Source organism: Mirounga leonina, unplaced genomic scaffold (assembly GCF_011800145.1).
Source record: "Mirounga leonina isolate KUSES-001 unplaced genomic scaffold, KU_Mleo_1.0 Mir_82, whole genome shotgun sequence".
NCBI classification, from domain to species: Eukaryota; Metazoa; Chordata; class Mammalia; order Carnivora; family Phocidae; genus Mirounga; species Mirounga leonina.
This window is the reverse complement of record NW_023270825.1, coordinates 9774511-9845161: the sequence shown is the minus strand read 5'-3', so window position 1 is coordinate 9845161 and position 70651 is coordinate 9774511. Positions and strand designations below refer to the sequence as shown.

Genomic DNA, 70651 nt, shown 5'->3' with positions numbered 1-70651 from the left:
GATGAACTGAGGGAAAACGAACGAAGAAGCAGGAACGGAGTGTTTCGGGGCGCCTGGGTGGCTCAGTTGGTTAATCGTCTGCCTTTGGCTCAGGTCATGATCCCAGGGTCCTGGGATCGAGTCCTGGGTCGGGATTCCTGCTCAGTAGGGAGTCTGCTTCTCTCTCTCTCTCTTTCCCTCTGCCCTTCCCCATTGCTCCTTCTCTCTCTCTCAAATAAATAAATAAAATCTTAAAAAAAAAAAAAAGAAAAGAAACAGAGTGTTTCTTCTATCAGATGGTTAAGGCGTCTTGCCAGGGCGAGAGTATTGAAAACCCATAGAATGGTTCTTAACTCTAGGAAATAAACTGATGGTTGCTGGAGGGGAGGGGGGTGGGGGGAATGGGGTAACTGGGTGACAGGCATTAAGGAAGGCATGTGATGCAATTTGCACTGGGTGTTGCGCGCAACTGATGAATCACCGAACTCTACCTCAAGCTAATAATATGCTATATGTTCCTTAAATTGAATTTAAATGAGAAAGAATGCTATAAATAGGCACGGGGCATGCAGCTTCCTAGACTGAAAGCCAGTTGTTTGTCTATTTGAGTCGGAAGCCATCCTGTGGGGAAGGGAGGCCCCCACTATGGGGAGGCGGAGGGGACCGGGGCAGCGGGCTCACAGCCAGGACCTAGAGTGACGCTGTCCTGCTGCCCAAGCCTGCCCCTGCCCCCCAGCTGCTGCCCCCATCTGCTGCCTCCGTCTGCCCCACGAGGAAAGGGGAAGGGCTCACAGGAAGACAACAGAGCGAGGGCCGAGTCGTTAGATGGTGAAATAGCACCAATGGAGGGGGATTGCGTCATGTGCGCTGTGTCTCCTTCCCTGCTCCCGTGGCTGACTTGGCCTGGCAGGTGCAGGGGCAGCTCCTTGGTCCCGCCGCCCAGGAGCTGACCCCGCCACCTCCCATCCCCAAATGCCCACAGCTGAATCTTGGCTCCCGGGGGCCAAGCCCTGTGTCCACAAACTGTTCTCTTTCCAGTAGCTCTGCAAAGAGCGTTTTATTATATCCACTCTGCAGGTGAGGCTCAGAGAGAATAAATAGGATGACTCCACGAAACCTGTCCTGAACCCTCCCTTCCCTCCCCCTCTCCACCTGCAATCACCAGACACGTACGATCACTGCCTCCCTATTCTCCTTTTTATGTGTTTACTTTTACTGAGGTGTTATTTACATGCAGTAAAACCATAAATCCTAAATGCATGGCTCGATACATGTTTATATTTGCATACATCTGTGTAACTGCCGCTCGATCAAGATACAGAGAACAAATCCATCAACCCGGGAAGCTCCCCACTCTGTCCGTCCTCCAATCTCCCATGGAAGGTCACTTCTCCTCAGACTTCTGTCTCCATGGTCAGTTTCGCCTCTTCTAGAAGGACATGGAGAGAGTGGGAGCGGACACTGTGTGCTTTTTTGGCGTCTGGCTTCTTCCACAACATGTTTGCGAAGTTCCTCCTGTCTCTGGCTGAGTACAGTTCCACCATAGGGGTGTACCACAATTACTTTCTGTTGACAGATGTCTGGGTGTCTGCAGCTTTGGCTATGATGAATAAAGCGTCTATAAGCACTCATGCACAAGGCTTTGTGTGCACATGTTTTCATTTGTCTTGGGTGGACTAACTAGTTACAGGGTAGTATATGCTCAGCTTTATTTTTTTTTTATAAGATTTTATTTATTTACTTGAGAGAGAGAGAATGAGAGAGAAAGAACACATGAGAGGGGATAGGGTCAGAGGGCGAAGCAGACTCCCTGCCGAGCAGGGAGCCCAATGCGGGACTCGATCCAGGGACTCCAGGATCATGACCTGAGCCAAAGGCAGTCGCTTAACCAACTGAGCCACCCAGGCACCCCTATGCTCAGCTTTATAAGGAACGGCTTCTTCCTCTCCACCTTCCAGGCCCAATATCCTGGGAGGGCTTCCAGAACTGCAGTAGGGAAGCAGCTCAGACCCAGCTCTGCCTCCCTTGCTGAGAACCTGGGGCCGCTCGCTTCACCCACTGCATGGAATGGGGGTGATCACCTTGACCTCTCAGGGTTCCAGCGAGGATTTCAGGAGACACCGATCATGGAAGCCCAGGATCCATAAATATCACTCGGCTCGTGGTGGTGCGAGGCTTGTTTTCATGGTGGGCCAGTAGAAATGAAGTAATTCAATGAAATGGCCAGGAACAAAAAACAAACTTGCTCGGGAAATGTAGATAGAAATCAATGCGTTCCATTCCACTGAAACAGGTTCTCAGGGCCTCGTATTCAACTTTCCACTTTGCAGAGCGTTGAGCAATTAAGATAAACAAAGCTCGGTCAACACTGCCTTCTGTGAAGAAGGTCTGTGCAGAGCAAACAATGGGGGCTGTGTGTTTTCTGGGCCTCCTTCTGCCCGCTTCCCTCTACCTTTGGCCTCTGTGGGGCTAAAAGGGAAGCAGGTAGGGAAGGCTCTGCAAGGTGACTTCACTCAGCTGCTGGAGGGCGTGTGGAGGGGATTAAGGGAGACGTGCCCTCCTCCCGTGGCTGGAGGGTGGGCTCACTCAGGGGGTTGAAAGCAAGTGTTTTTGCACGCACACACAGACACACACATTACCACCACCCCAGGAGACTCTGGGGCTCCCCTTTCTTGTACGCAGTCCCCTGGGAAAGATAATGGTCCTGATAGGGTCTGGGATGGTGTGGACTTTGGTAGGAAAGTCCGATGGGACTCCGGGACAGTCAGAACCAGCCTTGATTTACTGTGGACAAGTTACTTAAACCCTCATGGCCTCTCTGACCTTATCTGTAAGTGGAGATTCTGGTTCCAAGGTCTTAGGGTGGTTATTAGGGTCAAGTGAGTCAATTTTTCTATAAAAGATCGGCATACAGTGAACATTCAATATATGTTGATTCCCCTTTCTCTTCTTTCCCTCTTCTGTCTAGGTCCTTTGGTTTGTTTTGATCACAAAGAAGTAAGAGAACAGTGTCATTCAGAGTATCCTGTATCCAGTAAGAGATTACATATGTAGAAACTAAGGTATATGCATAGAAGCTTCTGGAAAGACACAAACCAGTGATTATTCTGGAACACATCCTTCCCAGCTGGAGTGACTTTTCCTTCCTTCTGTATCTTCCTGTGTGCTTATGTTTTCAAAACAAGAGTGGGTTGCGTTTATTGAAAAGAACATCTTTAATTCCTTTTAGCTTAACGACCACACAGAAAGATGCTGTATTTATATATATGACAGTTTCTGGGAGGGTCTTTTTTTTTTTTTTTTTTTAAAGTAACTTCCCCTGGATTTCTCTTTCCCTCTTGGGCTTTCCTCCAAATGCCCTCGCCCCCAGACATTAGCTGATGAAGTGGAAAAGATTTCATGGTGAAGTCAGCGCAGGACTCAGATCTTTGTTGTTTACTAGCTGTGGGACCTTGTGAAGATGACTTAATCTCTCTGTGAGCCCAGCAATAAAATCGAGATTGTATCTACCTTACGGTGTTTGGGGGAAGGCTGAATGATAGGACTGTCTATGGTCCAAGCATATAGAAGCTTCTTAAGGAATGGAATGGTGGTTTTCCTCCCGAGCAATGCGTTAGGTCACTGTCTTCATGGAGATGGCCTCTGGCAACCCCATGGCAAGCCTGGGCAAGAGTCACTGCCTGCTGTCACCTTGTCTGTAGATGAGAAACCGAAACTCAGAGAATTTAAGTGACTTGCCCAGTTTGGCCCTGGAAAACCAGCAGTGTTTATTCCTGTATCTTCTTCCTTGTATATTACAACATGAACATTACGTACATTATGGCCGTGTCATATTTGGGCTTTGACTCTGGTGCTTGGACAGGTCTTGAGGTCTGTGTTTGTCAAATACTTGTCCTTGTTCGGTTTGTGCTATGTGTGTACTCTCTAATTGGAGATTGGAGGATAGGGGGATAGGACTCTCTGTGGCTGGGTTTCAAGATTTTCCTGTTAGCCTCATTAACAAGGAAAAACTCTGGAAAATCCAACTGTTTTGGCATCTTAAGAACATTTTCCCGATGCAAAACCGTCACCCACCAAGATGCATTGTTCAGATCTTTTGTCCTAATACTTAATTGTGGGTTGGTCATCTGGTCAACTAGGGCAGGTTGGAGCTGTTCTCCTGAACTGGGCGCAGCCATAACTCACAACTACTTGTGTAACTAATCATCCTAATGGGCTAATGCATCTCTATTAGAAAATTTTAAAACATAGTAGCTCCAAATATGTTATTTATAAACTATATACATGTGCAACTGTCCCGATGCATTTTTTTGCCTTAATAAAACAAAGAAAAATAAACATTTTTAAAAGGAGACAAAAATTAATGAATTTTACAGTATTTTCTCCTGTACTCTAATAGACCCATTGGATCCATCCGGGTACCCCTGGATTAGTCAGGGAAGCCATGTAAGTTTGCAGAAGTCTATGGCATCGCTGGAAATCCATATGGATGTCAACATGAATGATATAAAATGTGAGTTTAATAAACTCTTTGCTCAACAATGCATGGACACAGCTTAAAGCCAGAGTGTATGGATGGACAAATCAATGGTAATATAGATTTGAGAGCCTAACTTTTTTCCCAGAAACTTGAGTTGGTCAGGACCCACCTCAGCCTGACCACAAGCTTCCCTTGCTATTGGTGGATCTAGCCATTTCTCAGTTTGGGCACAGAGCCCAACCTACCAGAACAGCTCTGGTACTTTCCCTTATTGGCCCTTTTGCCTGGAACATTCTCCCCCTTTGGGGTATTCTCATGGATGGTCCTGCATGGCATTCAGCTCATGCCTCAAATGGGCCTTCACAGAGAATGCTCTTTTGGTCACCTCATCTGAAATATCTGGCCTCCTATACACCATGACACAATGTCCTTGACCTTTTTTTTTCCTCATGACACTTGTCACTACCCGATACTATGTTGTATGTCTATATTTACATTATATATATTACCATTTATCTATTTGCTAATTTGTTTATGTCTGTCTCTCCCACTAGACTATGTGGGCCCAAACATTGTTTTGCCCATCCTACCCCCAGGTCCTGGAACAGTAACTGGTATACAGTAGGAGCTCAAAAAATATTTATTGCATGATCATATGAGTGGAATGGAATCATGCATAATTTGTTTTCAGTACCATCCTCTCCCCTTAAAACAGAGTTTAATAATTTTGGCAAAATCTAAGATCTGAACTCTGAAGACAGTCGCAAACACTTAGAGCAGCTTTCTTGCCAAAGTGTAGTCTCCATGAGAGCAAGGACCATGTCTGGTTGTTCTATGCTGAGTCCTCAGCCAAGATCAGCAGCTGTTGCAACAACCTCTAAATCGCAGGGGCTTAGCACAACAGCATTAGGGGATCCTTCTCCATCTCGTAGCTATGGCTTCTGGAACACATGGCTTCCAAGGGTCAGGGCAAGAGAATTGGAGAGGACACACTGGTTCTTAATGGCACTGGCTTGGAAGCCACACATTTCACTCTGCTCACTGTCCGTTGGCCGCCATCCCGTATGTGAGCCTCACCTAATTGCAAGGGAAGCTGGGAGATGAAGGGGAGCATGTAGGTTCTTGTGCGTGCTCATCCTCACAGCCATACCCAGCCTCTAGTACAGTGCCTGGCATACACGTCTATATATAACAGCCGTTGAATATTTATTAGATGAACATATTAAAATCTCTAAATTTCATGCATAAACTCTTCTGAAATTATGACTTGTTTTCTACCAAGTAGTTTTATATATTTTTTATATTGTAGGTTATTCTTTTTTATTTGAGGACAGTGGGTGCATAACGTTACATTAGTTTCAGGTGTACAACTTAGTAATTTGACAAGTCTGTACGTTAGGGTATGTTCATCACAAATGTGGCTACCACCTTGCTGTTACGGTATCATTGACTACATACCTTATGCTGTACCTTTTATTCCCATGACTTATTCATTCCATAACTGGAAGCCTGTGTCTCCCTCTCCCCTTCACCCATTTTGCCTATCCCCCCAACCCCCTTCCCTCTGGCAACCATCAGTTTGTTCTCTGTATTTATAGGTCTGATTTGCTTTTTGTTTGTTTATTCATTTTTTAAGATTCCACTTATGAGTGGAATCATATGGTATTTGTCTTTATCAGTCTGACTTATCCCACTTGGCATAATATCCTCTAGGTCCCCCCATGTTGTTGTAAATGGCAAGATCTCATTCTCTTTATGGCTGCATAATAGTCCAGTGCGTATACATACAACATTTTCCTTATCCATTCGTTTATTGATGGACACTTAGGTTGTTTCAATGTCTTGATTAATTGTAGATAATGCTTCAGTAAACATAGTGATTTGGTAATTCTTAAGGACTTTCAATTCTCCTGAGTGCAGGGCAATTTGGAAACAAGTCTCCTCGTATGATTTTCTAAGTCATGATTCCAGACTAATTATAAGTCCCTGCATGCCTGAACATAGGAATAAATAAAAAAAAAGTGCTCTTGGTATTTTTCCCCTGCAACTCCAAGTGTAGCATATTAAAAACCATCACATCCTGAAGGAACTACCTGTCAGTTAATCCCTAAGACTCTAACAGACTGGGTTTCCCAGCCCTGGGATTATGAGGTCTTTGATCTGAAGAAGTTGCTGAATGAATGCCTTATCCACAAACTAAAATTTCTATGTTTTGCCCCAATTTCTTTCCTCTCTTGCTTAAAATTGGGATTAGTAAGGGTCCTTGCAGGAAGCCAGTTTATATTCTTGACCATTTGTCTCCCACGCTGTGCAGTAAGGCTGATTAGTAGACCTCTCAGCATCTCTTTCCTGATGGATTTTCCCCTGGAGGCCAGGAGCACCACCTTGGTCATGTGATTTGCATGAACTTTTCGAAAATTATTTTACCCTCTTAAAGTGTACTGATGGGTTTTGTTACCTCAGTTGTGCATACGTGACCATTTGAAATATCCACTTACCCTTAATTTTAGGGGTTATCCTGTCCTTTAATAGTCTGTGAGACATTAGAGAAGGTTTCATATACTTAGTGTGCGAGCGCACACATATATCCACCCATACACACAAGTGAGTTTAGCACCTGACATTCTGAATGCCTTGGAAATCACAGCTACTCTGCCTTTGTAACCAGGGAAAATGGGCCTGCTTCCCAGTAGGGATGGTAGGGAAGTATGTGATGGAAGAAAGAGAACAGTGACATAGTGTTCTCCTCCTAATTTCCTTACATCTGGGTTTCATGTCGAGATGCTTAGCAATCACATTATGCTAAGTGAAACAAGCCAGATGGGGGAAGACAAATACTGTATGATCTCACTTATATGTGGAATCATAAAAGGTCAAACGCATAGATTGCTACCAGGGTCTGGGGGTGCAGGAAATGGGGAGAGGTCAGTCAAAGAGTATCAACTTCCAGTTACACGATGGCTAAGTTCTGGGCTGTAATGTACCACATGGTGGCTATAGTTAATGATACTGTATTGTATACTTGAAATTTGCTGGATTTGGGGCAGACACTTAACCGACTGAACCACCCAGGCACCCCGGATTTTATATTTTTAGATAAAATTCAACATTATTGTATCTGAAATTGAGCTATTTCAACTCTCCTGTGTGTGGGCTTATTAATTTTTTTTTCTTAAAATATCTCAGGTACATCAGACTTGGGATTAGGTGACTTCTGTAAAAGTCACGTAGAATCTATTTTAACAACTCTCCAACTAAGCCTGGTGGCCATGCACCTGGACCAGAAGCAAGTGTTTAAGAATAACTAATATGGGCAATATGACTGGCCAGTTAAGTGAGGGCTGGCTCCAATGCCCAATTGTTGACTCCTGATTTGTACTGCAGTCTTTCGACCTTCACCTCCCTCCCTGACAACTGTTCTCCCTCCCTGTCTTCCCTATTTCTGTGAACAATGCTAGTGATATGCATCAGCTCACCCCTACACAGTTTTTATGAGCATGTCGTTACATGTTAACCATGGTCCAACTTGATTAAATAACCCTGTAAAAGAGATAGTTGATATTTCTCCATCAGTTTTCTCAATTATTTAAAAGTATCAGGTCGGGGACTGCAAACCAACATCCACAACTGGACATCAGCTTACAAGTTGGCCCTTCAGAAGTGATGGCCTTTGGCCAAATCTGTCTATAGGTACCAGCCACCCAGTTGTAGTTTGAACTGCGGGGGGAACATAACTCAGTTCTTAGACGTGCAGAGAAAAACACCATGCCTGGAACTGAGTTGCACTCATCAAAAAATAACCAAGACGGGTTTCTCAACACCAGTCAGCAAAATCTGTGTCTCAGACCCAAGTGAGGCTGCAGTGTTTGGATTCCAGCAACCAGGGACCCTAATCAATGACTCTGGGTAGCAAGTGCCATGGAAGTAAATGTAAACAGTGGTTGACTCCAAGCCCTGCCTTGAGAAATGGCTGGAACTCCACGTATCCCAACTCAGTGCTGACCTTCTCTCTCAACAGGGCACTCTAGGTGCTTAGCACATTGTTCCTGGTAGCCATTACCCCCTGGCGAGACTTCATGCCTTTCTTCTTTGCTTTAATCCATAGCAATGCCTCTTTGATGTCCTCTCGCGCCCGGGTCAAATGTTAACTCCTCCATGTTTCCTCATCTAGAAGTGATCACACCAGTCTCTGAAATCCCAGAGCATCTCATTCCATGCTGTTTATGTGTAACCTGGGTTCAGGGACAAGATGTGGTACCAACCCCCTGGCAGATTACCAACAGCAGTCCCACCTCTTCCAGTGTCTGGGTGGGGTCTTGGTAGGTTTGCCCTCAGCGTCCCTTGATGCCCACCCTTCTTCCCAAGATCGGTTCCCTATTTATCTGAGCAGGCTCACTTTCCGTGTGACAGGCCTCCAGTTACTGAGGGAACAATGGTCAGGAGAGGCCAGAGATTGAAACTGCTCCAACTTTTCAGCCATGTTGTCTGTGTTCCAGTGGGTACCTCTGCACTGAGCTCCCAACCACCCCGCCCATCATCCCACGGAGAGAACAGGGATCTCCTTGGTCTCATATCATAAAATACATTACCAGTACATATGGGGAAAAGGCAAACTCTGAAACCTGCTTATTCATCTTTGTGTATCCCAGGGCCCCTGATGCCGGGTTTGGCGGGAATATGTTGTGTTTGTTAACAGAGGGGAATGCTCAAGTAGAGAGACAATCACTGGTGGCAAAAGAGGGAGAGGAGAATCACCGGGACATTGTCTTTGAGTTGGTAAAGGAGATGGGTCTAGTACACAGGAGAGGTGTTGGCCTTTTCTTGTTGTTGTTGTTGCAGGCATGATGCTTCATCCATAGTACAAAGGGAAGGAAGAGTTTAAGGGCATACATGCAGGAAAGTGGAAAACTGTTGAGCTGGAATCTTCTAGAAGTTCTCTTTTGATTGTTTCAACTTTCTTTGTGCAACAAGAAGCAAAGTCATCAGCTGACAATAAGAATGGGGAGACGGTTTTGGAAGTCTTAGGAGAGGGAAGAAGGTATGGAATTGTCATGGGTAATGGGAAGGAATGGGTTAGGGAAGTATGGTGTGATGTCTGAGTAGCATTAAAGGCCCCTTGATGACAGATGACAGTGATTGTAAGGTTCAAGTATGACCAGTCACTGTGGTCATGCATTTTCTCCATCGCCTTCAGCTGTATGGCTGCACATGGAGTAAATGAAGTGTGGGATTTAATCAGGGCTTGGTTTTGCAATAGGGCAAAGGGAGAACAGAATATATTAGTGGAGTGATTGTAACGACAGATCACAGTGTCATTGGTACAATATCCAGGGTGTGACCATGTGACCTTAAACAGGGTAGAAAGATACATCATAAAGTTCTGTTTGTGCAGATACTGAAATTTCTAAGAATTAAGAAAGGAGGAACATTGGAGAGAGGGACAATGAACTAGTAGCTAAAAATCTTCAAGAGAGGTGAACAAACAAATTAGATAAGTGTCATGTTATGAAGGAAACTAATAAGGGTCTAAGACAGACAATCAGGTTGTTTATGGGAACCCACTTCAGGTGGAGTGGTCAGGGAAATCATCTATGAAGATCAAGTCCAGTGGATACTTACAGGATAAAGACTGAGGCTGAAAACATGCCAGGCAAAGGAAACAACAGAAAGTATAAAGGCCCTGGGGCAGGACGGAGCTTATTCCAGGACCTACGGGGCAATGTGTGTGGCTGGAACATAACAGCGAGTGGGAATATGGTGGGAGATATTTGTTAGAAAGAGGAAAAGCAGAGGATACAGTACGCATTGTGAACTTCAAATTCCAGTGTGATTTTTTTAAACTCACCAGCCAAGCCTAACCAAGCATTGGACCGTCTTTTTTTGTGGCAGGTGGTTCAGGGTTCAGCAACTTGTCTCCTCTGGAGAGGACATCTCAAAATGACCCAGACCACCGAATCCCCAGAAGCTCACTGGGGTGGCAGGCCTGGGAATGCCTCTGGTATGCATGGGTACTACTAAGGTGGCTGAGAGTCATGCTATTTCCTGCTCATCGGATGCAATGAGCATAATGTCATCAAGGCTGTGGACCAGTGTGATTATGTTTACAATAGTCCAGTCATGGTCCAACATCTATTTGACTTTTTGCACAGGCCAGGCAGGTGAGGCACTGGGTCTGGAGTCAGAAAGCAAGGGTCCCAGTTCAACTCTGACACTAGTCCCGTGGGGATCCATAAGCAGGATGCTTCCCCACACTGGACCTCAGGGTAGAATTGGCTGTGGCTTCAGTGGTTACCTCCAACTTTGCCAACATGGAACAGCGTCCCCTGCTGGAAGGATGAGGGAAACAGAAAGTAAATCTTGCAGGAGCCTGGCTGCGCAAGGACCAAGATATCTGGATTTTAATAAGACAGAAAAAGTGCCTGCACCCATCCCTGGTCACTGTTTCCTGAATTCTGTCCTTTACCAGGAGGGTCTTCCTTTCCAGAGTCATCCTTTCCCTCCCCCCCGCCCCCGCCCCCCCCGCCTCCAGTCCCCTGCACACCTCTAGGACTCTCCGCCTTCTCATGTCATGGGCTGTTCCCTGCAGAAGATCTGACCATGCGCCACACAGTAGAAAAGCTGCAAAGGCTGAAGACCCCACTGTGCCTGGTCCTGCGTCCCTGGTGGGTGAATGTCAGGCATTAGTGACAAGACAGGAGGAAGGTTTTGAGTAGTAGGTGTCTTCCCAAACCAAATCTTCGTAATTCCCATCAAAAAAAAAAAAAAAAAAAAAAAAAGGTTGACTGGTTCCTTTGCATTCATTTACTTAACCATTTGTGTATGGGATGGGTGGGGAGGTCAAGGACCCTAAAGAACATCTAATGGACAATATCTGGCCCTCTGTCCAGAGAAAGACGTGTATGTAAGTGCCCAGGACTAATCCAGATGCCAGCTCGGGTGTCTCTGTCCCTTGAAGGCTGGGGACAGCTGTCAAAATGAAGGTTTGAATTTTGTGAGATTAGCACCCATCCTCAGAATAAAAAACAGCTTTTAGGTTTGCTTATTCCTCTGGGCCCTTGGTTTCTTATCTTTTTGTCCTAGGAATTAATTTATCATCTATTTGATGCTTTTGAGAATTTTGTTCAAGACCAGGTTTTCTAGCTGTTATTAACAGCAGGGTGGATTCAGATAGACAAGCTGACCACTACCTAGCAAGAGACATTTATGCTATAGCTGTCTGTTCCCCACTGAGTGCGTTTCCCCTCAGTTACCAGCCGTGCGGAAGCAGGTGACTCGCTCTTGTATTTCTCAGTCCCATCAGTGTAACCCTGCTCGTCCTGAAGCAAAGCTGGGCCCATCAATGTGTATGTGTGTGTGTTACTCCATGTAGGTTTTAAATAAACTTTTTATTTTTGAGTAGTTTTAGACTTACAGAAAAATTACAAAGGTGGAGTTCCTCTATACCCAGCTTCTCCTATCGCTAAATTCTTACAGGGGCGTGGTATATTTGCCAAGCTGAGAAACCTGTATTGTTATATCACTATTAACTCAATCCCAGTCTTTATTTAACCGTCCACAGGTTTAAAAAACAAAAACTAGCTACCAATATTTAAAAATCAAGAGATTTTTCATTTCTGTTTGGAAAATTAGAAGAACTGGCAACATGGGTGTATCCCATCTGACAACGACTGGCTGAGCCAAATTAATAATTGTAAGGATAGCTGTAACTATAGCAAACATTTATTGAGCACTTATTATGCACCAAGTACTCTTCCGAGTGATTTGTATATATTAACGCATTTCACCTCATTAGAAGTCTTCAGGTGATTCCTAGCGTCATGACTATTTTACAGAAGAGGGGCCAGAGGCACTGACGGGTTAGGGAGAATGCCCACGGTCACCCGGCTGGGCTGTGGGTGAGCAGGGGTACAGGGCAAACAGTCCCATGTTCCCTGCCACACCTGGGTACAGCCTCCCTGGCCCTTTTGAACTATTGTCCCCCATCTGACTCTTGCCTTCATTTACATTTCTTTCCAGGACCCTGTGGACATTTGATTTCAGAACGTCTGCTCTTTGGCAATTATCTCAGGCAGCCCTGCACAGTTTATAAAGCATGCTCACGTCAGTGCCCTCCTGGGTCCCCAGCAGTGAGGCGACTCTACCCCTGGGGCATCTCCCTCATGGCCGAGGGGCTGGGAAGGGGGGAGGGAATAGAGAGACTGGAATCATTGCTGTTATAGTTGGTGGGGTGCCCCAAATGTCCCACTCCGTCCACCTCGCTGGGGCTACGGATCACTTTTCTGCTGCAGATTGGCAAGCCTCTGAGCTGAAAGAATATTCAGAGGCATCTCGGGCCTCTTGCAAGAGCCTCCTGAGTCACCCCCACCCAAGGAAGGCCAGGCCTGCACACAGGAGCAGGGAGCTCACCTTCACCCCAAATCACCTCCGTTCTGCACAACTTGGCCACTGCCCACCGCCCAGAGATGCTTCTGACCCTACTGCCCTTCCACTGTTAGAGCCACACGGGTTACCTGGGATGTGCTGACACTGCCGAGGGAGAGTCACTCCAGCCCCTGGTCCCCACCCTGGCCATCATTCAGACCTCCTGAGCTCACGAGTGGCTCAGGAGAAAAGGAGCTTTCAAACGAATCTATTTGGATTCTTACTGACCTATTCTTTTTTTGTTTGTTTGTTTTTAAAGATTTTATTTATTTATTTGACAGAGAGAGACAGCCAGAGAGGGAACACAAGCAGGGGGAGTGGGAGAGGGAGAAGCAGGCTTCCCGCGGAGCAGAGAGCCCGACATGGGACTCGATCCCAGGACCCTGGGACCATGACCTGAGCCGAAAGCAGTTGCTCAACAACTGAGCCACCCAGGCGCCCTTACTGACCTATTCTTAAGCGGGGTGCAAGGCAGAGAACGATCCGTATCAGAGAGCAAAGAAGACACCCTGAGCTGAGTTTAAACTAAATGACTGATGAATTCCCGTTGCTCTGTTCTGGCTGTGTGTCTTTGTTATAAGAGAACCATGAACTGACCACTTATGGTAGTGTTTGTTCATAGCTCCCCTGTGAAGCAGCTAGAAGTGGCCAGTAAATAAGCTCATTTTCTCAAGGAGGATGCTGAGGTCCCCTCTGTCTCGGTGAGTGGTTTGGCTAAAGGGGAGGCTTGGTATTGAGACCACCACATACCCCCTCCCGGTGCAGCTGCCGGCTTTTTTCTGTGTATCTTTGGAAACTGCCCCTGGTCTCCTTCGAAGCAGCTCTGCAGGCTTATAAGCTCTTCCTTTTGGAGGCCATCTGTTCTGCCCGTTCTTCTAAGAATGTGTTCGCTTACAAATTCTATGCCCGTCTCTTCCAATCTAGGTTGCATGGAAGAATAGATTTGTAATTGGCAGCAGAAGATGGAAAAGTTCTGGAGAAAAGAATAGAAATTGTGCCGGGAACTGGAAGGGGTGTGCAGGACAACTGGGCCCACATAATTACAGCGTGTGGAGTGAGTCTAAGAGGGTGACTGCTGCATGATGGCCCGCCATGGGTCCCCAGCGGAAACTCAAGTCTTGGCTTAGCTCTCCATTACATGGCAGATGATGCAACGGGATGGCTCCACTGGCTTGTGAGAGGGAGAGACGCCACAGAATAATGAAGATGACCACAAACAAAGGCAGACTAAAAGAAAAAGACCCCATATAGCATGAGAAAGGTGGAGAGAAAGAGAAAATTGTGTCTCTCATTGTAAGCCAACTGTCTCCACCATGTTGGTCATCTTGACTCTGGTGATGACTTCTCTTGAGTAGCACATTTTAAATAAATGTTTAAAAGGTCTTTATTCCTCACCAGGAATGTGGAATGGCCAGAAATCATGTGCCTGCAAGCCTGGTCAGATTTGGTATCTATAACTTGATGCTTCAAGGTATTGAGGTCTTTGGCAAGAACAGATCGTTGAGGGCCCACCAAGGATTAATGATATAAGGTTGCTATGAGTTGTTCTAGCTCTAAAAGAAAGAAACAGAAATGCTAGCTTGACACCTGCCTCATCCAGCAGAAGATGAACCATGGAGGCTGTGCCGAGAGCAATTTAGTTCTGCCAGGAGAATCCCTTCTTCCATGTTTGCTTGGGTGGACAGTGCTTGGCAGTCAATGTCCCCTGCCACTCCCCTGACAGATTTGTGTAGATGGGACAGGATCGATCTCGTTTTCCCACCCGTATTCTTCCTAGTGTCACTACATTCATCCTCCCCCTGTCTCCCCAGGGAAGACCTCTGTGTTCTCGAAGGGTATTTTCTTTAACTCTGTAATTCTGGGTTGAAAATTTTCTTTCAGCAGTGTTAGTGGTTCTGATGAGATGTTTGTGGGAATTGCGATGTATCACTTTGTTTCTGAGCATTTTCAAGATTTCCTCTCAAAAAAAAAATAGATTTTCTCTCCAAATTTTGGTTTTCAGCAGTTTCACTGTCATGTGCTTAGACATGATTTTTTATTCTTACTTATCCCATTTGAAGTTCATTGAGCTTCTTGAATCTGTAAATTCATGTCTTTGACAAAATTTTGCAAGTTTTGACCATTATATGTTTTTTGCTCTTCTCTCTCTCTCTCTCTCCTGCTTTTGGTACTCCAATTGCTGATATCTTAAATGTTTTGCTATAACAATCTGAATTCTGATCATTTTTTAATCTCTTTTATTTCTCTTCATCAGATTGGATACTTTCTACTGATATATGTTCAAGTTCACTGGCTTGTTTCTCTGTCATTCTAATCTGCTTTAAGTTCATCTGGTGAATTTTTATTTTTATTTTTGTGCAGTTTTTCAGTACTAAAATTGCCATGTGGTTATATTTTGCATTCTCGCTCACTGATCACTGCTGTTTGTCACTATGGATCACTTTGTGCCTTCTAGGATTTTTATAAATGACATTGTACATAGTGTACTTTTTTTTTTTTTTTTTTTTTTTTTGGTCTGACTTCTTTCACTTAGCATCTGTGTATCTGCTTTGGTGAAATGTCTTGAAATATTTTTTGCTTGTTTTTTTAAATTGGGATTTTTTTTTTCCTTCTCATTTTTCAGTGTTGAGTGTTGTTATATGTTCAGGAATCAGATATGTGATTTGCAAATAATTTCTTCCAAACATTGTCTTGTCTTTTTAGTCTGTTAACAGTATCTTTTGAAGAAAGTTCTTAATTTTGATGAACTTTGATTGGATTGATTTATTCTTTTGTGGATTGTGCTTTCAGTGTCATAGCTAAGAAATTTTTGCCTAATCCAAGGTTACAAAGATTTTTTTATTTGTTTTCTCGTTGAAGTTGGTGGTTAAAGTTTTAGGTTTACTTCTACAAATAGACTTTGAGTTAATATTTGTATAAACTCTAAGATACAGATCAAAGGGTTTTGTTTTGCTTATTTGTTCTTGCTATCAAGTTGTTTCAGCACCATTAGTTGAAAAGAATATCCTTTGGTCCATTGAATTGCTGGTGCAACTTGTCAAAAATCAATTGAACATATATGTGGGTTTATTTCTATGCTTTCTGTTCTGTTCTTTTGATCTATTTATGTGTATTTATGCTCACTCCATATTGCTACTATAACTATGTGTTCTAGCTTCACACTGTAGCTTTATAAGTCTTGAAATCAGGTAGTGTAAATCCTCCAACTTTGTTCTTTTCTTTCCAAGTCATTTTATCTATTCAAGGTCCCATGCATTTCCATGTGGATTTTAGAATCAGCCTTTCAATTTATTCATTAAAGCATAGTGGGATATTTATTCCAATTGCATTGGATCTTAAATCTATTTGGGAGAATTGATATCTTAACAATATTGAGTCTTCTGATATATGTAATTCCTTCTGAGAAAAAAAGAAATAGTATGACATGAAAAGACAAAGTCTGAGTATGGGTTTTCCAGTGGCCTTGAGTATGTCACTTCCCCCACTCTGAGCCTCTGTCTGTCTCCTCTTCTGTAATTGAGGGGACAATATGCTCTGTGAGATCAAGCCAGATAATGATAGAGAAACTGACAGTGTTTCAGGGTAACATAGAGCTTTTCACACAGTGGATGTTATTGTTATGCACCTGGTGGGTTTGTCAAAATAAATGTCCAATATAGAGGGCATGGTGTTATTTGGATATCAGATTTTATTCTCTTTATCCTCGTCATTGTAATCACAATGACCATCACTGTCAGCCAGTGCTAAGCCTTCTAAGGGAGGTTCCATGTACTCACAGCCATCACTCTTGTTTGGTGATTACCCCAATCTGATGTCTATTAATTGGCATTCACAGCATCTCCTCTCTCATTTGAAGTGCTCACTGTTTTTCAAGTCTGATTCCCAAGTCTGACAATTTCCTTCTACCTGCTGCCAATTTTCAGGCTGGTTCTGTGGACTCTGGTTTCTGTCTTTCTGTCTCCTTCCCTGGTCATGTCTTTTTTTACCTGTCTGATGTGTTGTTTCCAGGAGCCACTTGCGCTAATCCCACACTTATTCTTTCTTCATCACCCTGGGTTCTGTGCCACTCACTGGACACTGGGACTAAGGGATCTTGGACCAAGGGTTCTGGCCACTACCTGTGACCAAGCCCCGGCCAGGTCCTAGCACCTGTCTCAGGCGTTCATGGATTCTTTCTCCTTGCTCACCTCAGCCTGCACCAGCTACAAATGTGAAACCAACCTGCTCCTGGCAGGGACTTTAAAAGATCTGGTAAAAACATTGTCATTTCTCTATCACTGCCTGGGCTTAGGTCTCAGATCCCAGATGTGTCAAAACCCAGCTCAAATTATTCTATTTACATTTAATGGATGCCTGCTATATTAGGGTTTACATTTACATTTTTATGTGCTTTCTAATTTTTCTATTTAATGGTCCTTTCACTCTCCTTTCTTGTCCTCTTTAGGACTGATATTTTTATTATTTTATTTTTCCTTGCTAAATTGGAAGATAAACACTTGACTACTCTGTCAGTGCTTGTCCTAAAACCTGCAGCATGAGTCCTTTGATTTATCAAGGTACAATACTAATTAGTACTTTGACCCTCCTCCTGAACAATACAAGGAACTTAGAACACCTTAATTTCACACACCTCCGTTCTAACATACAAGTTGTGGTTGTTGTGCATTTTCAATTCCATATAAATTATGCAATTATGTTATTATTGTTGTATGCATCCATACTTACTTAGGTAAGCCCACATGTTTGCTAGTTTGGGTTCTCCACTTCTTCCTGCATTTGACCTTCCTTGACCTTCCCTCTTACTTATTCTTTCTCTTAGTGAGTTTGCTGTTGGCAAATTCTCTCTGCTTCTCCTCCTCTGAAAACATTTGATTTCACTCTCATCCCAGAAGGATAGTTTTGCTGGTTGATAGAATTCTACTTTCTCGATCAGAACTTATTTTCCTTTCATCTTTTGTCTGTTCCCATTGCCCTTTGGTTTTCATCCTTGTCCTTGAAATGTTAGAGGTCGGTGTCCTCCCCCTTTGAAAACAATGTAACCACACCACCTGGGCTGCTTGAAAAATTAACTTTGTTTTTTATTGTCTGCAGTTCAAAAAGATGTGTGCTTGTGTTTAGGTATTTCCTTTTTTAAAAAATTTGATTCTCCTTGGGATTTATTAAATATCTTAAATTTCACAAGAGATCTCTTTCATTAGTTCTGGAAAATTCTTAGCCATTATTAGAAAGTGCTTCTGTCCATTCTCTCTTTTCTGGCTTTCTGACTTCAGTTATGTGTATCTTAGTTTTCCTCATGACACTGTTTACGTCCATTGACACCTCTTTGTATTTTTATCCTTATCTCTCCATCCTGCACCTAGGGGAATTTCTTCTGACCTATTTTTCAGTTCACTTAATTTCCTCTCTTTTTTTCAGTGCTGTAAAATTATTTTAGTATCATCCCCCAAGACTGAACACAAGTAAAAAAGGGTATAACATATCACCTCTTAAATTGCAAGTGAAAAACATCAAAATGTAACAATGAAACTTTCTTTAAATAACCCTCTCGAGCAACTGGCTGAAGAACAGAGGATGAGCTGCTTTTATAAGAACACTTTTGTGGGAGGACTTAGGATGAATTAGATGAATTTGTGCTTAGGTGCCACGTCATAGGACATATTCCTCATATTCTAAAACTGGTTCTTTCACAGAAAATTTGCTTGTGACATATCACACAACCTCCAAATATCCAGAGAAAAATGCCTTCCTCCTGTCACAAGGACATGAGTTGCTCTCCAGCAGGTGGCAATACTTCTGCTTTTACAACATGATTCCCTATTGTGATCTGCAAGATGGTCTTTGGTACCCACTTTCTCCTTCATGGGGATTGTTCCCGAAAGCATTCCCCAATAAACTTCCTGTATGCAAATCTCTGAGTTGAGTCTCAGAGTGTTTGTTAGGACCCCAAACTGCAAGCATAAGTTGTGAACTGCACTGAGCTTCTATTTTTTACCTGTAAAGCAGAGATGATCATTGCAACTATGTCAGAAATTATTGCGGGGATTAAATGAGATAATACATGCAAAGTGCGTGGGAGAGAGCCTGACACACTTAACACTCAAAGGAGTTTGTTATTAAGATTATTAATAAAATGGAGACATTATTATCTCCATTTTACACATGAGGAACCTGAGGGTCAGAACGTTCAAGTAACTGGCCAAAGTCACATAGTCAAGAGTGGAGCTGGCATTTAAGTGTTATGTATGTGTGCGGCAGTTATATATATGTAAATGCATATATATAAATGTTTATGGTTATATATGTGTATGTGAATATTCATATATGTATATATACATGTATATGAATATACATATATATGCATATGTGGGTTTTTTTACTTTTTTAAAAAAGATTTTATCTATTTATTTATTTTAGAGAGAGAGAGCAGAGGCGGCAGAGGGAGAGAGAGAGAGAGAGAATAAGCAGACTCTGCGCTGAATGTGGAACCCGACTCAGGGCTCAATCCCATGACCCTGAGATCATGACCTGAGCTGAAACCAAGAGTTGGATGCTTAACCAACTGAGCCACCCAGGCACCCCTGTTTTTTTTTTCCTGCTACTACTTTATGTTGCCTGTTGTTCTTTGGAGCCAACATAGAAGTTTATGTAGAAGTTTGATTAGAATAAACAGTTTGTGGAGGAAGTTTTCAAGGGCAGAGAGAAGTTTGTCTCTTGAGGCTTACGGGAAAGTGTGACAATCAGCTTCAAAGAGGTGGAAAGAAGGCCCAGATGTATAATAGATCCGTGATAAAGGGACTGAACTAAAAGGATGATAAAGCATGGGACTGAAAGCAAAGTATTGTTTGGGACTACCATTCATACTGCAGAAATTGAAAAGCCGAAGCCATGTACATCTCAGAAATTTTGATGGTTTTCAGAGTTATTTTTAACTAATTGCCAAATTCCTAGAACTGTGCGGAAAGGCCATTAGAATTCGTGTTCTCTAGACAATTTGCACAATCCGCATGCAATTTTTTCTTTTTCTTTCTCCACTCCAGGGTAATGGAAATAATACTTCTTTTTGTAAAGGATTCTCCTGAGCATCGCCGGTTGAGAATAGAAGGAACATAAAATGAAAAGCAAAATGAGTAAGAAACCCTTGCTATTAGAGTTGGGAATCAACAGAAAGAAGCAGATGAGGAGACAGTATTTAAAACATCAATCATGCCAGCTCTCAACATCGACCCCTCTGAGTGCTATTCTCCCAAGACCCCTACCGTGGCCTGAAATCTCACCAGTGGTTTGGGGTAAAGTAAGATCCAAGAGAAAATCAGTGAAAGCCTCCTGGTCTTTTATCTCTCTCTGCGCTGTCAGAGATCCCACAGACCTCTTAAAGAAAGCAAAGCTTCACACTGATGGAACACAAGTTGGAGACACAATTAACTGTCCAGAGACGAGCCCTAGGGACAGGAGAGCCTGGGCAGCTCAGTGGAGCACAGATGGGTATCCGCTACCTGGAAGAGAGGGTGATTCTCTCAGACCGAGGCAAGGGGGCTCAGAGGCTACCAGAGTTCATGTGATGGGAGAGTAAAAAAGAACTTTTAATCAGGAGCTGTTTTGTGCACAAAAATCACAGGTGTCTATATGTGCAGATGAATCATGGCCTCTATAGCTAGGGAATTGGAGGCTCTGGGCCAGGAGAGTAAAAATCCAATTTTAGAACTTTCCAGCCAAGGCTACCTTTTGCTGAGATAACTGCTCAACTCTAAGCCCCGCCCTGCTTACAAATCCAAATTTCAAGATTTTTCCTTTCATCTCTGGCCCTGAGTGGAATAAATCATCCGAACAACAAAATAATCATTAATATGCAGATGCCCTGCATGATAGCAATGGAAAAGCCAAGAAAACCTGAGAAGTTGTTTGACACAATCATTATGTTCAAAATGTTCATTAAGGTGGTCAGTTAAGATGTGAGCCTGTAGTCTTCCTGTATGTGGTGTAAAAGGCAGCCAGCCAAAGAAGAAAAGATTTTATGCAAAAGAGCAACAAAATGTACAATATGCCCCTGAATGATATTAACAAGAAATGTGCAAGAGCTTTAGGAAAAAAAGAAAACCTGGTGAGGGTCACATAAAGATGAGGGTAAGAAGAGATTCCTCTCGTACTTAGATGGGAAGACTCTCCATGTTATAGGCTCTCAATTTCCTTGCAACTGATTTATGCATTCAGGATAATTCCTATCAACATTCCAGCAGAACTTTTCTTGGGCTCTAACAAAAGGATTCTAAAATTCATCTAGAGGAATGCCTGGGGTCTCAGTCGGTTAAGAGTCTTCCTTCAGGACAGGTCATGATCCCGGGGTTCTGGGATCGAGCCTCATGTCGGGCTCCTTGCTCAGCAGGGAGCCTGCTTCTCCCTCTGCCTGCTGTTCCACCTGCTGTGCTCTCTCTCTCTTCCCCTCTCTGACAAATAAATAAATAAAATCTCAAAAAAAAAATTAAAATTCATCTAAAAGCCTTGTTTTATTTTTTTATTTTTATTTTTTTTAAGATTTTACTTATTTATTTGACAGAGAGAGACACAGCGAGAGAGGGAATACAAGCAGGGGGAGTGGGAGAGGAAGAAGCAGGCTTCCCGCTGAGCAGAGAGCCCGATGTGGGGCTCGATCCCAGGACCCTGGGATCATGACCTGAGCCGAAGGCAGACACTTAACGACTGAGCCACCCAGGCGCCCCAGCCTTGTTTTATTTTTTAAAAATTCTAGAAAAATCTTTTCAAAAAAAAAGAATCACACGGGACACTTCTTCCATAAAGTCAAACCACAGTATTAACATGTAAGGTACCGGGGCACAAAGACAAAGACACTTCGCTCTAGCCAAGAGAATCGAGAAACAGATCCATGTGTATATGAGAATTCAATTTACAAAAGATCACAGTTCAAATGAACTATGGCTATCCAGTTGACCGGATACAACGTTCAGGGGAGATAATCTGCAAGAAAATGCTTCAATATCCTATCATCTGCTTATCCTTTGAGTGAGCAATTTGAATTCCACTTCTAGAGTTAAAGGCTATGCATCTTAGTATTTTTAAAATTTGAAAACAATTGAGAAGCCCATTCAAAGAGAACTTTAAAAACTATGGCACACCTCAAATACGGAATACGATACAGTCATTAAAACAATACATTATTATGCCCAAAAAATGTTTAAAAAGCAGTGTGTCGAGAAGGATTGCATTTCGGTAAGGGTCTATTTGTGTGTGCACACATGCATCTATTTTAGCATGAATGTATTTATATAAGAAAAATATATAATAAAAGGTTAATAGGACTCACTCTGGGTGGTGGGTTTTTGCGTGACTTCATTTTATTTTTCGTATTGCTTTTATGGCTTTTATGAAGTGTGTATAATGATCATGTATGACTCCTGTAACTAAACATTAATAAAGGCAGCTTTTGTAAAGGGGATTGAAAAACCCTCATTGGTAGGATAGTCCTGTCTCCTTTGCTAAACCCTACAATTGATGATATCAAGTGTCTTATTCATCTAGCTATGGAGCACATTTGCCCGAGGAAGAGCTCTCTCCGGGAGAAGTGTCTTAGTGGACTAGTGAAAAATCTGCACCCCAATTTAGCTTCCTATTTGTCTCGCTTTCTTGAAACCTGAACTTCAAATTCAAAGCCCAATTGTTCAGACGGTCTTATCTCGTTCAGCTAAGTCAGACATCTATGGCGTGACCTTGACCTTTTAGAGCCATTGTAGGAGGCACTCATTTGAACAATACTTCAATGTCTTTTAAAATCAGAGCAGAAAGAACTGTGCTAATATGAAGCCCAACTGGAACCGGATTCCAGGAAGAGACAATGAAATTACTTTATGCCCACAAACATCCATGCTGTCACTAAAAGCTATGGAGGTTACAGATTTCCCTTTGCTTCAAAAGCCAAGATCTTATAACTGAATTCAGTGCACAGTGTGGACAATAGAAATGACTGGCAACATTGATTTCTGCATTTTTTTCATACTCTTTAAAATGGCCTTTCTTGTAATTATTTTTAATCTTGAGATACATTCTTTCATATCATTTCATTTTGTAAACAGCCTCAGATCTTTTTGGAAGAAGCTTAGATTTGGAATGCCTTTCCAAGGAGGCCAAGATGACCAGGAAACAGTGACCTTCAGAGCCAGTCCACCTTGTAAGAGGCCCAGTGCCGCAGGTCCAGGCTCAGCCCCTAGAACTAGTGGAGACCTGGGGGTGGGGGTCTTCCCAGTGGAGACATTGACCCGTGCATTGGGGTCTCTCTGGTTTCTTTCACTCATTAGGCCTGGAGGGAGCTTTCCTGAGCATTCCCAGCCTCGGAGACTCAGGCCCCATCCTGGGGGGTTGACCCCAGAGAGGGGGCCCTGCAGTGGGTGGAGGCATCTGAGCCAAAGATGGTGTCTCCTGCGGCACGTGGAGGCTGCAGGCACCGACAGTGAGGCTCAGTGATGGTGGCCGCGATGGGGCGCTCACTCCATCCCTCAGCGACAGTGGACCTGTGACCGTGGACCTGTGACCGTGGCCTTGTGCTTCCGTCCCAGTCCTCTGGCTCTAGGGTGCCCCCTGCCCCTGGGGCCCTGCCTCTGGGTCCCCGGGTGCAGAGCCTCCTGGAGTGCGTGCACAGGGGTCTGGCCAGGTGCAGAGCTGAACCTCCCGAGGAAGAGTCTCTGTCCCTCTTTGGTGTCACTTCTTCTTCAACCCGGAGGTTTCTCTCGCCTGCCTCTCAACCCCCGTAATATCTCAAACCAGTGCCTTGACTTCATGCTGGTCACCGGGGGTTGCTGTACTAGTTTTCGTATATACAGGCTCAGTGTTTCTAATGCTGCCTAGTACTGGATGCTGGTAGGGCACTAGTCTTCATCCAGGGACTGGGTCACCTTGGGCAGAACAACTTTTTCTTTTGGCCTCAGGTGCTTCTTTAATAAAAGGGGTGGGGGAAGAAGGAAGAAAGTGTTCTAGATGCAGACATAATGCAGAGCACGGAGCGCTGTTCCTTAGAGTGGGTCACACAGAGCACCGAATCTATGGGGTGCTAAGAAGTTTTATAAGAACTTGATAAACACTAGATTAAACAAAGCAAAGCATGTTTCTTCCTGCAGGACTTTCCCGTGCCTTTGACATGATTATGCACTGAAAATTGAAGCTTTTCATGGAGACCCTTGAGGGACTTGTGTGTCACATGATCGTTTTCAGGAAGATGACAACAGTGGCCCTATTTTGTTCTCTCCTTGAGCACCACCTGGCATCAATGAATGAATGAACACTGTTTACGCACACTAGGAACTCAAAACATATTTTTTAGTTGAGTTTAATTGATTTCACTGATGTCCTTCCAAACATGCGATTCTGTTATTAAGGATTTGACGGGGCCTCTCGTCAACTATATTCAATCCATAACCCTGAATTCTTTATGAAGCAGAATTTTGGAGGCAGGGACCTAGTCTTGGTCAGGTAGGTATCCCCATGGTAATGGGGTTACTGCAGAGGAGGTAAGTCGGTCAGTGCAGGGAAAACAACTGGAAGGATTTCAGGCATTGAGACAGAGCCCATGCAGGAGAGAAGATATTGACGTCAGGGTCTGCGGCTCTTTAGACCCAGAGATCACCAGCAAATTCCTGGTGCCAGGGCCAAGCACGAGAAGGGACCTTCTCTCTCGGGCCACTCTGAGTCTCTTTGCGCATATGTACTTCTAAATATCCTCTGCTTCTCCATTTCTTATGTGGCCTTCCGTCACTGACCCATGACTTTTCAGCTCTAACCCCACAGCGCTCTGACAAATTGCCAGAAAGGACGTGATTGGTCCAGGCCATGCAACTCATGGGCAGTCAGCCAATGGAGCATTGCCCTTGAATCAAGTTCTATCCCAAGCTCAGTTGGCCCTTGAGGGCTGGCAAATCTCCAAGGTGGGGGACATGAGCAGGTACTTTCTGCGTCAGTCTTGGAAGAGAGGGCTGGGGAGGACTCAGAAAATTTGGGTGTTCTATCGTATAGTCTTCTCCGTCTGGAATTCCCAGTTCCCATCCCCACACACACTCTCCCCTTTGCATTGGTTACCTAAGCTGTATTACAAGCCACCAGAAGTTAGCTCATGAACCTGCAGCTCAGCCGAGCAGTTCTGGCCTGGGCCAAGCCGGGCTGACCTTGGCACGGCTCAGCATCTGCAGTCAGCTGCGCTGCTGGTCTAGGTTGGCCTCCCTCAGTTTTGCCGTAGGCTGGATATCAGCCATGGTGCGGGCAGCCCTGAGCCAGGCATCTCCCATCCGTCAGCCGACTAGTCTGGATTTGCTCACACAGCAGACACAGCGTGCTGAGCCGGCTCCACCTCACAGCTTTCTCTCCTCTGAATCCTCTTTTAACCAAACTCATTGCTCTTTCTACCCTGATGTCCAGGCTAGCCTGCCTTCAGCTTAATGAATTTTCTTTCCTTCTGACCCTCTCATGAGTGTTGAGCATAGACACCCCTCCCTGACTTGCCAGATTTCACAGGTAAAAATATAGGACAACCTGTTCAAGTAATTTGAATATTACATACACAACAACATATCTTTTTAGTATAAGTATATCCCAAATATAGCCTGGGATATACTTATACTAAAAGATTATTTGTTAAAATTCAAGTTTAGCTGGACATCCTGTATTTTATCTGGCACCTCTCCCCTCCCATAACTCCTGAGTCCAGCCTCAAGGGAGAAGAGGGGGCACTGACCTGCTTCTAGGGTGCACCGAGGACCCTCTGTAACCAGTAGGGAGTGGGGCCAGCCTTTGGTGATGGGGCAGTGGGTGTGGGATCAGCATCTTTTTCTCTCATTGCCTCTTTTCATGTGAATAGTGGGTCATAAAATGTAGGCTGAAGGTAACCATTATTTGAGGGATCCCAATTAATTTGAGAAACATTGGAGCGCCCCTCTCAAACATGGTGCTGATGAAGGTATTGGGCAGGGATGCATAAAAGAGTCCATGTTGCCCTGCTCATGTTACTCTGTTTGGGACTGAGGTCAATGGACTTCTCAGCCCAGGCTATCCTGGTATTATTTAAGTAGTTAGTAGCTTGAATGTTTTATAATATTTCAAACTGGTGGCCCACAAGCTGAATTCGGGACTTGGACTGGGAACTTTGCCCATGCATGCAGACCCCATGGGTTAAAACGTCAGTTAAAGGATGTGCTCTCATCTTTGGCTCTCTGTCCACAAGGAGAAGGCTGGGCTATCACACCTACTTTCTAACACCTCTGTATAGATCCAATGGTAAGGAGGTCCAGGGTGGAGCCGTTCAAGCAGGCTTTGCGCATCCCTTCCTCTAACTTGGGGGGAGGACTTTCTTTCTTATGTGGACAGCCAGAGCAGGATGGATCCCCCGTCACATTTGACATGAGGCATTGGGGCAAACATTTGCCTGTTTTCCCCCACTAGAATGTAAGCCCTGTGAGCTGGGCTTACTGTTCGCTTTTTTTGCTGCTCTATTCCCACTGCCTAACTACCAGCGCCTGGCACACAGTAGGTGTTCGGTAAATCTGGGTTGAAGCAGTGAATGCAAGCATCCAAGAGCAATGGCTGTCCACACTCTTTAATATAAGTTCTTGGGCGCCTGGGTGGCTCAGTTTGTTAGGCGACTGCCTTTGGCTCAGGTCATGATCCTGGAGTCCCGGGATCGAGTCCCACATCGGGCTCCCTGCTCAGCGGGGGCTCTGCTTCCCCTTCTGCCCTCTTCCCTCTCGTGCTCTCTGTCTCTCATTCTCTCTCTCTCTCTCAAATAAATAAATAAAATCTTTAAAATATATATATATATATATATATATATATATATATATATATATATATAAGTTCTTGTTCAGTGTCCATCTGCCCTACAAGTCTACAGTTGTGTGAGCCCCATGGCATGGGACCCATATTGTCGGGTTCCCTACCTCACTCAGAATCTTCCAGAATGCCTGACCCAATAAAAAATGTTCAATGCAGGAACCTCTTCCTTTAATATCTCTGACGTGCATGCCCCCAGGAAAATCAGTCACTTATTTCTGCAGGAGCCAAATCCACAGTTGGAGAGAGTTTTGGCAGCTCTTCAAGTATTTGAACCTAGCTATTACTCAATATCTAGTCCAAAGCAACAGAAAGGAATTGCATGTGTCAGGTTGCCCAGAGCATGGGGTGGGCTTTCTGGGGTTCCTTCCTTTCAAACATGAGAAGTGGTGTCCACAGGACCAATAGGCAGGGAGGATGGGATGGGGAGGTGCCGAGGGCCACAGGGGGTGGGCTGGGACAGAGGATTGTGGGTGCAGGTGGTCTGACAGAGAAGGGATATGGGACCAGCCAGGACAGGGCATGTGGTGGGGTGGGCCTTACAGTGTGGCACCTTCCTGGCTGGCCCCTCACCCTGGCCTCACCACACTGGGTCTTATCTATGCTCATTTTCCCAGTCACACTTGGTCCACATCCACATCTGCTCGCTGCATACAGCTACTCCGCCCCGTCTACAGGGCAACGTCCACACCATTTATCTAGCATCCAAAGCCTCCAACCTTTTACCTCCAAATACCTCTCCAGCATTACCTTCCACTGTGATCCTATGTGAACCTTCTATTACTGCAAAACTGGGTTTTTCTCTCTCTTTTTTATCACAACATACCTTTTCCTTTCTTTCCTCACTGGCCCTTGCCCACAGAGAATCTCCTCCACTCTCCCCGAGACCATCTTACTCTTTTATCTTTTATTTAAGACCTACCTGGTTTTTAGGATCCAACTCAAGTATGACCTCCTTAGGGTGTGTATGAGTATTTCTTCCAAGGGCACCTTTTGGGATGACTCCTTCCTAGACACGCACCACCCACAGCCACCCTCTAGGTCTTGGCACTAACTTCATTGTGGGGATGGGTATTTCCACATGCATGATACATACATGCAGAGAAGTTGGCATCCTATTGTGTTTCCCCATTAGATTTGGACAGATGGATGCCTCCTTGAGACTGGTGGGGCACGCTTGTAGGGGTAGAGACTCCAACTCTAAAGAGGCCCTATTGCAACTGAATATTGCCCCCAAATTCATCCCACTGACCAAGTTTGTGCCCACCTGGCCATGTGGACCCTCCCACTTTCTTTGATCTTGGGGTTGCCCTTGGCCATTTGACCTCCCATGCTACCTTGGCCCATTATCACACCCCCTTCTTTCCCTAGAGCATGAATTGGAGCCCCTGCCCTGGTCCCAATCTCCTCTGAAGGTGATCTAGTCCCTGATATCTGGGCCATGACATTTCGGGATGGCCTCACTTCACTCTACTGCTGAGGTTAGTCAGGATGAAGGGAGAAAGCTGCTTATTCCTCCCGATGTCCCTTGTGCCTTTTCCTGGGACCCTCAGGAAAGATCCGCAGTGGTGGACATCTCCTGGGAGGCCACAACATGAGGCTGTTTCTGTTTTTGACTTTTTAATCACAGTTGATCCTGGCTTCAATGAGATTGTAGAGCTGAGGACTCAAAGCTGCTCTGTGCGTTGACCTTCCCTTGTAAACACTGCGCCTCAATGTTCACACAACCCAAGGTCAACTTTATTAGGATCTTTGCACACTGATTAACTGGTCCTCACAGCAGCCCGTGGTGCAGGCTGGTACAGGCCTTCCTGATTGTTCTGGGGGATGGGGAGATAAGCCGTCACCTGGCCTCCCACCACGGTCACCCTGCAGCCGGGTTGACGACTTTGCCCAGGAAGAGCAAGCTCTGAGTGGTCACCTCCCACAGGAGCACCAGGAAAGGCCTGTTGAAACGGGCCTGTGGGGCCGACGTTGTGTTCAGAGCCCGGGGCTGGGAGAGGAGGCCGGAGGCAACCCCTGCCCTGGTTCCCCACACATTCATGTCCACGGCCGCCTTGTGTGACACCTAGAAGGGGAAACGGGGACAGCGACAGCGTCAGCTCAGGGCACTCTCAGGGGACAGATCCCACCTGTGTGGTTCTAGGGAGCTGCAGACAGAGTCACCCCCTCAGGCCTCATGGGCCCCGTCTTCCCAGGAGGCAACCCCCCAGCCTTCATTGCTTCTGCTTCTTCCCTGCGTTTCCTCCCCCTCCCCACCGCATCTGGAGGATGGCCTTGACAGTGCCGTTTGCTCCGAGGCGGAACACAGATGAGCCTGAGCAGGGCTGTGCAGGAACCAGGCTGCAAACTCCCAACGGCAAGTTTTAGGAGGGCGCCTGAAACACCTGGGCCCTGGGACCGCAGGCTGAGCACCAGTCTCTGTTCCGAGCTGCACGTACATCTCTAAGCCTTGCTGGCCTCTTCTTGAAATGACCTGCTCAGCTTAAATCAACGGTTTTTAACATGAGTTCAGGGAACTGGGTTGTCTGATGTGCCAAACCCTCTACCAGTTTCTGTGAGAATTCCTTTTTTTATTTTAAATTTAATTGTTTAATTTAAATTCAATTAATTAACAGAGTGTATTATTAGTTCCAGCGGTAGAGTTCAGTGATTCATCCGTTGCATGCAACTTCGGGGCTCATTCCATCACATGCCCTCCTTAATGCCCTTCACCCAGTTACCCCAGCCCCCCACACCCCTCCAGAATTCCTTTTTTTAAACTCTCATCTTCACACACCTTTTTAGGAAGAAAGGATTCTGAGGCTTTAAAAAGAGTTGAAACATTTTTGGCCTTGACAATCCTTTTCCTTTCTAAAAAGTTCTATGAAGATATACACCTAGCATTTAAGGTCACTGCAAAAGGAATTCTTTAAAAGGCTAAGTTATTTCTTTTCCTTCTTGTTCACCCTCTCCACCATGGGCATGCACACATGCACTCACGTTCACACACAGGACCACATCCCTATTTCCCTTGGTTCACATTCCTAATGTCAGCTGGCCTTTCCCAAGCAAAAGATAGAAAACTTTCCTTACATAATTCTTAGCAAAGGGGCGCCTGGGTGGTGCGGTAGGTTGCGCAACCGACTCGGTTTCGGCTCAGGTTGTGATCTCAGGGTCATGAGATCAAGCCCTGCGGAGCCCTATGGGGGGCTCGATCCCCAGTCGGCTTGGGATTCTCTCTCCATCTCTCTCTGCCCTGCCCCTTCCCCCTGTGCTCTCTCTCTTGTCTCTCTAAAATCAATCTTTTTTTTTTTTTAAAAAGATTTTATTATTTGATAGAGAGAGACACAGCAAGAGAGGGAACACAAGCAGGGGGAGTGGGAGAGGGAGAAGCAGGCTTCCTGCTGAGCTGGGAACCCGATGCGGGGCTCAATCCCAGGACTCTGGGACCATGACCTGAGCTGAAGGCAGACGCTTAACGGCTGGGCCACCCAGGCGCCCCTAAAATCAATCAATCTTTAAAAAAAAAAAAGAAATTCATAACAAAGCTCCAAACAATAATCAATGACTCTAATATAAAATTACATTGTTATTCCCAGCTATTAACTCTCTTTTCCTAGTAGAGAGTCATGGATCCCCACCCATGCCCCGTGACTGGCAATGCCTCCTACAGGAGGAGAACACAGATGGCCCTTGACTATGGGCTTTAGCCAGGGGCACATGAGTGGCCTTGGCATAGGCCACAGTGAAGAGAAATGTGAAGAGCCATCACACAGTTTCTCTTGCTTTTTTTCCTACTGCTATGTGAATGACATGTCCTAAATAGGGGCTTCTCCTTTCACCTGCATCCTGGAAGGGAGAAGCAATGTGAGGTAGATCAGTAGCCCCGTGGTCGTGACACACTTCTGACATGTAACATAAACAGGAAATAAGCCTGTTCAGGCTCTGAGATTCAGGGGATGCTTGTCTCTGTAGCAAGGCTGATGGATACATTTTTTTGTCCATGACCCACTACTCTCTATAACAAAGACAGAGTTTCACTGCCTGCCCTGGGGGAAATATAAGGAATGATGGCAAAGCTAATCCCATACTGCAGAAATTTTGGCTCCATGGATGACCCCGAATGCATGTCTATTTTATTCAGGACTCAGTGTCCCTGCTCTGAGGAATACAGAGGAGAGGTGGGAAGGGAGCTGCCCATGAAAAGAAGCCTTATAGGTTGTGATCAAGACCCAGAATGGGAAAAAGAAGGGGAAACTTGACTTTCAAATGCACACTTCAAAGGAGAAAAGACCCTCCCCTCCATCCACTTTCACCACCTTACCCGGGAGATGGTTTTGTTGAGCTGCTCAGTGATTCCTGATAAGTCAGCTTCTAAGTTGAAGATGTTGGTGAGACCCATGTGGGGAAGTATTTCTTCAAGGTTATATGTCCCAGAAATGGAAAACCTTGGCAGATGTAAATCCAACAGGCTGCAGAGACAATCAGCCAGAGAGGTGGTGCTATCTGGTTAAATGCGCTGCTCCCACCCCGTCTGTGGGCAGCCCGAGCTTTGGGAAGGAGAAGTGTTTCCCAGAGGGAAGGGAACCAGTCCTACCACAACACTCCCCGCTGTACCGGAACATTCCAGAACCCTGGAACCCCCTTCTCTTTAGACCTTACAGACCTCTCGTGACCTCTTCAGCCCTCCTCTGTCTGGATCTGAGAAGACTCTTGGCATGGCCATGTGTCTTCATCTCCCACACATTTATGGAAGACTTCCTCCATGCCAGACATCGGGCAAGGGATTTTACGAGGCGTAAAATCTAGCACACGGCAGGTGTTCAACCCACATCATGAAGAATGAACAGTTACCGGGGAGCACGACTCCCCTGGGCAAGTGAACCTTCCTCACAGCTCAACAGAGGGAGGCCTGGCAATCTGAAGTTTTTCATGTCTGAAAGCCCATTAACATGCTGTTGTGATATTATAACTCTCTGGCATGAGAAACAGTAACAGGAGATTTCTGAGATTTTGAAAACTAACTTGGGTTAGTTTTGCTTTTTGAAGGTCAAAATAGACCTTCCTGGGGCATCTGGGTGGCTCAGTTGGTTAAGTGTCTGTCACACTCTTGATCTCAGCTCAGGTCTTGATCTCAGGGTCCTGAGTTCAAGCCCTGCATTGGGCTCTACACCGGGCATGGAGCCTACTAAAAAACAAAACAAAACACAAAAACCAAAAAACAAAAAACCCCAGACCTTCTTGAGGGAAAATCTATTGGTCTAGAAGATTCTATGGTACTTCCTCCTGTGCTAGGGGAAGGGGGAGGGACAGGCTCACCCCAAAGGAGCTTGAGAATATGGCGTTGGAATCCGAAACTGACCACAGCCATGTAGGTTCATAGACAACAGGAATAGTGTCCTATCCTGACCTCTGTCCTTGACTTATATCTCTTTTATTTGGTACTTGAATCTCTGCCCAAGCACAAATACCTTTTCCTATCCCTCAGTGTGGTTGGGGAGCTGAGGGAAGGATCCTGTGGGCATGAGGGCGACTGGTGTCTACCAACTGCTGGTGGGTTCAAGATGAAAGATGACCATCAAGAGGTTTGGTCTATACCCCTCCCTCCAAATCGGAGTGGGTTCTGTGACTGCTCTCACCAAAAGTATATGGTGGAAGAGACACTTTGGAGCTCAGATCTTAAAAGAGCAAGAACTTTCACTTCCTGCGTTTTGGAACACTCCTTCCTGGAGCCCTGAGCTGCCATATAACAACATCAACTATGCTGAGCTGCTGTTCAGGAGCTCAACCTAGTGTCACGGAGATGCTGCCGAGAGAGCAAGACACCTGCTCAGCCCTTATCTGAGCACCTGGCTAGCCCAGGCACCAGATATCCAGTAGAGAAGACCTCCATGCTCCAGGCCCAGTCAGCATCTGACTCCAATGCAGGAAAGCCCCATGGGAGAACCACAAGGCTGAGCCCAGTCTACCCACTGGATGGAGAGAGATAATAGATTTTTTTTTTCAAGCCGTTCCATTTTGGGGTGGTTTATTATGCAGCAAGAGGTAATTAGAACTCAGGGCCAGATTTCATATCAGAACTCTCATGAAACAAGATAGATCCCATGAGGGAGTTAGCTAGAAAATGGGGTCTAGGCATACCAGAAAAGGCTGAAACCATTGTAAGAAAAACCACAAACTGAAAAGTGAGATCAAAAGGGGTAAAAGTTGAGATCCCATAAAACTAGCACTTTGATTTTTACAATACTTTTCTTGGTATTTAATTTCCTTAAGAAATGTTTTAATTAAAATAGGGGCACTTTCTTCAAAGAAGCCCTATCAAAAAGACTGCTAGCCATCAATAATTGTGCAATATTAACCAAACATTGGGTGGGGCAGGGGGCGCTCTCTGACAGCAAGGCGGAGATAAAGTAATTGGCCTAGGTTTGTCTCTCTTCTACTTCAGGGAATGGCAAATTGAAGACTTGCCTATCTAGGGCTTTAAGTCCTTCTTCAGGGCCAAGTTAATAAAAGACCAAGAAACTCCTAATTAAATTGGATATGGACTATTTTGTCAACAAGGCTACACATTTTGGCTTTGTTGTATTTCTGCTTTCCTTGTCAACATCTCAGAGTCCACATTCCCTAGCACTGTGGCAGCCAACTCAAGTTTACAGTTCTGACAAAAATCACCCTGCTTCCAGTTTATCCAAATCCTTTGCCTCTCACTTTTACTTATTAAGCATCATACTACCCAGGAGGTACACTAGCAAATTGTGCAACTGAATAAAATGTACACTTTTTGTTTAGATTCTTGCAACTGTAACGTATGTGGTATAGTATTACTTCTTCTACATTTTGGTCAAACAAATTTTTACATAAACTAAAAAAAAAAAAAAAGAGGGGCTCTTTTAAGAAATATGTGGGAGTCATAATTATTCTTAATAATTGTCCTTAATCTGATTTTTTTTTGGTTATACTTCACTACCTTCTGGTAGTAAATTATTCTGGGAAAAGGGAGAAATAAGAAGAAAAAAGGTTGACCAGAAAAACACTCAGGAAAGGATAAGAATGATTAACCCCTGGTGAGCACTTACCATGACCAATCTCAAAACTTTCTATGTGCCAACCTGATCAATCCTTCAGCTAACCCAATGTGGCAGTGATTATGGCCTCATTTTACCTACATAGTTAGTTAAAGGGCAGAATGATGAGCCAAACCCAGGGGTTGGGCTTTTGCACTTGGCATTGATCAAAGCCTCGCCTCGGTTCTTGAACCACATCTGCTGGAGTCCTTCTGCTCTGACACTTACCTGGGCTGAAGCCACTGATCCCATTTTTTCAGGGTCTCTGGCTGCAGAGCTGCCTCTACCTGCTCCATTTTCCCTGGGTCAGGTAGGATCAACAGAGCCTGTGCGTTTCCGCTGTATTCTATCCGGAGGACAGTGCAAGCCATTTCCTGGTCATAGAAGAACCTGTGCATTTCCTTTTGGTGCATCATGGGGATGCAGAGGGAGGTCCTCTCATCCACAAAGAAGCTCTCTTGCTTCAGGGTCTGGTAGCGATTGAAAGGATGCTTCCACTTGGCTTAGGACACAAAAATCCATAAAACTGTGAGAACATACTCAAGGTAAGAAAACTATCTTATTCATAGATTTTCCCAAGATGCTAGCAAAGTCCCTGATATGTAGTCAGTCTTGATGTATGTTTTTGAATAAATTAATGAATACCGTTCCTATACATCTCAAACATGAGACCTAAGTTTAACTTGAAACTTCATTCATGCAGCAGACATTCAAAACATACTTGACCCCTCTTTCTCTTCAACAAGGTGTCCGAGTGGTTTGGTGGTGGTGGCCTTGTGGCAGATGCAGAGATGCAGATCTTTGTGAAGACCCTGATGGGCAAGACCATCACCCTCGAGTCAAGCCCACGGACACCACTGAGAAAGTCAAAGCCAAAATCCAAGACAAGGAGGACATCCTGCCTCACCAGCAGTGTCTAATTTTTGCTGGAGGATGGCCTCACTCTCTCAGACTACAATATCCAGGAAGAGTCCAGCCTGCACTTGGTATTTCACCTGCGGGGTGGTCTCAAGGAACCTTCCCTCTGCCAGCTTGCCCAGAAGTACAGTTGCAGCTAGATGATCTGCCACAAGTGTTATGCTCTCCTGCACACCCACGCTGTCAACCGTCCCAAGAAGAATTATGGCCACACCAACAACCTGCGCCCCAAGAAGAAAGTCAGAGAAGGCCACTCCACCAGCTCTTCCTTTGTCCACAGGGCGGCCTCCTGCCTAAGCCCCAAGGCCCTGGGGCCTCAATATAAGTTTCCCTTTCATCGATTGGAAAAATAAAATAAACAAATAAAACATACTTGACACAGTGCCAGACTCTGGAGAATTAAAAATGATTAAGACTTAGGTCCATGAGACTTCTGATTAGTATCATAGACTTAGTTAAAGCAGAAAAACCTGTTTTTTTTCTGCATAAACACCCAGATAAGTTGGACAAAATAATGGATAAATAAATAAATAAATAGCTGAGTTCAAAAACAAGAATCAAAGCTTACAGATACTAAGCAGGAATGCATATCTCTGATTTAGAACCAAAGTCATCTGGCTCGTTATCAGAATCAGATACAGCCCCAGGGGTGGTGTTTAATGTCTTCTCAGGGGAAATAAATGAAACCCAGGCCCACACTTGGAACTGATCTCTCTGCAAATAGTCAAAAGCTATGAAAAGCAATCCCTTCCCCGTCTAGGAAGCCTGGATTAAAAAACTCTGCCCAGCAGCTCAGGGATGAGTTAGGACAGGTCACTACATTTCCAGGTGGGGGTGGAGGGGGAGAGTCACTTGCTCTGGGTTCTTTGTTTTTATTACTCATTCAGTGTAGGAACTCCCCAACCTAAGTCTATGTTCTCATTAATCATTCAGTGCAGGGACTCCTCAACCTAGAAATTAAAATGGAACTAGTGAAACCAATAGGACTATACCAGAGGCAAATGTGAAATTGTCTCCTAGAGGCCCTTCCACAACAGGCCATCAGAAACTCATGAAAAGATAATTTCCCCTGAAAATGAGCCCAAAGATAAAAATTTCAATCCTCTATTGAAAGAGAATCAGTTGGGGCAGCAAAACCAAGAATTCAAAGTTCAAGATCTCCAGATAGTAGAATAATCTGAAAAACATTTTTTTTAGTGTATTAAAAAAAAGGAAGGAATAAAATTCATAAGAATGGGTCATTATGACAAAATGATAGGTAGATTTGAGAAAAATAGGATGTCAAAGTGAAAATATAGTCAGTGAAATTGAAAACTCAGTGGATGGGTGAAACACTAGATACTAATTCTTTTTTTTTTTTTTAATTTTTTTTAATTATTTATTTATTTATTTGAGAGAGAGAGAGAAACAGCATGAGAGGGGATAGGGTCAGAGGGAGAAGCAGACTCCCCGCTGAGCAGGAAGCCCAATGTGGGACTCGATCCCAGGACTCCGGGATCATGACCTGAGCCGAAGGCAGTCGCTTAACCAACTGAGCCACCCAGGCGCCCCATACTAATTCTTTTGAAAGAATTAGTAAAAGGGAAGTTTGAGCTGAAGAAATCAGCCAGATGGCAGCACAGAGAGACAAAGAGATGCTTTCCAGGGGGCAGGAGATATGAAAGATGAGCCTGGAGCTTCTTGCAGTGCCAGAAAGTAAGGAAGTGCTCTAAAAAGAAAAAAAAAAAAAAATCAGCAATGATGGGGGCATGTCAAGGGACCCAGGAACCAATGGAAGGATCTTCTCATGATCAATGTTGGAAAATTTTAAGCCACAAAGCTAAGTAGCAGTGGATTCAACCTCAAATATAAAATAAATATCCTTGAGTCTATAATGATATAAGTCAGTGATTGAATAAACAAATGCAAGAGAAAAGAAAAATCTCCCATGCAGAAGAATTCCAAATAATTTAGGTAGATCCTCCTTTCTCATGGAGATGAAGCATAACACCCCACTCCCTGAGTGTGGGATGTACCTAGTGACCTCCTTCAATGGGGAAAGGGTAACTTTGCAACAGAGAAATCTGACAAGCATGCCCTCAGCCAGATGGTCAAAGTCAACATTGACGGTGATAAGTCACGCTGATAGTATGCATCCTTGACTTGATGTGATAAGAAAGAATGGCACTTCCTCTCTGTGGCCCTCCTCCGCATGGCCCATCACCCCAGTCTTAATCATGAGAAACAAACAGGCAAGTCAATCTCAACTGAGAGACATGCTACAGAGTATCTAGCCGATACTCTTCAAAATCAGCAAGGTCATTGAGAGCAATGAAAGTCTGAGAAGCTGTCACAGCCCAGAGGAGCCCACACTGACACGGTGACTAAATGTAATGTGGATCCTGGAATAGACAAAAACACTAGGTAAAAACAAAGGACATCTGAATGGACCTGAGTTTAAAAAAATGGAAGAATTCATTTTCCTAGTATCATGATAGAGATATAAGCTACTAAATCAGGAAATAACACGAGTAGAAGATATGAGCCCCGCAAGTATGACATGTTCAAAGCCACAGTCAAAATAAGCTAATAAGTTGTTTATACAAATTAAGATATGGGGCGCCTGGGTGGCTCAGTTGGTTAAGTGTCCGAGTCTTGGTTTCAGCTCAGGTCATGGTCTCAGGGTTGTGAGACTGAGCCCTGCGTCAGGCTCTGCACTCAGTGGGGAGCCTGCTTGAGATTCTCTCCCTCTTCCCCCCTGCACCTCCCCCTCCACTCTCTCTCTCTCTCTCAAATAAATAAATCTTTAAGAAAAAAAAGGATCTGGTGAGGATACTAACACGTAAGTACAAGATCATCTGTACAGTACCATACCATTCTCATAAAATTTAGAACACATACACTGTATCAGATGGGATTATGGATACTTAATATGCTCATGGAGGGAGCACACAGGCAAAGGGATGCACACCACTCCTAGGATAGTGGTTGCCTCTGGAGAGGGATAGAAGGAGGGAAATGGGACCAGGGAAGGCTTAAAAAAGGAACTGACCTCTCCCTGCAATATAGTATTCTTTAAAAAAATAAAAATCTGAAGCAAAGGGTAAAATGTTAATATTTGTTCGTTCCTGGTTGGGGAGAATATGGTGGTTTTATATCACTCTCTGTATATTTTTCTTTGTTCAAAATAGATGCTAATATAAAAAGTAAGATTTTTCTAAAAAGGGGGTTCTACCTAAAAGAGTATGATTGAATGCCTAACAGAAAAAAAAATCAGAATAAAAACCGAATGGAAGAAACATGGCAAGAGAAGACAAATATTGACAAATCGAGTAGTCCTACAGGAAGGTTATGTAAATATATGGAGGTAACTACCCAAAGGGACAGCTGCAAGACTTGAAGACAGGTGGCTTTCAGGGGCAGGACTGCAGATGGTGGAGGCGGCAGTATTTTTGCCCGAGCCAGTCCTCACCTTTGAAGAAGATGTAATTCAAGAGAACCATGAGCGTGTCTTGCGTGAACTCCTGGAGGCAGTCCGTCACCTGCCCGTACGTCTGCTTTCTCACGTACTCATTAATCTGCCTCCTGGTCATGGCAGAATCCGAGAAGTTGGCAGAAAAAGCAAAAGCTCCATACAGCTCCCTGACAGTGTCCAAAAAATGCTGCTGAGGTTTTAGTTGCTTGTCCAGGAACAAGGAGTTGCCCACTTTCAGTTCAAGTTTGGGGCTGGGCAGGTCAAGGGTGTGGATGAGGCTCTGGAAACCCCGGTGGATGTCAGCTTCTGGGGTCTCTGTGAGGTTGAAGCCGAGGCCTTCCAGGATCTGAGTTGGGGTGTCAGCCTGGGCCCCAAGAGAGAGCAGGGCCAGGGAGGTAGAGATGCTCACGGGGGAAAAGAAGATGTTTCCTGAGGTATCCGTGGCCAGCTGCTTGTACAAACGCAAGGCAAAGTTGGTGACGGTGGGTGTGATTTTGTGGTAGGCGGGGGCTGGCGCGGAGAGCTGATCACGGGGGGCTTGAGGGACCCCCAGACTCTTATCTCTGTGGGCAGGAAAGGGCTGACAGTGGACAGAGGGCAGGATCCCTGCTCCCAGCAGCCACAGCCAGGCTGGACCCATCCCCTGAAAACAAGATGTTGAACATGTCATCCTACTTCATAAGTAACTTCAGCACTCCCCATTGCTCACACGGTGAGCCTCACATCCGAACTGTACCCCACACGGGGGTCATGAGGGGCTCTGCAGAGGATGAGGCTACAGACTGAGCCATAGCCCTAAATCTGCTTGACATATTGATCATCTGTCTATGAGGTTTTGTTGAGAAAAGGACTCTGGGCTCTAAAAACAAACTTCCATTGTTTATTCTCCCTTCCTTCCTCTCCCCTCCCTTCCCTCCTCCCTCCTTCCCTTCCTTCCTTCCTTCTTTCCTTCCTTCCTTCCTTCCTTCCTTCCTTCCCTCCTTTTTCTTTTTTCTTTCTTCTTTCCAGGCATTATTTGAATCATTCATTAACTTTCAGGGACTGGGGGTGACTACGGAGCAGATGCTCAGGACACAGTGACAGTGAGTGAAGCTGGGCCTTGCTAGCACCCAGGTGTGGCCATTCACGTCACTCTTGCCAATTGGAGGGCAGAGGTTGGTGTGTGTAGCTCCTGGGTCAGATCCTTCAAGAAAGGGGAGTGCCCTCTCCTCTTCTGATTTTTCATTAGGTGGAGTGTTGAGGTGATGATGAGTCATGGGGCCTGGTGGATGGGGGCCACCCATGAGGGGTGGATGGAGCCTGGGAGGACGGATCAGCTCTGTTTCCATCAAACTTGTCATCTCGAGCACCCCTTGTCACAGGCAGCCGCTGAAACCTGTATCTTAATTGATGCAGAGGTTCAGGGAAGACATCTGTCAAGGGTTCAACTGTGCACCCCCCAAATTCATATGTTGAAGCTCGAATCCCCAGTATCTCTGAAAGTTTGTTTGGAAATGGGGCGGTTAGGTATAATTGGTTAAGACAAAGTCATTAGATGGGACCTAACCTAGTAAGACCGGTGTCCTTCTAAAAAGGGGACATTTGGGCACAGACAGGCACACAGGGAGAATGCACTGTGAAGACAAAGGCAGAGATCGAGGTGATGCTTCTAGAACCAAGGAGGCCAGAGATCGCCAGCAACCCCCCGGCAGCTCGGGGAGAGGTCTAGAGCGGGTTCTCCCTCCCAGCCTCAGAAGGAATCAGCCCTGCCACCAGCACCTGGATCTCCGACTTCCGGCCCCCATGACTGTGGGACAATCCAATTCTGTCTTTGAAGACACCCAGGTTGTGGTGCTTTGTTGGGGCAGCGCTAGGAAATGAATCTTATCTCTCTAGTACTTTAGGTCACAAAATGTGCCAGCGAAGACTTCTACCTCTAGGGAGTCAAAATGGTGCAGGAGCAGGGGACTCCTTCCTCAGGGCAGGGAAGGCAGCTCCAGCTCGAGGTGAAACTGCAGTGTAGATGTGGCTTATCTCTGCTCCCTCTGCCCCTGGTCCAGTGCCCCTGTCCCTTTCAGGGTCTCCACACACACACCTCCGCACGTCCTCATAGAGCATGCACTATCACATGGCCACCCGGACTCCCCCACACCTTGATGTCCCCAGTAAGGAGAGTGCCGTCCCTTGTCCCCTTCAGAACTGACCCTTCCACCGCTGACCACCCGATCCTTGCCGTTTGTCTGTCTTGATAACGTTTGTGTCTTAATTGCCACACTTTGCCCAAAGCATTGACCTCTGGGTCAATTACAGACGCCATGGTGGTGTGGGAGAGATCACATTTTGTAGATGGTTTACAGCACCCAGGGCCCTAAAAGCCCCACAGGCCAGTTGTTGGGAGGGACCGAATACAGCCTGCTTATCAGTTATGTGGAAACAGTTTGCTGAGCAAAGTACTGCAGGCCATTTCCCAAGGCCGCGTCCTTCCTCCTTCCCTCCCCCAGAGCTCTGGTGGGCTCCCCTCACGACAGGTTCCATTCACGTTGGGAAGCAGAACAATTTAAAAATCGGCCTGCTCCTGGGGAAATTCAGAAATACAGCTGTAAGAAAACTGGTTCTGGTTTATTCTTTTTATCCCATTGACCTCACCATGTCTGCCCTTCTGCACCCTAACGATTCCCAGACTTGCAGAAGGCTTATTTCCCAAAGAGGATGGAAAGTCAGAGGGCTTGGGTTTGAATTAGACTTCACAGTATCTCACTGTGGGGTCTGCGCAAAGGCAACTCTCTGACCCGCAGTGTCCCCATTTGCAAAATGCAAAGGATAATGCCTACCTTCCGGGGTGGGAGGCACTTAAGGATTATAAGGCATATGGTGTGGAAAGCACCTGACACGTAGGAAGCACGCAATGTGAATTTCCACCCCTTTCTATAGAGGTCGGGTGTAATTACACCCAATTTCTTTCTTTCTTTCTTTTCTAGAAAGATGCCAGATGAAAATTAAGAACTCCATTAATTAATGATAATATTCCCATATATTGTTTATTTTGTGCGGGGATATTAGATCCGTTGTATCACAGGCTCCCAGCCAGATGTGTTCTCAAATGCAAGGGGATGGAATTTGGGATCAGCTCAGAGACTGGAGCAGGGGCTGCTCCTGGAGTTTGGTGGGAGACAGACAGCTCTGGAAATGCCAGAGCAGTCACATGCAGTGAAGAATGGTCTTGTACAAATGCCAGGCGTGCCTTTGTCGAGAGATAGTTGATTCATGTCACTTAATGGAATCCCTATGAGAACCTAACACACAGGGATTAGTACCCTTGCTGTGCCGACGGAGAAACTGGACTCAGGAACAAGATGAGCACCTGTTAAGTGGCAGGAGCATGATTCAGATTCTAGACAAGGGCTCTTGAAGTGTGAGCCTTTTGCTACAACCGTGTCTCAAGTAAATTTGCTATGGCAATGTTGTCATTTGCTTTGGGTTGTATTATCCCGTTTTCTTGTCTAACCACCAGGAGTCCTGGGAGTTCCTCTCTCAGCATTTTTGATGGCCAAGTTTTCCATAAAAAGTTGTTTAAAACCTGAAGTTCCCACTTAAAGCCTTAGAAGCAGTATATCGTGGCATTTTTCCTTTGGGGGACTCAGTTCTCCCATCCTTGCTGCCAAAGCCAGAGAGAGAGAGAGAGAGGGAGGGAGAAAGAGAGAGAGAGGGAGGAAGAGAGAGAAGGAGGGAGAAAGAGAGAGGGGGAGGGAGAAAGAGAGAGAGAAGGAGGGAAAAAAGAGAGAGAGAAGGAGGGAAAAAAGAGAGAGAGAAGGAGGGAAAAAAGAGAGAGAGAAGGGGGGAAAAGAGAGAGAAGGAGGGAAAAAAGAGAGAAGGAGGGAAAAAGAGAGAGAGAAGGAGGGAAAAAAGAGAGAGAGAGAAGGAGGGAAAAAAGAGAGAGAGAGAAGGAGGGAGAGAGAGAGAGGAGTACCCCGCACACCCGCATGCCTGCACTTCAGCATGAGCACGGTACTCACAGCAAGCTCCCTGGGCTGGGGGCCCCGGGTCTTCAGCACTGCGTGGCCTCCTACCCACAGGAAATGGTGTTTGGAGATCAGGGCAGCCCAGTCAATATTTGCCAGGTCAATTCCTGGAACTGGACTAAAGCAATGTGCAGCCACCAGGAAGGGACCTTCTTTATTTGGAAGGATCTGTCCTGCCTGCCCGTCCTACAATCAGAGCGGATGGTGATTCTGGGCCCCACTCCATTTGAGGATGTTCCGTTACTGGTGACAATGACAGAAGTCTCAATGTGGCTGCTGCTGACCCGTCAGTGATGTTTCCTGTGATCTGGACAGATCACCCTAGTGACAAGACCAGGAGATGCTGACCCCACCCGTCGTGATCATCATTTCATAACACACGTGGACTGAACTGCCTTGCTGTTCACCTGGAATGCACACAGTGACGTGTGTCGATTATTTCTCAGTAAAACGGGACAGAGAAAGAATGTGAGGAGGCACAGTCAGCCACACCTACAGACGGGACACTGAGGCTCTGTGAGGTTAAATTACGTGCTCGCGAAGTGGGTGGCGAGGCTCCAATGTTTTACTGATTCTTGTCATTCCCATATTTTACTGATACTTTAAATAAATATTGTCCACGTACAGAAAAAGAAAATGACTGAAGGAAATTAGAACCAACTCTGGGAGTCTCACATTTTGGATTCTAATCTAGACCCTGGCACAAGACATTCCCCTGAGAGATGAGCAACAAGGTAGTTTGTTCTAGAAAATGCGGAGGAAGTGGCGTCCACTGCATAAGCAGATGGAGGAAGGCCTGGAGATCCCCACTTGTGCGTGTTTCATGTCCAAGCAGATCCACGGCAAAAGCAGAGAGGGTGCGCTGAGGGCCTCGTGTCCCATGGAGTAGATGGTGTCCAATGGAGGACAGCCAGAGCGTAGCGTCCCTCATGCTGAAGGGCACTCATGGATACTGTTCAGTCCTAATGCCCAGTATGTTGAAGGGTGAGCATGGAGGATGGTGGGAGCCTGGTGTCCCACATGCTAAAGGAGAGTGAGCAGTGATCCACGAAAGTGCCGTAGGCTGAGCAAAGCCCGGCTGCCTGAGTGTCCCGAGGGGCTGTGCGACCCTAAACCTCAGTGCCCCAGCGTGTGGTGCCTTAGTGGGGGAGGCCAGGATAGGCTTTATCCTGACTCTGGCAATGAGCTAGTGTGATTCCAAGGTGGAGTCCCAGCCTTTCCTACACACACACACACCTTCCATTCTGTGCATGACCATCCTCCTGGCTCTTCAAACCTCGTCCATGTTCCCTCTTATCCCATGGGGGCAATAATAACTTTCTCATAAGGGGTCTGGACAGAGAAGGTGCTGCCAAAATATTTGGGGGTCTCTGCCTTTGTAGGTACCCTCCTATTTCCCCTTGGAGCTGGGTGGACACACAGAGGCCCACTGACGTGTTTGTGGGTGCTCCTCTCTGTGGTGGGACCCTGCCTCTGCCCACCCAGCTTCCTGCCTGGGGCTGCCTGGAGGAGTTATACTTGTTGTGTAGATGAGCCGACAGGCTCTGACTACCAGCTGGGCAGGAAGCAAGGCCAATAAGACAGCCCCCCCCCCCGAAGAGACCCTCACACCCTGCTTGCGCCTCTCAGAATCGCTTCCCTGCATATATCCATCCTTTTTCAGGACAGAAGGTACACCTGCCAAGTGTCCCCAGCAGGCCCCCCACCTCTCCTTATCCTGCCCTGTTCCCAGGACAGAAGACCAGCAATGACCCGCCCCAGCTCCATTCTCAGCCCACACGTCTCAGACTCAGCTTCTGTTGATTCAATAGCAGTGAATTTTATTCACTTTATTCAGGAGCTGCTGAGTTCCAGCTCCGCAGAGCCTGGCCCCATCTCTACTCAGCTATGGGGTTGAAGACTTTGCCCATGAGGATTGCTTGTTGAGTCATCCAATCCTCCACAAACAGGAAGAAGGGTCTGTTGAATTTCACGACCAAGGGAGCTGCTGCATGTGTATGCCAGGGGATGGCGTTGCTCGAGTCCATGTCCTCGGGGGTGTCCATCTTGCCTTCCTCACTCACCTCCATTGTGGCTTCGTGTATCGCCTGGGGAGAAACAGGTCTTGTCTCAGCTCTGGGCATGGTGGGGGGGAACGCTGGCTCCCATTCCTGGAGAATCACCTGAGACTCTCAGCTGTCGGACCCAGACGCCTCAGGACAGGGTCCACACTAACTGCCGAGCTCCATCTCCCCCAGTGCAGGCAGAAAGTTCGAGGAGTTTAGGTGTTTAAATGAGAGGAAAGGGGACTAGAACTCAGAGCAAACCTGGGTGGTCTGAAGGCTTAGGAAAAGATCCTATAGAATCACTGAGGGTGGGCCTCTCAAATGCTTTCAAGAAGGATGTGGTGGTAGAGAGAAAGGGAGGGAGGGAAGGGGCTGGTTTTTCCATCTGTATGGAAGAGCTTGTCCCCCCTCTGATCTGCAGGAGGCTCTGCCAGGCCCCTGGGGACCAGGCTCTTGTCCTGTGAGGGGCACGGCATCCCTGAGCCCCAGCCCAGCCCTCCCGCACTCAGTGTGTGCTCATCCAGGGGATTCTGTGAGTAGGGAAACCTGTGACCCCAGAAAAACTGCATCCCAGCCGGGGCCCGGCCCTGGGAACTCCATCCGGTGTCCTCCGTGAGTGACAGCTCGCTCTTCCCTCAGTTAGAGACCAGACACTGTCCCCTCCCCAAGGTCTTTGGGAGAATCAGGTGAGAGAAGCCTGAAAAATTGCTTTGTAATCTATCAAGTGCTGCACCATGATGAGGGATTATGATCACTAGGCTCGTCCTGGGCAATGTGTTACGGGATGGCCACCAAGCAGCCAGCCGGTCTGTGACCTTGGTGGAGTAATGAGAGGCAGCCCCTTGTGCCCACAAATGCTCCACGGCAGGCATCTGGATATCTTGCAGGCCTCTCCAGTTGGCAGAGCAGTCCCTGCTTGCTCCTCCACACCCCCCGCGGCCCCTCTGTCTTTCCTGTCTGGGGCTGGCTCCAGCGTGGGCCAGGCTCCAACTACAGAGCTGCCCTCTCTGACACGTCCTTCCCTGCACCCCAGCTCTGTCTTCAAAAGTCACACAGGGTCTCCTCACCACCGCTAACGCTCCCACCAACACCCCGTCAAACCGCATTTAGGCCTCATCTGGGTTATGGGCCATGCTTCCTGCACACCGCAGAGCATCGCTTTCATAGAACACACGTCAGTTCGTGTCAGCCTCGGTGGTCTTCCATGTCCGTCAGAACAGCCCCCGGGCCTGTGCAGGACCTGCAGACCCATGTGGCCCACGCTGCCTCTTTTCTGACCTCACCGGCCACCTGTCTCGCTCTCATGCACCATGCTAACTGTGTGGGCCTCCTCAGGGTTCTTCGAGGATGTCAAGCCCACATCCCCCTCAGGATGCACTTGAACATGCGTCCTCTCGATGTGCTCCCTTGCGCTTTTCTTTCCTTCTTCAGGCCTCTGCACGAACGAAAACCCAGCCCGACAACTTTCCTGGACAGCCCCCCTGCAAGCCAGCCCACTGCACCCCAGCATGCTGTTCGGTTTCTGCCTTTCCTGCCTTCACAGAACGTATCACTGGCTGACATGGGACATAGCTATTCATTGGTATGTCCCCTGTCTGACCCTATCAGGAGAATGGAACATCTATGATGGTAGGACTTTGGCTCATTTACGACTTTATCCCCAGAGCCTCCAAAAGTGCCTGATGCAATTGCTTATGAATGCCTGAATGACCAAAGAATCTCAAAAGCCAATGGACCAGGGCAGATAATATTTATAACTATTTTTTTAATTGTTTTTCATTCAGAACTGTTGTGGATAAAACAGAAGCTCTAGAAATTGCTCTACTCACCTCAAAAATAGCTGGGAAATCCTCCTCTGTGATGCCTGAGAAGTCTGCTGCTGTAGTAAACACATTGCTGATGCCCATTTTGGGAAGCATTTTTTTTAAGTCTATCTTGGAGGAGATCTTGAACTTGGGCATAATTAAGTGCACCCATCTGTTAGGAGTGAAAACCGCAAGGAAGCTGAACATGTCTCTCTCCCAGGTCCAGGGGACACACCTCGTTTTTGCTTTTAGGCCTCTTCCAAGGGAGAGTTAAGAAAGGATGAGGCATGGGTGCTTGTGTGGGGAGAGGTTGATGGTGATGGAGCATAAGCAGCAACTGTGCATTTCCAGGCCACGCACTTGCCTAAAATACACCTTACGATTCAAGCTATGCCCCTCATAGTCTCCCCAACCACGAGAAGATGAGGGTCAGGGCAGGGGATCCAGCCCTGAGTCCCTCCAACCCTCCAGCTATAGGCAGGCATTTAATTGAGTGGTGATCCAAAATATGGTGCAGGAGGTCTAGTGCCTAGTGCCCTCCCCCTACCCAGCATGTCGTGTTGTTCACGACCCAGTATATTTTCACCTGTGTTTGTGTGATATTAAGCTTCTGAATGGGTCATAACCCATCCAGTTGGGTTCTTCTCTTGGGGTACCCCCTGTCCCAACCATGCCACTGTGTGAAGTACAGCTATGGCAGATGATGGCAGACACGCTCCGCTGTGGTCCTCAACCACGGATATGCTACATGGGCAGTAGCTGGTGCTCCTACATGGCATGGGGTGAACACTATTTGGAGATTTTTTTCCCCAGTCTACACGTTTACTGCCTAAAGACTGCCCCTGCCCTCGCCAAGATCAGTGAGCCATTGGAAATCATGCTTTTATTATGTAATTTGCCCATATTTGATTGGACCGTGGTGGATACCATAACTAAGCTGGATCAATCCAATACTCCCTTCCAGGAATATGTCATTGGAACAGAAACATATTAGGTTCAGTATCAAGTGGAGCATTTGCTTGAGTGGAAGAGAGCCAAGTCTGTCCACGATGGACTCAGCTGGGAATTTACCTCTTAGGATCCTTCTCTGAGCATCATACCTAATTAAGATCCCCAATTAATACTCTACTTCTGAATCCTCTATTCTATCACCTACTCATTTTTTCCATAGTTTTACTGCAATTTGAATTTATACGTTTATTAGTTGACTTACTGCCTCTCCCACCAGACTGGAAATCTCACAGTGACAGAGACGTGTTGGCTAGCCTTTGTATTCCCAGCACTGAGCAGTGTCTGGCATGGAATCGATGCTCAGGATACATGTGTCGGGTGAGTAAACCAGCGGGTTTGCTGAGCCAGAGAGGTGAAGAGCAAGGACAAATGACAGCAGGGAGATGGAGTTCCCAATGATGTTGCGGTCCCCTGTCCAATCCCTTGTGACACCAGGCTGCGTTTATCGTCTTAGGTGCATCTTTCTGATACATACCTTTCTTTACCCCCTTGAGCTTGTATGGAGTGGGTTTTTGATACATGTTACAAAAAGAACCATCATTTAGACAGTTGAAGGGGCATCCGGCTGATAATGGAAGCCAGGCTCTCATTTTTCCTGCTTGGCTTCTTTCATTTTCCACAAATATGCTAGGAAATAAGCAAATACTCAATTTCCCTGAAATAAGACTTTTGTACAGAGGAAGTGAGATCTGAGCAAAATTTCAATGTGAATCTAGAATGTCCCTCCAGAGTAGCATACCTCATGCCACTGGATTTCAGAAGTGTAGCTCTTTGAACAACCATCTCTTTTACAGTACAGTCGGGCTGTCCTACATCTGGGAGCACAAGGACTATGGACATGTTTCCAATGAAAGGAATTTTAACCATTGTAGCAAACAGCTTCTCCGATCGGCTATAAATCATGTGTTCCTTCTTCCACATCATGTCCACCTGCACTGTGGTGTGCTCATCCACAAAGAAGTCCTCCTTGTGCATGAGGTTGGTATGAAAAGCCATTTTCCAAATGCCTAGGAGAATCAGAAAGGAGAAACTCAAAGAGACCTGTTGGAGAAGGCATCAGCACCCACATGTCTGGGGACCCCAGAGGTGAGGGGCTTGAGAAGGGAGTAGCCTCCTTCCAGTGATACCTGGACCTCAGTGAACAGAATATGTAAAATCCCAGATGGATGCGAAGGAAAAAAAGGCAAACACACGAGTTTTGAAAATATTCACCATAGGATTTCTTTAAATCTATATTCTTCAAAAGATATTTCCTAAAATACTGCCTGCCTCTGGAACTATAACACCAAGAAAGGATTCTGTTGTCAAATAATTTGGGAAACAATGACCACAACACCCCTTCTTTGAAAATTCCCACCGCATTTTAGTGGATTAAGAGTTCCGATAGGCAACTGATGAATAACTGAGCTCTACAACTGAAACTATGTATAAATTAATTGAATTTAAGTAAGATAAGATAATTTAAAAAAGAGTTCTGAGAAGTCTTATGACAAAGAAATCTGCTTAAAATTGTTTAACGTATTCAAGGAGGGAGAATTTTCATCAGAAGAACATACACTTGCGTGCACATGGGTGCACACTCACTCCTGCGCAGAATCCTCTTCTGCCATCAAGAGTTACTCCATCTTACGCCAAAATATCTTAAGTTTGGCCAACGATATGACCGAAAGGGTTGGGAACAGAAACACTTAAAAATCCTAGATAATTGGGGCGCCTGGGTGGCTTAGTCATTAAGCGTCTGCCTTCAGCTCAGGTCATGATCCCAGGGTCCTGGGATCGAGCCCCGCATCGGGCTCCCTGCTCAGTCTGGAGTCTGCTTCTCTCTCTCCCTCTGCTACTGTCTGTCTCTTTCTCTGTGAAATAAATAAATAAAATCTTTAAAAAAAAATGTTAGATAGCACAATGAAATAAAAGCAAATTAAAAGTTTTGAATCTACTGGCCTATGGGACATGGGATAGAATCACAAAAACTAGGTTTTTTTCTGACTGAGATTTTTCAGGAAACACAAGGGCAAAGGTTACCCAAACAGGAATTCATGCACTTGATAAACCTTACCTTTGAAGAAAACGTAATTTATAAGAAACAGGAAGGTATGAGGGTTCAGAGAGGTGATGAATCTCTTGGTTCCCTTGTGCATTTTTTTAGCCACAAAGTGGTTGATTTGCTTCTTGGTGTGTTTTACATCTCGAAAGTCAATCATCTGGGCCTTCACGTCATATATCCCCTCTGTGTCCCACAGAAACGGGGTGTTGATCTTCCTGTTGCTATCGATAAAGAGCATGTCCCTGTGCTTCAGGTGCCCCTCCCTACTCAGCTGCTTCAGCATCTGGACGACACTCTGGAAGCCATGGTGCACGTCCCACACCCTCATGACTTTGAGGTCAAATCCAAGGCCCTCGAGGAGGTTAGTGAGTGTTGTGGATCTGGTCCCCAGGGAAACCATGGCCAAGGAGGCAGAGATACTCAGAGGGGAGAAGATGATATTCTTTCTGGGATGCTCCATTAACAGGGTTTTGAACAATTTGTGGGCGAAATCCTTATTGCCAGCTTCTATCTTGTGGCGGATGGGTGAAATTTTCCATGGTGAGACTGGGTAAATATTCCATTTGGATCTTTGTTTCATCTCACAGCAGATGCTATTAAGAAGGCCACAGAGGATGAGGACCAGAGAGAGAGCCAGGTGCATTTTCCTGTGGGACATTTCTGCAGCAATCCAGGGAGCTCTAATTGGAAGGAAGGAACATTCCATGGAACATGTTCTCGATGCTAAGGGGCTTGAGAAAGGGCCCATTATTACCTGGGAGCTGGGGGTTTACTCTTAGTCCTTGACTGGAGGATGCTAACTCAGGCTAATGAGGAAAGGCTAAAGTGTTTTGGAATGTGACTTTAGGCAAATTAAAGATAAATGACTTGATGACAAGGGATCCAATTCTGCCTCTGGCCTGTGCTACAAGTGGGTCCTAATGCAAGTCACTTCTCCAGCCTGGTCCTAGCACCTCTTGTCACTATGACATTCTATGATTTTGAGCAGCACTCTATACTGGGACTTCTCTCTCTCTCTCTCTCTGTCTTTTCTTTTTTTCTGCTCTTTTTTTTTTTTTTTTTTTTTTTTTAATACAGGGCTCATAACAAAGTCCCGAAAAGTGTGGAAAGGGAAGGCAAGGAGAGGGATAAAGCAGGGAGTGCAGATTGAAATGTTATAGAGATCTGGCCAGAAATACACACAGACAAGGCCAGCAAGCATCATGTAATAAGGACCACTGGGGACTGTGGCAAAGGGAGAGGCATGCCCAGGTCAGAGGCAGGCAGGTACTACTCAGCCCAGCTATGTTCACCGTGTGGGAGTGCTGGGTCAGTGGTGCCCGATTTTTTTTTTTTTTTAATGTTTCTGAAGAAGCTGGAAACCTAGATTTTTGCATGAAAAATTCAATCTTGTCAAAAGCACTTGCTAACACTATCTAGCTCAGATGGAGACCAGATCTGGCTTCAGGGCGGCCGGGTGTGATTTCTGAAAGGAAGCCCAGGTGGTGCTCAGGTGACTGGGTCATGAGCTGAATGGAGGGCCTGGCAAAGTTGTCTCAGGTGATCCTGGCCACCTCCTGTGGGCCCTCCCGGTCCTCACAGCTACTGCCCCATCCCATTGTTGGGGGGAAAACCTCTCTCTTCCCCCGGATGTGCCCCCCACGATTAACTGGGACTAGAAGTCAGGCCTGCAATCTGAAAGGTGCTCTAATGGTGGGATTTCTGGCACCCCCAATGGGAAGGGAAAAGATGTGAACTATGCCCTGAGTTTGTGTTCAGTTCAACCTCTTTAGGGCAGGGCCCTGTCTTCCTGCCTGGTTTTCCTACAGTTCCTGACACAGCTCTGGGCACAGGGTCCGCTCCTCTGCATGTGTCTGGTGATCCATCACCATGGCATCTCTTGTCATGGCTACCGAAATAGCATCTGCTGTAGATGAAGGTTTATGTCCCTCAAAATTCCTATGTTGAAGTCCTACTCCCACATGTAATGGTGTCTGAAGGGAGGGCCTATGGGAAGGAATTAGGGTCAGACAAGGTCATGAGGGTCCCTTATATATGGTCATAGGTTAGTGCCCGTGTAGGAAGAGACACCAGAGCATTGGCTCTCCCCTGTCCTTGACCCTGTGCCTATACCCACAAAGATGAGGTCACATGAGGACATTGCCAGAAGACCAGGGAGAGGGCTCTCACCAGAACCCAACCGTGTTGGCACCCCGACCTCAGTCTTCCAGCTTCCAGAGCTGTGAGAAAATAAATGTCTGTTTTCTAAGCCCCCCAGTCTGTGGGATTTTGTTATGGCGGCCCAAGCTGACTAAAATAGCATCTCTCAGTTCTCAGTCTTGCCCCCCACTGACCCTTCCAGCCACTCTGCAGCCAGCATGGGTTCCCCAAAGCATAATCGTCATTTCCTCTTCCTGGCTCCCCATGAGCTTCGAAGAGATGGAATACAAATTCTTCAGGTGACAGAGAAGCTCTAAAGACCCTGGTTCCTGTCAACCAGACTCCTGGCCCTGAGCAGCCTGCCCCATGCCCTCGTTGTCCCCTCCAGCACCCCCAGCCACGGCCCTGCCTCCCACTGCCCCACCCCTGACATTCCCCCAGCAGCCCCCCTCCTTCCCTGCCCCCTCCATCCACCTCATCTGAGTGGGGGAAGGGGCAGTAAGGGGAGTAGGGCACTGTGGTTGAGGGGGGGCACGAGGGGGAGGGGGCCATGGGGTGGGGAAATTAGCGTATGGAAGAGATTCCAGAAAATACACACACACGCTTATCACATTGGATTTTCCATCCTCTTCCTAAGGCAAATACTACCTGAAACATGGCAAAAAGGAACAATGAAACACACACTCCGTGGAACCAGTTCTGTCTCCGAGAGAAAGGTGACTTACCTTCCAGAGGAGCTGGGGTTGCCACGAGCTCTTTGTATCTGCCCATGCCTTATTTATACTGCCGCGGGGGTAGCGACGTGGATAAACCTGAGTTAATATTAACGACCGACAGATCATGTTCATATACTGTCCAAAGCAAACAACAACTGAATCATTTATGTTATTTTTCTTTGCGCATCAGTCCCCAGTGAGACAATGGGCAAAGTAATGGCTATGGAGCCATTTGTGTTACTGGTCATGAATTTGCTCAGGCAGCGTTTGGCAAACATCCACTTAACCCCTCCTGAGAGCCATGCTCTGGCTTAGTACCGGACTAACAAGATGCTTAAGGCCTGGCTCCCACTTGAAGAGAACCCCTGGCCCCAAGGAACTCTTGGTTTAGAAGGAGAAACACACATGTAAAAAGATTGTGGGGCCCATGTGACTAGTCAGGAAGAGTACACATTCCCAGGAAGGAGCTGTGCAAGGGAAGAGAAGGACCCAGTGAATGACCTGGGACCATCAGGAGAGGGTGGGTACCTTTCATCCAGGTCTTAAAAAGATAGGCAGGGGGCGCCTGGGTGGCTCAGTTGGTTAAGCGACTGCCTTCGGCTCAGGTCATGATCCTGGAGTCCCGGGATCGAGTCCCGCATCGGGCTCCCTGCTCGGCAGGGAGTCTGCTTCTCCCTCTGACCCTCCTCCCTCTCATGCTCTCTGTCTCTCATTCTCTCTCTCTCAAAAATAAATAAATAAAATCTTAAAAAAAAAAAAAAAAGATAGGCAGGAGTCTACACATCCTCACAGAAGTCTGAACAGGGAATTCTGGATGGTGGGGTGGGATGGTGAAGATGCCTGGCACTTGTGAGAAGGGTCAAGACTATATATGTAGGGTTATTCCAAATCTAGACGGAATTTACTACTGGCATGATGGAGAGAAATCACTGACAAATCCTTTCCTTAGTAGCAACTAAGAAGCTAGACACAAACAACCATTGTCAAAAACAACCATTTCTGTGCTCTAGTAATCTACCAAAGGTCTATGACAAACAGAGAAGCATTCATTCATGAGAAGTACTAAACTTTGGGGAAGCACAGAGTCTGTGACATTTTTGTCTGGGGCCGCTTCCTCCCAACCCGGCTCTGCTGGTGGGTGGTCGAACCAGAGCAGAGCCAACTCACCTGATTTGGAGTGTTGTCTGTTCAAGTGACGATCTCAGTGGCCAGCAGTATGTGTGTTCAGGGGGTGGGATGGTGGCGGCCAGTGGTTCCGCTAGTCTGTGGTTGTGTTTGGGGCAATAAATAAGCCAGTGGAGTAGCAGGAGATTAAACAGGGGGTCCCAAGAGGTGTGGCAGCTCCAGGGGGCCTGATGAGCCTTCTGCATGTCCGAGGTGGAGGGGAGGCTCTGCATGTATACAGCAGAGACTGGAACAGGGGCAAGCTCCACACACCTCCCTGGTCCACGGAGAAGCAAGAGAGAAGACTGGAAAGACAAATCTGGGTGGTACTTGAGAATTGCCTGAGGTTTGAACGGGCTCATCAGCCCACATACAGATCAATCATAGGCAAGTGGAAGCTTTATTGGCTCAATGTGTTTGAACACCGTTTCTGATCAATACGTGGCTGAACAGTAAGCAATACAATCACAAGGGTGACCGCTAGGAGGCAGGCTTATACATTAAATAAGGAAAAGAAAAACAAGAAGCACCAGTGGCCAGAAGTTGCAGGGGAAACATGTTTTATAGATTCAGTCTAGGCAAATTACTACATAAACACACAAACCCGAAAACCCCCAGGAGGGAAGATTCAGAATCCAGAGTTACTATAACATATTTTCTAAAATGTCCAGCACTCAAGAAAAAAATCGTGAGATGTGCAAAGAAACCAGAAAGCATGACCCCTACTCAGGAGAAAAGAAGTCAATAAAAACAGCCTTTGAGTATCCCCAGATACTGACTTCAGCAGCCAAAGGCTTCATAGCAAATCAATAATAATAATAAGACAAGAAACTCAATTTTAAAATGGGCAGAAGACTCTAACCAACATTTCACCAAAGAGGACAAATATGAATGACCAATAAACACCTGGAAAAGCAGATTGAACCCACAGTGACTTGACATCACACACCTGTTAGAAAGGTTATATATAATAAGACAGAAAATACCAAGTGTTGGCAAGGACACGGAGAAACTGGAATCCTCATTCATCGTGGGTTGGAAAGCAGAACAGTGATACGTGCAATAGCATGGATAGTGTTATAGTGAGACAGGGAAGCCGCTCACAAGACTGCATACTGTTGGATTCTGTTCCTGGGAGAGGTCCAGAAAAGGGAGCGAGAAGGCAGATCAGCAGTTGCCTGGGTCTAAGAGAAGGTGCTAGGACAGACTGCAAATGGGCTTGAGGACAGGTTTTGGTATTGGAAGTGTTCTAAAACTGGGTTGGAGTGAGGTTGAATTTACTAAAAACCATGGAATTATACACGGACAATGGGTGGATTTTATAGCATGCAAATTATTAGCTCGATAAAGCTGTTAAAAAAAAAAAAAGATGAGCAGTGGCAGCAAGCTTTGTTGGAAAGATGGTGGGCCTGGGGTCCCGTGCACCTGGAGGTGAGCATCAGTAACAGCGCCATACATTGGGCTCTGTGTTGCACCCTTGATCTGCAGTATCTCACTTAACCCTCTCACAACAATCGCGCCGGGCAGGTACTATTATTACTGGCCCCATTTTAGAGGTGTGGATCCAGGCTCAGAGAGGTTCAGTAACTTATCCACAGTCACACAGTTAGTGGGGAGCAAGAGCTAGGACTCAGACCCATGTCCACCTGACACCACAGCTGCGCTCCTAACCCAGAGCTCCCTAACCAGAGATCTCTCTTTGGTAATAGACTCTGGACTAAATGGGCAATGGACAAAGTTTTATAGGTAGGGGCTTTTAAAACTTCTTCAAATGCTGCCTCTTGACTTTACAAGTGTGTTATGCTATATGGTAATTGTATTAGTTATCAAGAATCGCAACATCAGCATCCTATTTTAAGTGCCCTGGCACAGGGAGATTTTACTTTTTGACAATTATGAATAAACAGGCACTGTGGTGTGTAATTTTAAAGCTGGGCCTCTGAACATATTTTGCAGGGGATTGAGCAGGCTGATGGGCAGGGGGTGCGTTGGTACCAGAGATCAGACACACCCCAGGGAACAAAAAGGGGGCCTCCATTCGCAGACGGTTCTGAGATCTGAGTGGGACAGAGGACGTTGGCCGCGCAGTGTGAGAGATGCTTTAGGGGGCAGCGTGGGGGGTGGGGAGCATTCTGCCTGAATGCCTGTGTTTTCTTCCCAGCTCTTAGCTGGGAAATGAGCTAGAAAGGAACACCTTTTTTGGGAAAGGTTTCCGATATGAATAACAAGAAACACAATGGCATTATGGTTAACATTTACAGGGGGCCAACAGTTTGCAGGGCATTGTCCTAAGCACTTTCTGTGTGTTTACTCCCAGGACAATCCGTGACGCAGGAGCTGTGAGTTTTTCCGAGGAGGAGAGAGCAGCACAAAGAGTTTCCCTAAGGCCCTGAAGGTCACACGGTTATGCGATGGTGGAGCTGGGCTTCCGGACCAGGAAGGCAGCTTCTGCCTGCCTTGGCACAGGGGCGTCACCATTCCCCCAGAGGGCAATGACACTAGTTGGGGTGACCGCCCTGCCCTCGGGGGACCTTCCCGGTGCTGGAGACCCGGTGAGTGCTTTCGACCACATCAATAGCTTCGGTTGCCAGTCCTGAAATTTGGTGCAGGGTCGTGTTGAAGGGTCACACTAACAATATCTTCCCCTCCTCCTCTCTGGATTGTAATCGCCACGAAGCGGGTAGCATGTGTGGCCCCCCAGCCTCAGCTCAGTTCACCCAAACGGCTGCACACGGATTCACTGGCAGGTGACTGGGCAGGTGGGGAAGCAATGCTCACCTGGAAACCCGAGATGCCTGTCGGGGGGTTGCTGGGTGGTCTGCCAGCATATTTATTGTCTCTGAAGCACTTTAAGATATTCCAGCACAGGGGCACCCGGGTGGCTCAGTCGTTGAGCGTCTGCCTTCAGCTCAGGTCATGATCCCAGGGTCCTGGGACTGAGCCCCGCATCGGGCTCCCTGCTCGGCGGGAAGCCTGCTTCTCCCTCTCCCACTCCCCCTGCTTGTACTCCTGCTCTCGCTATGTCTCTCTCTGTCAAATAAATAAATTAAAAAAAAAAATCTTAAAAAAAAAAAATATTCCAGCACAGACAGGAAGTGGTGATTACTTCTATTGGCATTCAGTTCCTAACCTGACCTATCAGCAATACACACGGGGTGAGGGGGTTACTCAGTATTTGAAAGACTCTAATCAGAAACCCATTCTCCAGAGGGGGGCCCTACAATCTCTGGCTAACGAGAATCAACACTAGGTTGATCTAGAACACTAGATTAAGAGTCAACACTAGGGCGCCTGGGTGGCTCAGTTGGTTAAGCGACTGCCTTCGGCTCGGGTCGTGATCCTGGAGTCCCGGGATCGAGTCCCATATCGGGCTCCTTGCTCAGCAGGGGGGTCTGCTTCTCCCTCTGCCCCTCCCCCCTCTCATGTGCTCTCTCTCATTCTCTCTCTCTCAAATAAATAAATAAAATCTTAAAAAAAAAAAAAAGAGTCAACACTAATAAGCCGAACAGATGAGTCTTTAAAGAGTGATTTTCCAGCAATGAAGTGACCGGTGTATTAAACGTGTGGGTTGGCTAGAAACCTTGTATGGGTGCCTCTGTCCTTGTGTGAATGTTTCCTGGACTCAGGATTCTGAGGCATCACCTGGCTCTGATGAGAAAGTTCTCTGAATCTGCCCTATAGCACATGGTCACTTCTGCCCTGAGGCAAACCTTGAAGCAGTTCTGTAAAAATCATTCCTGAATCTTCTGAAGCTTATGATTTGGTGTCTTTAAATCACGGGTCAGACTAAGGCCTGAAGTTTTGCCATCTACAGGATGGCTGTGTTTCTACCGGCCCGCAAAAATCCTATCACAAACCTCCCAACCGTGACCTCAACATCTGTGTCCCGCCTCCGGCTCAAGGGGGTGTTGTCCCACCTAACCCACCCCCACCACAGTAAGAAAGGCTCTCGTCCATGCTTTCCCCCTGCTCCTGCCTCCTGGTGCTGCCCCATGAGGCCCCGTACAGCGGACATGCCTTCTCCCTCTTGGGAATCAGGGGTCACACCATTCTTTTAAGGGCGGTTGTCTCTGTGTCTCCATCTGGCCATATTTGATTAAAACAATTCTTGGGGCGCCTGGGTGGCTCAGTCGTTAAGCGTCTGCCTTCGGCACAGGTCATGATCCCGGGGTCCTGGGATCGAGCCCTGCGTCGGGCTCCCTGCTCAGCGGGAAGCCTGCTTCTCCCTCTCCCATTTCCCCTGCTTGTGTTCCTGCTCTCACTGTCTCTCTCTCTGTCAAATAAAAAAAAAAAAAATCTTGATTAAAACAATTCTTGCACATGTTTCAAAACAAACGCAAGGGATAGGCATCTAAAAAAACCCCAAAAATCACAAAAAACACACAAAAAACAGAGAGCTTCGAACTCACCAAGCTGGCAAAATCTGTTTTAGGACCGTTCTTGCGTCTCCTTGCTAATACAAGTCTGAACGGGCTCTGGAAAGCTGCGGAGCCTGACTTTCACTGTCGTGGGCCACCTGGGGGCGAGCCTGGGGGGAAGGAGGCTGGCAGCCCTCAGTGTCCCCTGACTAGTGGGGGCTCCTGATGGCCACAGAAGTAGTAGTCCCACACAACAGTAGTGCCTTTCCCCAGTCCCTCGCGCCTGCCACTTCTGTGTGCCATTGTAGGGCACGCTCGCCGCGTGTGCATGGAGCCAGGTCCCACCCATCGCTGGCTCTGCACGGTGAGTTTCTGGCACGCCCGCGAGCAGAGCATTGTGCGTATGGCATCGTGGTGAAAGTCATGTTGGAGGCCCCAGCATCTGGGCTTTGGTCCCGGTTCTGATTCTGCCCAGGGAGCCCCTTTGGCCTGGGTTAGTTGCTTCTGCTCTCTGTTCTCCTGTTTGTAAAAGAAGGTGGGACCGTGGGGGGCGGGGTCCCCTGAAGTTCCTCTCCAGCTATCCAGCCTAAGCGCCTTCTGTTTTTGTCTCTTCCTGTGTAAAAGGGCTCAGAAAAGCCAGCGTGAGGGGCCTGACATGTTGAGATGGTGGGGGGCACCAGTGCCCCCCGAAAAAGGAATCTCTAGATCTGATGGGCAGGGGGGCTCTAGTAGAGGTTGCAGAAGGGGCCCTTAGCGATGAAAGGGGAAGTAGAAGGAGCCAGAACGGCCTGTATGGTAGAGAACAGGGAGGGATGGTGGGGTTGTCTTGGCCCAGTCCTGCCGTGCCCAGACCACGTGGCGGCTTTCAGGATTCCGAGTCAGGGACCCGAGCTGTGGTCCCCAGGAGCCAGCAGGGAGGAGGCTGGGCACCCAGAGGGCATGCGTGCCAGCCAGCCCTGACGAAGCCCGGCCGGAGAGCCATGGCACCCACTCAGAGAGGTTGTCACGACCCAGACACCAGCCCTTCGTCTTCCTGCCTGAGACACTCACCTGGTTTCGAGGAGCCCTCACCAAACCCGCCAACGATTCCGACCTCCTTGGACTTCTCTGGCCTAAGTTCTACCATGCCAGCCCCAGGGACCTCTTTCTGTTGCGGTGTGCCTGTCATTGTTAACTCAGGCTTTGTGCTCGCAGGAGCCCCTCCTCGGTCCCACTGCCCTCTTGCAAGCACCTTATTCTATGTCTTCACAGCCTTCGTTGTTGATTTACTTAGAGGTCTGGTTGTGTGGTGATGGTGGGGGTCCGTCACCCCCGTCTAGGCCCAGGGGGCCAGGGACCTCGTCTGTCTGACTCACTCCCAGCACATGGGAGGTGCTCAGTGAGTTTTTGCTGAAATGGATGAATGCGGAGCACCTGGGTGGCTCAGTCGGTTAAGTGCCTGCCTTGGCTCAGGTCATGTCTCAGGGTCCTAGCATCGAGCCCCGCATCGGACTTCTTGCTCAGGGGGGACCCTGCTTCTCCCTCTCCCTCTGCTGACCCCCTGTTTGCTCTCTCTCTCTCTCTGTCAAATAAATAAATAAATAAATAAATAAATAAATAAATAAATAAATACAATCTAGAAAAGAAAATAAATGGATGAATGAATTCATTCAACCCCTGAAATGTCACATCATGACAACCTGGCCACTGGGAGTTAACCCATAACCATGATCAGATTTGGACCCTGAAGGCGTGTGGGAGCATTGTTCTTGGCCGAATCCTCATTTTGGGTTTATTGACTTTTTTCCTATAACTCTGCAACACAGGTGACTGCCCTGCAGGTTACCGTCCCCCGGGGCTTCGAGGAATGGGAATATGCCCACCAGAAACGTCCATGAAGCTAGTTACCGGGGAGGATTTGTAGGAGAGAGCAGCGCCTGGGGTGGGGGTGGGGGGAGCGAACAGGCTTTGTGACCGGGGGTTTGTGACCCGGATCTCTACTGACTTTTACTGACTGAGCCCCCACAAGGACATCCCAGCAGCAAATGCAGCTCTGCTGGGGTCAGGCGGACCCTCAGAGCCGGGGAGCCACGTCCTCAAGTCACACCGGGGTCATCACAACATGGTTTATTTCCTGAGTGCTTTCAACGTGGACTCCGTCGCAGGAGGTTTCCACCTAGAATTTCGTGGGATTTTCAACCTTCCCGAGGAAGAGGACGGCCTCTGTGGCTCTCCTGACCAGCAGCAGCAGGAAGGACCGATTGAAGCGCACGACGGTGTGAGAGGGGCCGTCCTTGGAGCGGACTGTGAGCTTGGTGGCCGTGGCCGCTGCGGCTTCGGTGCCCTCCTCACGGACGTCCAGCACAGCTTTGTGGGCGGCCTGCCAAGGGAAAAGCGGACGTCAGCGGTCCCCATGGAGGCACCTCTACTTCACTGGGCTTTGGGGTTCTGCCTGGGGACGGTGATGCCCCCTCCAGGGGCCTCCAGCTCACTGCTCCCAGTGCCGGGCACGGGGTGGGCAACTGCAACTAATACTGGTCAACTGGGCCCCCACACGTGGAGTCGGGTGGTTACAAGTGCGCACCGGGAAGCCTAGGGTCGAGTCCCAGTTCTGCCACTTTATTGTCATGAACGTTACTTAGGGGCTCCTGCCTTCACTTTCCAAATCTCTGAAAGGGTCATCGTCATGGCGTATTTCCCACAAGGTCATGGGGTGAATGAAAGGAGACGCAAAGTACGGGAACCGTAGTATGACCGCACCGTAGCCCTGGAGACGCAGGGCGGTGTTATTATATACCGGATCCCCTCTGGGTCTTGTAGCGAAGAGACTTCACCAGGGGCTCCTGTCCTCCCAAGCTTCAGGGGGCCTGAGAACTCCAGACGATTACAGTCATTATTGTTCATATGTGCACATAAACACATACTGGGAAAAGGACCGTTACGCTCAGCAGATTTCACTGTGACCTCTGTATTCTTTCCCCCGACACATGACAAAGGCCCCCTTCAGTGACCCAGGACCACTTCTGACCATTCTGATCTATTACCAAGATACATTTTTCCGTCAGGGATCAGAAACCGCCATGCAGACAAGGACCAGACCTCTCGTAAGAGCAGGGGGCACACAGGGTACCTGGAAGGTTCCCTCTCACTAAAAGGGGTGCTCATGGCTCAGCTCCAGCTGATGGATTCTATGTAGGGGTTTGGGCTCATGGTTGCCGTGTGGGAACTGGACTCAGTGATTTCTTTCAAGACAGTCAGAAATCTATACTTTGAGGTACAATATCTTACATATTAGAAATTGGCTCTCGGGCACCTGGGTGGCTCAGTCGTTAAGCGTCTGCCTTCGGCTCAGGTCATGATCCCACGGTCCTGGGATCGAGTCCCACATCGGGCTCCCTGCTCGGCGGGAAGCCTGCTTCTCCCTCTCCCACTCCCCTGCTTGTGTTCCTGCTCTCACTATCTCTCTCTCTGTCAAATAAATAAATAAAATCTTTAAAAAAATAAAAAAAGAAAGAAATTGGCTCTCTTTTTCTTTTTAACATTGCAGGCCAAACACAGCACATCTATAGGATACGAATGGCCTATGGGCAGCCAATTAGGCCTCAGTGTGAGGCCCTAGGCTTCAGGGTGGTGAGGTCAAATGGCAGCTTGGACACCTGCTCATCTGTAATAGGTCTCGAGGTAAAAGTGTTGCCCTCCCAGGAGAAATCTGATTTTCAAGGAACGGTAGTTGGATCTTAGGAACATTTGTTGGAAGAGGGATAAAAGTTGCCTGTGTGTCAGAGTGATGATGGCCATAAAGCCACAGGCCTGGCAGCCTTGAAATTCAGCCCTACTTCTGCCATAGAGAGGTCACTTTCCCTCTTGGGGGTCTATGTTTCTGTATCAGTGAGATGTGAGGGCTCGATTAGCCAGTCGCTATAGGCCTTTCCAGCTCGAGCAAATGTTCTCATGGACCAGCTCACTTTGGAAAGCTGCAGGAAGTCTCTCCTTGTGATTCCAGAAAAATCAGCATTTTTATCAAAGGCATCCCGGATGCCCATCTTCGGGAGGATGGTTTCCAGGTCATAGGAGGCAGAAATGGAGAATTTTGGAATGAACACCTCTATCCACCTGTGGAGATGGGGAAAAGAAAAAGGTGAGGTCACAAGCCCCTTGGTCTCTATCTCTGCTTCTGGGTGGCATTTTGGGAGACTCTGTTCTTCTAGCTATTCCTGGTTGCTGCTAAAGTAGTCAACACATCCCAGACAACCAACCCAGCTTGCTCTGGAGGTAAGGCCCCTGGATGAGCAGCCCTAGCCCCATAGATGAATAAGAAGGAACGGGGCCCTGTAGTAAAGTAGGGACAGAGCATAGATGGGGGCCCAGCAAGGGAGCCCATGCCCGCGACCCATGGGGGACACCAGGTGGTGACGGAAGCGTGTCTGCCATCTCCCCCAGCCCTTCCTGAGACAAACCCTGCTAAGTGCTGAGAGCAGCAGAGTCCAGTAGAACTTTCTGCAAGGTTGGAAATATTCTGTTTGTGCTGACCAGTAGGTTAGTCACGAGGAGCTCATGGTTATCGAGCACTTTGAACGTGGCTCGTGCCAATGAGGGAAAAAAATGTAGTTTCACTAATTTTAATTCATTTAAATTTTTTTAAAGATTTTATTTATTTATTTTTGAGAGAGAGAATGAGAGACAGAGAGCATGAGAGGGAGGAGGGTCAGAGGGAGAAGCAGACTCCCTGCCGAGCAGGGAGCCCGATGCGGGACTCGATCCTGGGACTCCAGGATCATGACCTGAGCCGAAGGCAGTCGCTTAACCAACTGAGCCACCCAGGCGCCCTAATTCATTTAAATTTAAATAACTACATGGGGCTAGTAGATGGACAGCACAACCCTGGAGTTCAGCATAACTTTTTTTCTTCCTCTGCAATGGTTTCCCTGAACCAAGAATGAATAGCCCGCATTTACTGAGCATTTACTATGTGTCAGGCACGTCTCAGGCACATTCATGAGCTTCATTTCCATTTTAAAGATATTAAGAGTTAGTTTTAGTACTTTACCCGAGGTCACGTACTTGGTAAGTCACAGAAATGAAAGCACAGAAGTGCTGGATGGACGCTGACGTCCTCATCGATGAGCATCTAGCACAATGGACAGCTCTCTCTTCCCTGTTACGGTGCCCTGCGCTGGCCTGGCCATCTCCTCCCTGCTCTGTCTGCAGCTCTTCACACACTGCCCCCTGCCCCAGCCTCTGTGTTGCCTCTTCTGTCCAACCATGGCTGCAGTCAGAGAGGAAACCTATGAAGCATCCTGCAGTGTTCCTTGATTCCCAGCTACGCCTCTTTGCCAGTGCTGCTTCCTTTCCAAGCCTGTATGTCCTAGCTGTAGCCTCACGTCCTACGTATGCTCCTGACTCAAATGCACTACCTCCGTGAAGCCTTCCATGGATCCCAGCTGAAAGCGAACTCTCTTTGCTCAGAAGCTCCTCAGCACACTGCCTGCCTTCTGCTGAGGCACTGATCTTTGTCTTCTTGAATTACAGTTATCTCTGATCCTGTCTTTTGTCTCCTCCTGGCTGTGGGCACCTTGGAATGGTGCCGACAAGGCCAAGAAAATATTGCTAAGAGATTATACATAAGACTTTGACATTCTTTTTAATCTTATGGTTAATATCCTTTTGATAGTCTCCATAATCGTTACAGAACGAATAATAATCTTACCTATTAGCTAACATTATCAAATGCATACGCTCTTCCTGGCACTGTTCTAAGCACTTTATAAATAGTAACTTGTTTTATCTTTTCAACAACTTCTGGGTTGAGTAATAGTGTTATCCTCACTTTCTAGGTGAGTATTAGTGCTTTTTTTGCCTGTTTATTTTTATGGACTCATTCCATGGAATTTAATATCCGATCGGCTGCTTGAGTGAGTTCTGCTAGCAGGGAATCGCTACAATGACATAATAGTGTTGCAGGAACATATTAGCTACATATTAGCCTTGGACAATTCACCTCCCGTTTTAGAGCCTCTACTTCCTTACCTGTGGATGGGGGTGATAGCACTTTTCACCTGTCAGGTGATTGTGAAGTTCCCTATCCAGCAGGTGCTCAGTTGGCATTCAACAACTGCTATCATGGTCTTTCCCCCCATCCTTGGAAGTATCCCATCACCCGCCTCGGACCCCAGGAGACTGACACAGATTCCCACCTCTTCTGGAGTAAGTGGCTCCATTTCCTCAGCATCCTGGCTGACAAGGCCTGTTCCAGCTGCCTCATCTTGCCCTGGCCAGGGAGAACAAAGAAGGCCACAATGTCTCCACTGTAGTCCATCTGCAGCACAGAGCAGTTCAGCTCTGAATCCACTCCAAAAGCAAACTGTTCTACCTGATGCATCATTGGGACCTTCACAGTGGTCCTCTTGCCCACCAGGAATGGGGAGCTCTTCCTCGTATATCCAGGGTTAAAGGGCTTCTCCCACTTGGCTAGCACAAAGAGAAAAGAGAGGTCTTTAGGTCTAAGTATAGTCAGTGAGGTGAAGACAGCAAAAATGATGAAGTAAGGATCTCTGAAAACTCGCTCCTCCATAAAAACAATGAGACAAAACCACCCACAATGGTCTGAATTAACTTCCTTAGAACTCTAGAAATTAACCAAACTCTTTCAGCAAATTAGGGAATAGTTTATTAAAGGGAAGCAGCTAAATCTTGGTAAGAAAGTGAGCTTTGTGGTATTTTAACTTGCCCTAGTTCCATTTTTCTTGTCCTGGCTCTTCAATAATAGCCTTGAAAAATAAGAGCCTGCATTTGCAGTGAAAGCCAGCAGGCTGGCAGCCACTGAAGGGGAAAAAATAGGGCTGGAATACTTTCAAAGACTCATTCCCAAAGAACTGTTATGTGACCCGTCCTGTGCTTCCCTGGAAGGCATCCCTCGAAAAATTGTCTGTATTTGATCTGATTTGGAGTTCAACCAATGCAAAAAGCCCATTCCTCAGAGGAAATTAGTAAAAACAGTCACAGGTGGTGATAAATTTTGCAGCTGCTGGAGGCTGTAGATATCAGTTGAGGCAAACAACAGATTAATCAAAAAGGTTAACAGGAGAGGCTGGGGGCAAATAACAGTTGGGACAAACAACAGATTAATCAAAAAGTTAACAAGACAGGCTGGGGGCAGGGGTGGCATCTGACAGAGTAAGGACCTCTGAATATTTCCCCTTCCATTAGGACAATGAGAAAAACTGGCAAAGATATTCAGAATCAACTTTTTTGGAACTCTGGAAATTAACCAAAGGCTTGCAGCAACCGGGGAGTTAATTCAAGAAAAATGGCTGAATCTCAGTAAGAACAGTCAACTTCATGGTTATTTTAACTTGTGAGAGTCCCACCCTCTACTCTCTAGCTCTGCAGTAGCCTTGAAAAATAGCAGCCTGTATTCCCAATATCATCGGGAGAAGAATTTTCAAAGACTTATTTTCAAACAATTACTATTACTTGACCTCTCTGGTAGTTATCTGGAAGACCCCACTTACAAGGTTGAATGGTGCTCACTCAGTGCTTAAAGCCTTCTTCCCAAGGGGTTGGAAGTTTTTGTTAGAAACAGTTATAGGCAAGTGTTTTGTTTCATGGTTGTCTGGATGAGGATAATAGATGGGACAAACCACAGAGTGATCAAAAATTCTGAAAGGAAAAGCTGAGGAATAAGATGTCCATAGGAGCTTTGGAAAGTGCCACTATATCTTGGGCATTTAGAGGCTGTGGGCATGTATATAGCTGTATGCATATTTGAGAAAAAATATGAGAAGGCTGTAAGTTCCTACTTATGGCTGACCTTGAGGGTCTGCATAGACAGAAAGTGAAGACTGAGTCGGAGTTATAAACTGCTTGGCTGAGTGTTGATGGCACATTCCACCATGCACACAAAAGCCCTCAGCAAAGACTAGGAGATTTATTTATTCTAGACACATACGAAATCTCTGCCCAATCACAGCTAAGCACTTAACTAACTAACTAAGAAGACACTTCGGTGGCCACACATCACAAGTATAGACTTTATATTTTTCTAAGATTTTATTTATTTATTTGACAGAGAGATAGAGAGAGAGCACAGATAGGCAGAGTGGCAGGCAGAGGGAGAGGGAGAAGCAGGCTCTCCACTGAGAAGGGAGCCCAATGCGGGGCTCGATCCTAGGACCTTGGGATCATGACCTGAGCTGAGGGCAGATGCTTAACTGACTGAGGCACCCAGGTGCCCCAAAGCATAGACTTTAAATAATTAATTCAGAAAAATCACTAAACAACAACTATTGCAACAAGCAAAAACAATCAGTCCTTGGAAGGGGGAGAATCTGATTTTCAGAGTTGTCACATTACATAATCTTAAAAATCCAGCTTTTACAAAAGAAAAAAGTATGAGACATAAGAAGGAAGTATGGACCAAACAATCTACTAATATCAAAAATAAAAGAAGGAACAGTGCCATAGATCTTATGGACATTAAAAGGAAAATAAAGGAATACTACAAACAACACTATACCCACAAATTTGATAACCTAGGTAAGATATTCCAATTTGCCAAAACTTATATAAGAAGAAATAGACAATATGAATAGGCCTATATCTATCAAAGAAATTGACAATAATTAATAACCTTCCAAAGCAGGAAACACCAGGTCCAGATGGATTCACTGGTGAATTCTACCAAACATTTAAGGAAGAAATTATACCAATTCTTTGCAATGTCTTTCAGAGGATAGAAGCAGAGAAAATACTTCCTAACTTGTTCTATGAAGCCAGCATTACTTTAATGCCAAATCAGACAAAGGCATTGCAAGAAAGGAAAACTACAGACAAAGATCTGTCATGGACATAGATGCAAAAATGCTCCACAAAATATTAGCCATCAGATTTGATAATGTATAAAAATAATTATATACCACAACCAAATGGGGTTTATCCCAGGTTTGTAAGGCTGGTTCAACATTTGAAAATAAATTAATATAATCCATCATCAAGAAGCTAAGCAAGAAAAATTAATCATATCAATAGATGAAGCAAAAGCATTTGACAAAATCCAACACCCATTCATAATAAAAATTCTCAGTAAACTTGGAATAAAGGGGAACTTCTTTAATTTGATTAAAAATATCTACGAAAAGCCTATAGCTAACATCATATTTAATGGTGAGAAACTCAAAGCTTTTCCACTAAAGTCAGGTATAATACAAGGATGCCCCCTAGAGCCACTCCATTTCAGTATTTTACTGGACGTTCTAGCTAATGCAGTAAGACAAGAAAAAGAAATAAAAAGTATGCAGATTGGAAAGGAAGAAATAAAACTGTCTTTGTTCACAGATGACATGATCGTCTATGTAGAAATTCCAAGAGTCAACAAACAAAAGGACTCCTGGAACTAATAAGTGATTATAGCAAAGTTGCAGGATACAAGGTTAATATGCAAAAGTCAAATGCTTTTCCATATGCCATCAATGAACAAGTGGAATTTGAAATAAAAAACACAATACCATTTACATTTGCATCCAAGAAAATACCTAGGTATAACTCTAGCAAAATATGTGTAAGATCGATATGAAGAAAATTATAAAACTCTGATGAATGAAATCAAAGAACTAAATGAATGGAAAGATATTCCATGTTCATGAATAGAAAGACTCAATATTATTACGATGTCAGTTCTTCTCAACTTGATCTAAAGATTCAATGCAACCCAATCAATACCCTAACAAATTATATTATCAATATTAACAAACTAATACTAAGGTTTATATCAAAAAACAAAAGACCCAGAATAAGCAATGCAGTATTGAAGGAGAAGAACAAAGTTGGAGGACCGACAATAACCAACTTCAAGATTTACTATAAAGCTACAGTACTCAAGACAGTGTGGTATTGGTGAAGAATAGACAAACAGATCAATGGAACAAAGAGAAAGCTTACAAATAGACCCATGTAAATATAGTCAACTGATATTTGACAAAGGAGTAAAAGCACAAAGGAGTGGAACAAATATAATCTTTTCAACAAATGGTGTTGGGACAACTGGCATTCATATGCAAAGAAAAAAAAGAATCTAGACACATACTTTACATCTTTCACTAAAATTAATTCAAAATGGATCACAGACCTAAAGGTAAAACACAAAACTATAAAACACCTAGAAGATAATAGAGGAGAAAAACTAGATGATCTTGGGCATGGCAATAATTTTTAGATGTAACACCAAAGGCATGTCCATGAAAGAAATCACTGATGAGCTGAACTTCATTAAAATTTAAAATTCTGCTCCGTGAAAGACAACGTCAAGAGAATGAAAAGCCAAGCGACCGACTAGGAGAAAATATGCATCTGATAAGACTGTTATCCAAAATATACAAAGAACTCTTAAAACTTAGATAAGAAAACAAATAACTTAATTTTAAAAAGTGGGCCAAAAACTTTGACAGATGCATCATGAAAGAAGATATGCAGATGGCAGATAAACATGAAAAGATGCTCCATATCATATGACATCAGGGAAATGCAAATTAAAATAAGCACAACACACCCATTCAAATGGCCCCAATCTGGAACACTGACAATACCAAATGCTGCCGAGGACGTGAAGCAACAGGGACTCACACACTGCTGGTGGGAATGCAAAATAGTACAGCTACTTTGGAGGACAGTCTGGTGGTTTCTTTCCAAACCAAACACACTCTTGCCATACAATCCTGCAAGCATGCTCCTTGGTATGAGGAATTGGAAACTATGTCCACACAAATCCTTGCATGTATTATATGATCCTATTTATAGAAAATGTCCAGAATGGGCAAATCTATAGAGACAGAAAGTAGATAAATTACTTATTTCTGGGGGAAGAGCAGAAATGAAGTGAGTGTTCGTGGATAGGGAGTCTCTTTCTGAGGTGATGAAAATGTTCTGGAATTACATAGTGGAGGTATTTGCACAACTTGTGGATGTACCAAAATCCAAACCCACTGAACTGTGCAATTTAACTTGGCGGATTTTGTGGTAGGTGAATTATATTTCAATTAAAAAATAAGATTAAATTAAATGGAACAATGTATATCAAGCTCAGGAGACTTGGAAGGGGCTCACGGTGTATTAATTCTTTTCGCTTCCCCTCCCTCCTTGCAGAATGGATAGGTAAATGGGTGGGAAGGTGAACGGGCGGATAGAAGGAAAGATAAATGGGGGAGCGATGAATGGCAGGAGGGAGAAAGGAAGGGAAGGAGAGAGAGGGGAAGGATGGAGGGTTGATACAGTAGTGACGATTCTGCTGAAATTGGCTCTATCATCATCCAGCCGGTTAGCACAGAGACTCACACACATTAGGCACTCAATACACGATGGATGTTTTAAAGCAACATGCCCAGGATCATGGAACAAGTAAGGGGCAGAGGTAGAATTCAGACCTAGCGCTGTCTGACTTCAAAGCCCATGTCCATTCTGCTGCAGCAGTGTTTTTGTAAACTGTAAAGCTCTAGACGGATGCCCAGGTGTTGTGAATGGCAGTCATCCTGGCCTGTCTGCACTTCTACACCTCTAAAAGTGCTCTGGCCTTTGGATTTGCCTCTGAAGCTGGGTTGTCAGAGAACTCTGTGTCCCTCCTCAAAACCTTCGGGAGGCAACCAGGGCAGCTGCTGGTAGCAAGAGATGAGGCCCTTACTCACAAGCTACTTTCCAGAAGATTTGCCCCATGGGCTGCCCACTGAGCCCAAAGTCAGTCCCTCAGGGCACATAACCAGGCTATCCAAAGTCAGAGCTGAACGAGCCTCCATCATAATCGATCGACTGAAGCTAAGAGAGGAAACAGGACGCAGCCACAGTCATGCAGCCAGCCAGTTAACATGCCTGGTCCAAATTCAGACTTCCCATTACCTGACTGTGTTGTCTAGGGTTTGTTTAGCTTGCTTATTCAACTGGGGGAAAAAAAAGAAACAACATTAAAGTCAAAATCAACCTCTCAGAGCCTTACCTTTAAAGAAAATGTGGTTCACCAGAACCATGACCGTCAGAGGTTCAAGGCCTTGGATTAAGTCTACGACCTTCCCTTCGGTCTCCTTCTCCACATAGCTGTTGATCTGCTCCCGGGCAGTGGAGGTGCTTGAGAAATCTGTAGAAAAGACTTTCGACTCATACAGCCTCTTGATGTTGTCCAAGAAATTTGTCTGCAGCCACAGCTCCTTTTTGATGAAGAGGACACTCCCCATCCTCAGGTCCAGGTCTTTGCTGGGGGCTCTGAGCGACTGGAGCAGGTGCTGGAAAGCCTGGTGGATGGCGGGCTCTGGCACGTGTGTGAGGTTGAACCCCAGGCTCTGGAGGATCTGGGTCTTGGTGGCTGAGCGGGCCCCGAGGGAGAGCATGGCCAGGGAAGTGGAGACACTCAGTGGGGAGAAGAAGACGTTCTGGTCCGGAGTCTTCAAAACCAGCCTCCGGTATAGGCGGAAGGCAAAGTTGGTGTTGCTGGAAGACAGCCCGGAGGCGGCGGTGCTCCTTGGGGAGGACAGGCAGGAGAATCCTTTGCTGGGGTCCCTGGGTGGGGGCACGCAGTGGATTGCAGCACAGATGCTGACAATGAGGAACACTTGATAAAAGGCAGATGCCATTTTGGAAGGAAGTAAGTCTGCAAGAGAGGAAAGAACCATCAAGGGAGGGTGAGCCGAGCGTCTGGCCCCCGAATCGGAGATCTTGCAACACTCCACCCCATTTGAGATAGAATGGGGACATGAGGGATGGTTAACAGGGCAGTTCACTCAAGTAATCTCATTGGCTCTCCTGAAGGAGATGCAGATATTATTGTTGTCTTTAGCTTTCAAACAAGTAAACAGGCCTCAGAGACATTGTGTCATTGACCTCAGGCCACCCAGCTAGTTTGTGTTCCGTCTGGGATTCAAAGTCAGGTCTTAAATCCTGAATCTCAGCTCCCACGCTCTTTGCTGTTTCTGCTTCGTAGGCTTCTTATTCAGAAAGGAAGACAGTGGAACCAGACTGCAAATTCCCAATCGTAGCAGCCACAGGTGTCCTCTTCCCCCTCAGAGATCCCTCCAGATATTCTTGGTCCCTTTTGTGTCGAACTGATCATTTCCTTGCCGTGGCTGCCCACCCCCAGCCACAGGCATTTGCTGGCAATGTCGATGTCCCTCAACAGGCTGTCCTGGGACCGCAGTCCTCAGGGGCCTTGAGCACAGGTGCCTAGTTGCTGGTGGGTTGCTGGCTCTAGCCTCCACCGCCTGCCCCCTGCATGCCTCATCCGGCTAGACTGAAGCACCAGGAG

At 46.3% G+C, this 70651-nt stretch overlaps 3 protein-coding genes and 1 pseudogene across 3 annotated transcripts; 1 reads left to right on the top strand and 3 right to left on the bottom strand.

Annotated features, from left to right (window-relative positions):
- Positions 1-28304: 28304 nt before the first annotated feature.
- On the bottom strand, positions 28305-42286 carry LOC118002188 (serpin A11-like). Its single transcript, XM_034992492.1, has 5 exons — positions 42109-42286; positions 38114-38759; positions 33973-34246; positions 31005-31152; positions 28305-28766 (listed from the first exon to the last, which is right to left on the bottom strand). Exons 2-5 carry the CDS (start codon positions 38754-38756, stop codon positions 28563-28565), a joined length of 1269 nt encoding a protein of 422 aa, XP_034848383.1. The 5' UTR covers positions 38757-38759; positions 42109-42286; the 3' UTR covers positions 28305-28562.
- On the top strand, positions 34530-35015 carry LOC118002452 (annotated as a pseudogene).
- Positions 42287-43910: 1624 nt separating the features above from the next.
- Positions 43911-51898, bottom strand: LOC118002342 (uteroferrin-associated basic protein 2-like). The gene is made up of 5 exons (XM_034992716.1): positions 51884-51898; positions 49032-49699; positions 47715-47982; positions 45989-46136; positions 43911-44201 (listed from the first exon to the last, which is right to left on the bottom strand). The coding sequence occupies exons 2-5, from the start codon at positions 49675-49677 to the stop codon at positions 43992-43994; spliced, it is 1272 nt and encodes a 423-aa protein (XP_034848607.1). The 5' UTR covers positions 49678-49699; positions 51884-51898; the 3' UTR covers positions 43911-43991.
- A 7653-nt stretch (positions 51899-59551) lies between these two features.
- On the bottom strand, positions 59552-69755 carry SERPINA9 (serpin family A member 9). Its single transcript, XM_034992988.1, has 4 exons — positions 69353-69755; positions 63570-63843; positions 61341-61488; positions 59552-59755 (listed from the first exon to the last, which is right to left on the bottom strand). The coding sequence occupies exons 1-4, from the start codon at positions 69738-69740 to the stop codon at positions 59552-59554; spliced, it is 1014 nt and encodes a 337-aa protein (XP_034848879.1). The 5' UTR covers positions 69741-69755.
- Between the last annotated feature and the right edge of the window lie 896 nt (positions 69756-70651).

Coding starts and splice junctions, on each gene's coding strand:
- SERPINA9 (XM_034992988.1), bottom strand. CDS start 69,740: ATGCTCTCCCTCGGGGCCCGCTCAGCCACCAAGACCCAGATCCTCCAG. Junction 63,844..69,352: donor GAACCACATTTTCTTTAAAG/GTAAGGCTCTGA, acceptor TCTTTGTGCTAG/CCAAGTGGGAGAAGCCCTTT. Junction 59,756..61,340: donor ACTTCCTGCAGCTTTCCAAA/GTGAGCTGGTCC, acceptor TTCCCTTGGCAG/GCCGCCCACAAAGCTGTGCT.
- LOC118002188 (XM_034992492.1), bottom strand. CDS start 38,756: ATGGGTCCAGCCTGGCTGTGGCTGCTGGGAGCAGGGATCCTGCCCTCT. Junction 34,247..38,113: donor GAATTACATCTTCTTCAAAG/GTGAGGACTGGC, acceptor TTGTGTCCTAAG/CCAAGTGGAAGCATCCTTTC. Junction 28,767..31,004: donor TCAACAAAACCATCTCCCGG/GTAAGGTGGTGA, acceptor TTCCCCTTCTAG/GTGTCACACAAGGCGGCCGT.
- LOC118002342 (XM_034992716.1), bottom strand. CDS start 49,677: ATGTCCCACAGGAAAATGCACCTGGCTCTCTCTCTGGTCCTCATCCTC. Junction 46,137..47,714: donor CTGAAATCCAGTGGCATGAG/GTATGCTACTCT, acceptor CACTCCTAACAG/ATGGGTGCACTTAATTATGC. Junction 44,202..45,988: donor ATTTCCCAGCTATTTTTGAG/GTGAGTAGAGCA, acceptor GTTTCTCCCCAG/GCGATACACGAAGCCACAAT.